The sequence below is a fragment of the Manihot esculenta genome, chromosome 1 (genome assembly GCF_001659605.2).
Source record: "Manihot esculenta cultivar AM560-2 chromosome 1, M.esculenta_v8, whole genome shotgun sequence".
Lineage (NCBI taxonomy): Eukaryota > Viridiplantae > Streptophyta > Magnoliopsida > Malpighiales > Euphorbiaceae > Manihot > Manihot esculenta.
The window spans coordinates 29394498-29466586 of NC_035161.2; the positions used below are offsets into that span (position 1 = coordinate 29394498).

Genomic DNA, 72089 nt, shown 5'->3' on the forward strand with positions numbered 1-72089 from the left:
GCCGAAGTAGAATGCGTTGATTGAGCGGATGATGCGCTGCTAACTGCGACGATTATTTTTTTTATTAAGATAATAATTTATAGATCAAGTATTTCTAATGATACAATTTATTAAATGAAAGCTTATTTACTTTTAAACTTATAGAAAACTTTTAATAATTGAGGATGGTACAATGAAAAATAACAAATTATTATAATTAAAAAATCTAAATGGTTATAAATATTAAAACTATACATACTAAATTATTATAATTAAAATGATTAAATTATTATAAAAACTGACTTAATTTACAAATACTCTCCCTCTCTTCCTCTCTCCAGCAGTTAACCAAAGTCTCGAGGCTTGAATCCTCAGCCAACCCATGAACTGCAAAAACTCAATATCACAGTAAAACTATGGGAAGAAATCGAGACGGGCCAATTCATGATAAAAATTGACCCAACCCAAGATCTCTTCTATTTACTGTATTTATCAAAGATACATTAAACAGTAATAGCTAGAATTATGCATCTTAGATCTGCTATTAATTAATTAATTAATACCGAAACTGCCTTCCAGTATATGTCTGGCCAAAGGACCAGCCAGCAGGGGCAACATTGTAAGAGAGCACACTACGTCCATCACTAGCAGTAACTAGAAACGAGAGACTTTGCCCATTCAGGTACGAGTTACTCTGCCAGTTTTGGCCCCAGTTTCTTGACATTGGCTGCCATCTAGTTCTTGAACCCTTAATGGCAACTGCATGCACATCTCCAGCTCCTCCTACATTGGTGATAAGTACTAAATTGAAGTATGAATGGCCATTAATGGTGAACCTAATGCCTGCACTCCTCCTGCACCTTACCCTGTAAACCACAAACAGTAATTAACTCTGTGATACTAGTCTTTTCTTGAGCTGTAAGGTCGCTTGCAAGCTAGAATAGAGATGAGTGTTAAGTGAATTGGCCTACCTTCTGTAAATTACTGGGACAATACCAGCTCTGTATTGGGCTATGTGTTGGAAGATAGGTTGAGAGAGATCAAAGTGATGGTTGGGAGGATCGCACCAGCCTCCTGGTGGGCAGAAGTTGGTTGCAGTGACAACAATGGAGCCAGGGAGGCACCACTGGGGATCGTTCACACACCTGAGCTCAAAGCAAGCTCCACAGCTCAAGCCATTGTCAAATAATGCAGTGCTTAGTGCTGCTGTGTTAATTCCATAACCCTGGCTGTAGAGGTTCCCATAACCACAAGCCCCACCTAAAACATAATTACAATAACCGATTTATAATAATCAACAAGAAGAACGAAATGTGCATTACATGGTTTAAATTCAAGAGCCATATGACATACCCATTGTCCCAGAAGCATCGCCACCTCCATAGAAGGTGGCATGAGCATTAATCCAACCTCCATAGTATCCATGAGCAGATGAGACAAACGAGAGAAACCCCACTATAAGTAATCCAAGAACATCCATTTTCCTGCACAAATTAATCATGTAGACTCCTGAGCACATAGATTATGACAAATACTTGAAAGAAGCCTAGAGATGAAGAAAACAAGAAGAGAAAAGGAAAGATTATTGCCAGAAAAGAACCTGGAAAGAAGTAGCCTTGATTTGAGGGTGGAAAATGAAAAGGGAGCTTCAAGGGAATAAATAGAAGTCAGTCAACATCAACCCTAAAAGACAAGCTGACAAGTCTTAGGGCTTTGGGACCATGCATGCATCGCAACTGAGTAATAATTAGGTTACTTTCCAGGACTGAATTCTGCGAGTTTTTTACAGGGAGTTGAAAGTGGTTTTTGTGGGTTCAGGATTCAAACCGTGTGGTTTTGAAGCTTCGCTAGCTGTTACATTAGGGAAATGCCAAGAAATTCAGAGTGGGGCTATCTGTTTTTTCTGGCTCTAGGTTTTCATTCCTACACATATACAATTTTTCTCTGCTATCAACAATTTAACGTTAACGTTGGTTGCAAAAGGAAGACAAAAAGTGGACTGGCTCCACCACTCTAAATCAGTCCGCAATGGCAATCACAATACATCCGTAACATTTTGTCGCCAATTATACAGTAGTTTTTAATTTCTAATTTTATGTTATCCATCTAATCATGCAGAAATTTCAACTGATTTTTCAATCATTACGGCTATTTTATATGATTTTACACTTTTATTTTTAAATAAAATTAAAAATTTAATCTTTTATATTTATTGAAATAATATTCGTTGAAATGCTTTATTCTTTAAGGACTATAAATTTTGTAGTTATATAAAAAAAATTAAAATTTTATAAATTTCTCCTTAAACTTAGAGATGGTTAAAAGAGTTTGTAGCTAACCTGGAATATTGTTGATTTTTAAAAATGATAAAATTTGTTTTAATTAGAAAATATTATTTATTTATTATTATTCATAGTCTATAAAGACTAAAATAATGTGATTTTTTTAAAGAAAAAGTATTTTTCAAAAAGTAATCAGAGCATCAGTTCCAATCGATTTTGTTATTGTGCTGATAAAGCAATTATGGATTTCTCTTTCTCCACCGTGTAAAAAATTAATTGTTTCTCCTATTTATTAATTGAGATTTAATTTTACTGGAAAGTATTATGAAAATAGTATATTTTAAATACATACGCTGGTATATGGGAGTGTGCCCAGCGTTTCTAAAATATAAAAGTATTTTTCTTATTTTACAAAGAGGAGAAAATTTAAAAAAATGCAAATAACTAGTTATTTCTTTTTTCTTTAAAAATAAATAAAGAAACATAAAAAAATTCATTTATTTATTTTTCATAAAGAGCAAAGATTAAAAATTAAACCTGAAACCTCTTAAAATTCGAACTTATTTTTATTAATTCACATCCTATAACCGAAAACAATGAGAAGAAAAGGTACCATGAAGCAAAACCACATTATTGCAGTTCCAACTTCAAATTTTTGAGTTGTTTATATTATAAAACAATTGAATTTGTTCTTAATTTACATCGTCTCCATCACATTGTACACTTGCATCTTAAATTCTGAAGCCTTCTTCTGTGGTGAGAAAGTTAAGTCTACGCTTTAGTCATTCTCACATGCTATGTTTCTTTAAGAAATTGGAAATATGAAAGCTTCATATCCATCCAATTCTTTTACCTGCAGTTCCACTAATTAATGAGCTCAATTACTATTATTGTTATCATCTTTCAGACCACGTGTGTAGCCACCATGGTCCATTGTTTTCTGTACGAACACGAGACCACATGTGTTATTAGCTTGTGTCCTGAGACATTTAAAGTTGCTTTGTCACCAAAAGCTGGGAACTTTTTACATAATGGCAATGCTTATCTCGAGGGTAGTTAAAGAATGCTGATACTGGACTTTTTTGCAGTTTCAGGTTAAAAAAAAAAAATATGAAATTTTAGTTCAGAAATCAGAATGAAAATGATTTCTACCGCGCTTGATGGATATGGTAAGTAGCAATTATGTTAAAATGTTAAGAGGCCACCTCGGGTTGAGTGGATTTGATGGGATTAGCAGACAATTATGTCGATGAGAAGTTATGAATCCACTGATGCTATAGCCATATAGGAGACAGTATCCATTTGATACGCCACCGTATCCTTTTGTGGGTTCAATATTGTCTATCTAATGTTTAGAGTTGGCAATTACCAAATCCAAACAAACCTTTGTTTACCATTTACTTTCTAATGAGTTTTGGACAGTAACATAAGCATTGTCTATTTTCTGGTGCAAGCTTGTGACCCATCTAATGGCCTTGGCCTGAGTTTTAAGAGTCAAAATCATCTCAAATAATTTAGAGAAACTGAGGAATCCTCCAGCATGCAGCTAATGTTTGACTACAAAACACGAGAATCCAACACATCACATGGATCTGAGGATGAAAATGGAGTTACTTTCCTTAGTTTTTGTTCAGCATTGAATGCCTGTTGATAGGAAGGCGCATCAATGTATTAAATGCCAACCCCACCACCACGTACCATAATACTGTAGATATTAATTAAGATGGTGAAAGACACTGGATCAACAAATGCATATATGCATCTCATCCTCATACATATATATATATATAATTGAAACATTGCAGTGTTAATTGGGTAATTTTACCCAATCACTCAATTTTTAATATATTTTATTTCAATCGCTCAATTTTAATTTTTTTAAAAAATTTTTCAAACTTCGATTAAACTTTTATTAAACTCTTTCTTACTTAAAATTACAAGTTTCCAGATTAACATGAAATAAAAAAAAAAGTAAAAAAACCCACTTTTCTATTATTTATTTTATACTTTTATTTTTTCTCTATTTAAAAGAAAAAAAATTTACATATTTTCTCACTTCTCTTCTGTCTCCAAAAAATATATAATTTCATTTTGAAATATATAAAAAAATAAATAAATTTAAAATTACCTAAAATTATTACAGTTATATCATAACAAAAGAATAACAAAATTGAAAATAGAATAGTTTTTTCTTTTTTCTTAAATCAATACTCCTTATGCATTAATTAACAAAATAAAAGTTAAAACTAACGTCATATTTCTAATAATCATCGGTTATTTAATTTTTTTTTAATAAAGTGAAAAGAATATATTCTATTTTTTTTATAGTTTATTATTTTAAATTACTTTTAAATTTTAAATATTAAAATCTTATTTCACAAGAATTAATAATAATTATCTAAAATTATTTTTTTTAAATATATATAAAATTAAGTAAATAACTATTTAAAAAATTTATTCATTAACCTTTAAAATAAAATGATAATAAATAAATAATTTATCTTTAATAAAATTTTATATTATTATTTTAGATATAAAAATATCATATATTTAAAATAAATTAATAAATAATATACAGAATAGAATTGCTTAAATGCTAAAACTTCATCTACAAAATTATCTAAATTAATATCTAAAAATTATTTATTAATATTTAAAATAAAATTATATTTAATTAATATTTTTATTATTAATAAATTTTTTAGTGTGATTCAAAAATAAAACATAAAAATATTAATTAAATTATAAAAATTAAATAATATATTATTAATAAGTTGTGTGAGTAAATACATGAAAAAAAAAAGTGAAATGAAAGAGGAAAGAGAGGTAAAAAAATGAAAAATAAATGATAAGAAAAAGAGAAAAATATTATTATTTTTTATTTATGTTACATGAAACCATAGTATAAGTAAAAAGGAATTTAATAAAAATAAATTATTAAATAAAAATAAATCTGAGTACATGTGAGAGATCTCAAGTTAAAATTTCCACTCCCATTTTAAAAAATAAAAATAAATTAAAATTTAAGAAATTTTAAGAAAGAAAATAGAATTAAATAATTAAATTAAAAATTAAGTGACTTTATAAATGAAAATTACCTGTGTTAATTCAATTGGGATGGTTTGTGCACTTGGAAAGTGGACCATGCATGTGTAAAGCTTACAATCACCTGCAGACCATCGTACAATTAGATTGACCCCAAGAAAATAGATATATCACATATAACAGTAAAGAGACGTTTTGTTTTTTGTTATTGGGATACTAGGGTTTCTGCAATTGGTATCTATGAACTGTCACAATTCTGAAACTTTAATCATTAAGTAAGAATAACCTAATTATGTGTTTTAGATTACCATATTTAATCCCTAGATGTTTAGTAAAAAATTTTAAATATTTTTAATGGCTATAAGACATGAAATAAGATGTAAAGAAATTGTTATGTATATTTAGAATTTATTGTAAATGAGTGAATAAATGAGTTGATATACTGATAATAAATTTTTTTATTCCCATTCTTTTTAAATAATTTCTAAAAAAATCAAAATAATTTCTGAAAAAATGATTTTTATTCTAAAATTTTAAAAAATATAAACTTGAAAGTTACTGTTTAGTTGATTGAAATTTTAGAAAGTTTAAATTAAAATTTTAGAAAGTTTAAATTAGATATCTAATTTTAGTTACAGTTTAAATTTAAATATTTAATTTCTGTTCGTGTTTATTTTTAACTAACTATTTTCAATTTACAAGTTTTAATCTGCATAAATTTCAATATTTTAACATGTATTTTTAAAATTTATTATCGTTGAACTATCTCTGCAATTGAAAAGAAAAATTTTCAAACACGTATTTAAGAGATCAAATTTTTTCACATATGTGTAATGAAAGCATTGATTTTTTAAGAATACCAAAACCTTTGTGTTAAAATTTTTTCATTCAAATTTCTGATTTTTAAATCGTCTCTCTTATCTTAATAGCATTATAATTGCTAAGAATTGTTTAACAACTCTTCTCTCTTTTATCTTAATAGCATTCTGTTGTAATTGTTAAAAATTATTGAGAGTAAATTATTTACAATCAAAACCTATATAAGATTAATTAAAAGTGTGTATTTATTTGATAGATTTTTTAAGCACTTATTGAAACTTAAGTAAAAATTTAAGTGGTGAATTAAATTTGTAAAGGTTTTTTAGCATTTAGAAAACTTGTTATATGTGAGATTGTTCTCTTATTTCGTAAAAGAGATTTTGTGGAGTGAAAACTCAAGAAAAATTCTTGGGAGAGTAGACATAGGTTCTATTTGTCGAACCAATATAAATTTTCTATACTTAATTTTCTTATCCCTAATCTCTTTATTTCTAACTTTCAATATTTATATGAGATATATATTTACAAGTTAAATCAATACTGATAAAAATATGATAAAATTAGTATGCATTTTCTATTTTTGTTTGGTAGGTGTTTGTTGTGATAAATTCATGCATTAGTTCTTAAGAAAATATTTAAAATATCTATTTTGACCTATGACTTATCCACAAGATAATAGTCACAATTTTTTATTAAAATTTAGAGTAAGAACCGATTTCTATTCACTCTCTTTTAGTCACTTTGGACAATATAAATAGTGATAAAAAATAAAGAAAAGGAGGAAGAGTTGGATTAGTTATACATGCAGGGAAAGTTGTAACAGTTTTTCAATCGACAGCATAAGTAGTGGCAATATAATCAGCCCACAAAGTAGAATATATATACACACTGAGCCAAGTGGGCAACGAGTTTCAAGTTTGGTGTGTTACTTTTTGAAGATATGCTTGGATTTGGCAGTCGCTCGGATCATTTTTGTTGATAGGGACTTGTGAATTTCCTTAGTCTCAGTATGCATGTTTCAATAATGTTTGCTATGTATCACTCTTTAAAAAGAAGTTTCCGTAGTCTCAGAAGCAATGTTGGATTTGGCAGTCGCTCACATTTAACTCTTTTTTTGTTTTTCGTTTAAATTTCATTATTGTTTCTGTTAATACCTCAATTTTTATATTTAAGATGATTATATTTTCCTTTAACATTGCTTGCCAAAATTTAAAACATCTATGACTTTATAGTGTTAACATCAATCCTTAGGTTTTTTTAGGACAAGTTTTATCAAATGATATCTCATTATTATGATAAAAATAGTTACATGTATGATGATATCCAATACTAATGAATATTATATTAATATATATTTATGTACCTAAAACTTTATATAGTACATATGTATAAAATCTCTTTTTTATTTTTATTTTTTGCTTTTTACTATTAATAATTCTTTCTTTTCTTTTTAGGACAGCAACACAGTTCCTTCCCACTTCATAACCCAACTAGGACTAGGGTCACCCACTCAACACGACTGTTAGTGCTGCATCGTCCTTGCGACTCGCGAGACTTGTTGATTTATGAAACTCGAAAAAGCTTTCATTACCAATTTTCAGTTGCAGAAAAGATCGCATCCAAGATAGTAAATTATCACATTCCACCTTGATGCAATTCTAATTCCTAATTGCAATGGAGAGAGGTCAATATCACCCCCACGGACTGACGGACATGCCAAATCCACCTGCCCCAGATTATAGCCCAAGAAAAAATAGCAAAAGCCCCATTGACGCTCAGGCTGCAGGCTACTCTTAAAACTAACCCGAACTTGCAAAGGCGATTGATCAAATCTATTTGCAGTTCAAAAAAAAGGAAATTTTTAATCCACCTCATCTAACATTAGTTACATTACATAATTCATTCACAATTCCATGTCAGACAAAATTGGCTGTAAATTGCAGATAGAAAACCAGACACTAACAAAAGCAAATCTCCACGCTAAAGGCTCAATGTCATTTAAAGATTATGAACAGATTGAAGAAAAGATTACAAATAGATTCCACCTACCATACCAATCTCATCCAGCAGAGAAAGAAATAAGACGGAGAAAAGCAAATATGCCTTTTCTTTCCCCTCTCTTTTTGCAATTCAAGTAAATGTTTATAATCTTAACAAGAAACAAATGCTTGAAAGGCGAAACTGTCCAATGAGGAACATACGACATCATCGGCCATAATAAGGAGGCTGACCTACGGGTGGAGCACCACCAGGCCGCAGATTTGGTTGAATGCCTGTCTGCGTCATTGGCATGGAAGCCACACCAGGAGAAATTGTGCTGCTTTGTGAAAGAGGAGAGGATCCAACAGGCATTGCTGCAGTGACATATGTGGGTACTGGAGGTGCTGAATATGTTTGACCAGGAAATGTGCCAGGAGCTGATGCATAAACTGGTCCTCCTGCCTGCACAGCTGGATCCCAAGCAGGCACTTGCCCAGCAGGAACTTGGGTGGGACCAGCAGCGTAGTTGTTCATGGGGTACATTGGACCAGCCTGAGGATTCTGCCACGCTGTTGGAGCAGAAACCTGTCCTCCTGCTAGCAAACTTGCATCTGGGATGGTGTAATCTCTGCTCTTCTCACTGTAGGCCTGCGAAAGTAAGGAGAAAAAAGTGGGCGAAACAAGAAAACACGAGCAATTAATATATTCGCCAATAGATTTGTGAAAATACAGGACGAAAATCTATTCAACAAGAAGGGGGCAATCAAGTGTCAAGAATCATACATTTTAAAGGACCAAATCTTTTTTGACCAAGAACGGATGCACTTTTTCCTCTTACTCGGCATCATTTATTTTTTCTTCTCATTTTATTCTCATGAACATTAACTCAAAAGCACATTTTTATACCTTTACATTGAGATCAGTATGACGAGAGTATGATAGATGAAGCTTACAATAGCCACCATCATAAATGCAATGTCCTTCTAGAGTTTCTTTGGCTACTGCTGCAGTTGCAATATCTGGAAAACAAAGCACACAAAGATACAGACAAAACACTCAAAATAAAAATAAAAAATAAAAAAAACCATGTTCATCATTAACAATTGGCAGTCACAAACAGAGAAAGTAAACAGTTGTTATCTTTGCCGCACATCCAACATAATAAACAAGTGGTGCCACCAAATCTTCACAGGTCTAAAGTTCTAATGGTCTTCTTGACTAAAAGAAGAAAAGTCCAACACACATTGAGCACCCAAAATTAGCTTCCAGTGATTTTCAAAGTTACATCCTTGAAAAGAAATATTTCTTGAAGCAATTATATGATCAACAAATGCTCTCCATCTATGTTGATGTAAATGTTCTTCCAATGAAATACATATTTAGAGCCCTGTACTATTTGGAATTAACCCATTAAACATTTGATCTAAATCAAAACTTATCAAATACCTGAACTTAAAATTCATAACAATTAAATACAAATTAGCCATATTATCAATAGCTAATAAAAAACAAATATGACTAATTTGTGTTTAATTGTTATGATTTTTAGAAGTTTATATGTTTATTAGGTTAAATAGTACAACGGTATAACTGCATAAGCATGCATTTAGCCTCTTCCTTTCATAAAAGCAGTTATAGGACTGAATTAAAGTTACTCCCTAATGAAGCAAAAATAAAAAAAGCAGAGAAACAACTTTCTCAATAAAAATAATTAGAGTTAATATATAGTTGAACGTCTGAATAGCAGAATGCAATGCAACTCATCAGTTAACACCAAAAAGTAGCTAATCTAGAATGGTTCTCAGAGCAGGAACACCATCTACTCAAAAAAACTAAAGGGCGTGTTTAGTTGTAGAAAACATGCCTGTTTTCTAAAAAAATTTTCCTTGCTTTTCAAAAAAATTAGAAAACGTGTTCATTTTAATTTTTTTACCCTAATTGGAAAACAAAAAACAAATTTTCTGTTTTGTAAATTTTATAAAGGAAATGGAAATCACTGAAATGATTGTTTTACATATTTTCTCCATTACATTGAAAAATTGGAAAACACAGTTTTCCAAAGTGGAAAAACACGGAACTCTCTATATGGATAGACTTTACATAAACAAAACACGATTTTTAATAATTATGTTTATATATTTAAGCATAAATAAATTTCTTTTTATTTTAAATTAATATAAAATGTATGAATTTTTCTCCTTATTTTAAATTAATATAAAAATTAAGGTAGGGAGTATTATAAAAAAAAATAAAAATATTTTCTACAAAAAAAAAAGATAATTTGAACATATTTTATAGTTTTTCCAATTGAAAATAATTTTCAATATCACACGAAATGAACACGTTTTCTCAATTTTCCATGCAACAAAACTGGATGTAGAAAACAAAATGTAGAAAACAGAAAATTGTTTTCTGTAAGTAAACGCACCCTAAACTACTACAATGATTGTGTGATTTGTCTAGAAAAAAGCCATCACACAGACGCTTATAAATCACACTGAATTCATGAACCATACATCATTATGGATGAAGACATACCAGGGTATTGAATTAATGCCTGTGTTCCACCATTTTTCTCAAATATGGCAATCTTTTGGACGGTACCAAATGCAGAAAATACCTAGAACATGCAACAGCCAAAGCATTATGCACAAATTAAAGTAGAACTTCATGCAAGATGCAGTAAAAACAAGGAAGCAGTCTCACTGTGTGAAGCACGTCAACTGTTACTGCATACTGCATATTCTCTATTGATGCAAGAAGAACATTACTCTCTGGTTCTTTCTTCTTTCCGTCAGGACCTACAACAGGCTGAAGAAGACAGAAAGCTTTTCAGTGGAAACTTGATAATGGGTGAAATACAGTGACTTAAAAAAGAAATACTCAAGAATAGACCTGTACAGGTCCCTCAATCGCAGTAGGATTCACAGGAAGATACGGGTTTGTATAGTCCCTGCAGAATTGGGCAAACAAAATATAAAGATATTAGGAAATGCCAAAGGTACTATTGATACTGCATGAGTAGTTGAACAAATTAAGATTCAGATAGATAAAAGATAAATCAATAAATAGTTAATGGCATTATAATGACGCAAACGAAACTGCCAAGAGTTAAATGTTCCTCTACACATTCTGATAAGTATATGGTTTAATAGTGATAACAAAAGAAGGAGAAAAGTGTCTAGTATCGATCATCTGGTCCTGCTCAAAATGAAACCTCATAACCTCAAGGGAAGACTAAGAGAAATGCTTCCTAAAATAACAAAAGTTTATCAATTAATATCAAGTTTAACGGACACAACTGTTTAACTACAACCCCTGAAAAAACAGAGAACAAATAGGAAGGATGGAAACAACAAGAGGAGTTAAATCACACTAATGACTAACCACATCTACAGTATCTTTAGAATATGCATGCAACATTCTAATTTGGAAAATAGCACGCATTACCTAACCACAATGGATTTCTTCAAAGATGAAATTACTTGGGAAAAACAAGCTTCTTCTATCACCTTTTTTTTTATTGTTATATTGCTATCAATATATTGCAGCAGTTGCATGCATACAAGTTTATGTTCACTATGAAATACATTTCAGAGTGCATGCTCATCAAAGGCATAAGGAATAATAAGATGCAAAGGATCCAGGAACCTAATTGCAAAAATGCCTGATAGTAATTAGGAGTAGAGGAAATAAAATTGACAACAAAAAAAAAAGAAAAATAAATAAATGAGAGTAATATTCATAAAAAAATTCAAAATATTAACATCACATTTGCTTGGATGGGATGGAACATAAAGCCTATGTCATGCACCGGTACTGCTGGCCAGACTTTGTTTATTGGTTAGTGTCAAAAACCTAAATTGTTCAAAATCCAATTGGGTTATGACTCAACCAAATACACTAACATCTAAGGTTCCCCTTAAAAGAGAATCTATTATGTGCTTTGAAGTGCATTCTAAGGCAGCTTAATGGATATTTCGACACTGTTGTTAAAAAAAGATAGCCCCAATCGCAGGAGCCATGATAGACTTTACTGGCGTGCAAGGCATCCAGATGGCAATGAAAGGTTATTCGGCATGCCTTTCTCGTGATCTAGGGTCCGGTGCACCATTAACAACTACTCTTAAGTCTCCTCACATTGTCTCGTACATCCGCAAAATCCCTCTAAAGTACAGCTTTATGACAACAACAATATCTGAAAAGTTCTACAAGTGTTAACATAGCCTTTCCAGCAATACTCGCCCTGCTATCTATAAATTAAAAAGGGAAATAAAGTAACATTTACTGATTGTACTAATCTTAAAGTTTATATTGTCATATCCAAACTTAAAATGAAAAGCAAGAACTTACACTTTGCAAATTAAATGCATGCAGAATGCAGAACTTCAAATACTAATTCCGCAACCAAGACTACAAACAATTACCATAATTTTATTTATTTATTTTTAATTTCTTTTGTATTAAAGCAACATTTGTTTCATGCAATGCAATTCAAAATTGATGCATATAGAACTAGAGAAATATCAAACAGTTCAATAAACAAGACTAACAGAAATGATAAAAGTTTCTTGGAAGAAATAGAAATTGTTTGTATTAAGACGCAGTTGCTTCATATGATGCAATTCAACAATGGGTGCATGAACTCTGACTTTAGCATGTGCAAATGTAATATAACTATTGTTAAAGATAAAGGAAATTACTAAGCAGCCATGACAAAACATCTGTATTCTGGCTACCAGGCTTCACTAATGCCCTAGATGACAAAAGCACACATACCAATTAGCAAGACGTCAAATACCAACATTAGTAACATACAGAATGAAAGATACTGATCAACAAGTATGATCAAACATAGAAACATTAGAGAACATCTAAATATAGACCTCCTAGGTCCCTTGCTTTACCTGCTCCTATGAGATTGAAACTTGATATTAAGATCTGTATGTGCAGAATATGAAATGCGCAAGTGACATGAGCCAACATGCTCTGGAAGCAAGTACCTGAATTTTTTAAAACATAACAACAGAAATAGCAATCATCAATGCCTGCTGGTCTGAGTAAATCCAAAATATAGTTGTACAGAAATGTGAGAGAGGTGGAACATGGATGTTTACAGAAGCAAGGATAAGGCATACCTTGGGATACTTCTCCCATCCAAGGCAACCCTTGCAGAAGATGCAGTCTCCGCATCAGTGAATTGAATAAGTGCCTGCCAGGATATTCCATAAATAAATCATGCAACAGAGGAATAAAATGCACATCTAGAAAACATAAAAGTAATTTTGACAACTCACCTGGAAACCAGCAGCCTTTTCAAAAGTAGCAATTTTATGCACAAAGCCAAAAGCAGAAAATACCTGAAATAAGGTTCAAACATATATGATCGCACATTTTAATAGCATATAAAATCAACAATTGCTTACAACCATTGTAGGCCATACCATGCATCGAGAGAAAGCAACAAAGTTTAAAAACCCAAATATTTGAGAAATAAGTGCAGAATAACACCTGTACATGTATGCGTCAAGATAGACCTTAGAAAGGAGTATGACGTACATGATAATATTTCCAAACTGTCTCCAACAAAAGAATCTAAATAAGAGGCATCACCATCTGTATTCAACTAATTTGAATTAAAATTGACTGATAATTAATACATAATCCAATCAGGATGCTAGCTCTGTATAAAGCATGAGAAAATATGAAGGTATCTTTTCCCAATAAATTGGGAGGGAAAAAGCTATTGTTCAACAATTGCAGAAAGATGCTTTAAGCATATAGAACACAACCATGAAATAACGAAATAACAATGGAAACTAAAATAAGAGATTTAGACAGGTTACCAATACCATTATGTGGAATATTAGGCATGTCACTCCACAAAGCAAGCACTGTAACATTTTATGAATGAAATCTTCTATCTAGCATCTTTAAGGAAAATTATCCGTGTAAAGTACATGCAGAATTTGCACTGGGTTATGGCTAAGCACTAATGGAACTGCAATGAGTCCCAGGAAGGGCAAAGAAAAAAAAAATGAAACAGATTGATTCTTCCCAAAAATACAATAAGGTATTACACTTTTATTGGGAAGGAGACAAACATAGGCCAAATATGCCTTTTGCACCATCTTACACCTTAAATAGGGAGGCAGGCATGTATGTAAGTGACCATACAACAATCACCAACTGCCCATTAGATCCCAATCCAGGACAAATTTTGCTGGGGTACTAAACTCGTATTAAAAAACAAAAAGAAAAGGATATTATTGTCCTCGATGATGCTATCATTTCACGGTGCTAAATAGAACTCAACTTAGTCTCTAACCCAAATCTAACTGGCATTTAATACAATCCTTCACTTCCAGTTAGCCGTTTTATAGATAAACCTTAATTCACTTTCTTTATGATAGATTCAAAAATCCTTCTCAATGATTGGGAAAAAAGAAAATTGTGTTTGAACAAGATACATGTATAGCTAACAAATGAACAAAAAATATGCAAATACGTCCTTGATTCATATATTTATTATTATGTTCCCATCACAACTAGAAATATCTCCAAAAATGTGAGATATTCCAGACAGAAAGCACTTACCAAGTGGATGACATCAATGCTCACATCACCAGCTTCAACTCCCTCGATTGTTACCAGCAAAACATTTCCAGGAACATCACCTGGACTTTTGTTGTTGACAATTTCATGCCTGTTTGAGTATTGAATATACACTGTCTTACCACGAACCTGTGCAGGCTCAGATGATGAAGCATAGTAAGAGACCATTTGAATTGCCTGATTTAAGTCTGCCTGCAAAAGTGCTTTTACAACTCCAGTCAACATTTAGGTCAAGCAGGAAGATTATATGATACTTTTTATGAGAAAAAAGGGGCCTATTTAGGAGCAAGTAAACACAATATCATAGTAATGAGCTGAAAGAAACAATCACAATTATAAGCAAGACGGGCATGAGAATAACTAAATGACAACTCTGCAGCAACAAGTTCATTTGAATAGAAGAACACATAAAAAAGCTCTTTCAACCACTAGGGAGCACACTATTACTCCATGTTCCCAATTTATGCATGGCACCTACTAACCTACATATTTCCAGACACATCCAACTCCCAAAGGTAACCCAACTGAATTACTTCCGCAGCAGCAAAAGGAGGAAAAGCAAATGTTACAGCTTGCAGTAAGACTACTCAAACTATTCGCTATGCTATTGGAACCAGCATAACCCTAATTAACTAAGACCTATTTTATTTAGCTCTATAATAAATGAAACACCTTCAGAAAACAATAATGAAGCATTTCTCCTCCAAGCAAACTGCACTAAAATTGAAATTCTGTAGCTCCAACGAACTTCCGGGAGTGCATTAAAAACAAACAAGCAAAATAAATAAATAAATAGATAAACCCGAATTAGTTCAAATTTAGCATATAAAGGCATAGTTGAATATAAAAAAGTATACACTTCAAACTTCCAAAATTTTCAGGAGACTGTTTTATGATAATAGGAAGGATCAAATTCGAACCAAACTGATTAAGCTACTCAAAACAGGCCTACTATTGTAACCCTCAATCGATCTCCAAACTCTTCAACTACCTAACGAAAAAATTCACGGAATAAAAACAATTTCTAGGTAAAGATGCAACAAAAACGGAAAAGAAAGAGAGAGAGAGAGCGAGAGAGAGAGGATAAGCTTACGAATTCGACAAAAGCTTGATTCCGATTGGCACCAACATTGCACTTAGTGTTGACAATCTTCCCGAAGGGTTTACAGAGCTCAATCAGCTCCTCCTCCGTGCACTCCCATGGAAGATTCCGCAGATGCAAAACCTTCGATGGGGTTTGTGTGTATCGAAATTGAGGCTGCCCCGAGGTTGACATCTATAGCAATTCGGGATTTAGCTCACAGAGGGATGGGGGGAGGGGGGGCGTCTGGGTGTCTAGAAACTGCTGGGATTTTCCGGGAAAATATTGGGGATGCGTTTTGGAGTCATTCAAAGAGCGATTGGCTCTCATGAATTTTTATGTGGTTAGATATAACCATGGATCGCCTTCTAATGTTGCAGACCCGGCCGGGGTCTGGTTTAAAATTATATTCGGACCAAAATTGAATTGGTCTAATCTAAAATTAAAATCAAATAAAAAAATAGTTTAAATTATAAAAACATCTTAAATACTATAAGCTTAAACAAAATTTTAAATACTGTAAGAAACTACTGATCCAATTTGAAGTAAACTAATTTTTTTTTTTTTAAATACAACTTAAAGTCTGACCTTAATTAAAACTAAAACCAAATCTAGGTGAAACCTTTGATTGAATTCCGATTAATCTTAATTTTTAAACCAAAATCAAACAATTAAAAGTTGTATCCCCACTCTTTTTAATTTCAGTTTTTTGGGACAAAATTTGTTCATTATAATTTAGATTCACATAACCTAAATTAATATTAAAGATTGTAAGGAATTATCTGAAAAAAAAAAACATTTTTTTAAAATTATATATTAAAATTAGACCGAATTAATTAAGATGAAAACTAAAACTATAATCTAAATGTTGATTCAATTGGTATAATAAATTATTTTATAAAAGAAAATTTTAATTCATAACATTCATTATTTCTTTTGAAATAAAAATTAGAGTAAAACACTTTCATATTTATTAAACATATTTGACATTATTTTAGTTAATATTTTTATTATATTAATTATTATATTTATAAATTTTTTTTATAATAGGAATCGATGATTGGAGAGCCAAACCTGACACTTATACTAACTTATGTCTGTGATATACAATGATTTTGATTGTATTTGACATTTAAAATGTCTGTTGCGCGGTTGTTGCGCTTCAATGGCACTTTAATTTCTCAGCAGCAAAACTGGAGCGAATTTATTTTGATCCTCAAACATTTGGTGAATGTCTATGATTACATATTTGTTTAACTCATAAGTCAAGCTTACAGACTCCCAGTATCATTCAACTGAAGTCCCGCCTTGTGAGCTCTCTTCACACAAATCTGAATGGAATTTACTTGGAATGATAGTGGGAGGCCGACCACTGATCTGGGACCAGAAAATATGCAGTCATTACTTTCCTGAACCTTCTTTTGTATTACTTTGGCGAAATAACAGTTGGGGATGAGTTCTTTGGCCCGCCAAGTACGCCTGAAGCTTTCACCCATGTTTCCAGGTGCTTGTCCCACGTGTATTGTCTCATGAAATCAATGATTCCAAGAACTAATTCATTCTTCTCTTCATCCACCCCAACTAAACAATGAGTAATCCACTACATCAATGGTCTGCATCAGTATAAACATAAAACAATTAACATTTTGAAAATGAATCCATTTTAACGCTGGACAAGCTGCACAAGGTATTTCAGATGTTTTACAACCACCCATTCTCTCAAACCATATACTCTAAGACAGAGTTTGATACTTACTGCAAGAAAAGAAGTATCATTTCAGACAGCTGTCTCCAGTAATCGTTTTGCCTTGTTTTTAACAAAAATAGGAGAAGTTGGCATTGCTTCAATTAAGTTTTGATCTAACAGAACTTTATTGCACCCACTAGAATCAGGATTATATCGTGATCTGGAAGATCCTTCAAGATCATAAAGGCGGGTCTCGTTCCTTCCGAACAGAAGATTCTCCATGATCAAAACAAAGAAGAAGAGGCAATTGAAAGAAGTTGCCCATGAAGAGAAAAAAAAAAAAAAAGATGCAGGCTTGAGAAGGAGTTGCTGAAGATGATAAAAGAAGAAGGAGAAGGCGATTGAAATAATATTATTAAACTAACCTTAAAAATAGATAGAAAGACTGTATAGTTAATGGATTTAGAATGGAAAGATGTTTTAATTTATTTTAAAAAATATAAAGATTAATTTATAAATATAATAATACTTAGAAATTAAAGCGTATATCTACCTATTTTTACTAAACATTAGTTATTTAAAATTTTAAATATTTATGAACTGCACAGATAAAAACTAACACCCACTCGGTAAATTTCAGAGATGGTAGAAGAACTATGTCCAGTTTGAGTAAATTTACCCACCTAACTCTTTAACTCCCTTGAGACAAGTATTATTTGCAGAGAACAGGGCCTCATTTACTATGAAGTAATAAAAGTGTAGCTACTCAGATTTACGTGATGGGATAGATCTTTGGGAATTTTCTCTCGGTCTTAGCACCAATGCATGGTCACATCCATTGACAACAACCATCCAAGTTACTCGCCTTAATCTTCTGTTCCACCCAGCAGATAAAGGGCACTTGTTGGACACTTCTAAAGCTTAGCTGCCCTCTATGTACAATAGCTAACAACATTAATACTTCAACTGTTGACCAACAGTTCAACATATCTCTTTATAAACAACCCTGTGGATTCTGCCTTGCTTCAAATCTCATTAGCCAACGATCTGCCAAGGTTCTCTTGTAGTCCAATCCGCTTGGTCTCCTCCTCCTGTTTCCAACTTTTTTTTTAAAAATAAAGTCTTTCATTTTTGTAGTAAGGAATGTTGGGTTTCTCCTTGGGGAAATTCCTGCACCTCAGTTCCATATTTGAGTCTGTGCGTGGCATTATTCCGTTATTGGTCGGAAGAAGAAATGATTGTTTTTATAACCATATTCATTTTTGTTATTACTTTTCATCATAGGTCTTGCATGAATGGAGGAGCTCATGCGGCGCAGCCAAGGATGACTTGCCGGCTAGCTCTTGTAGCATGCTTATACTTTGCCATTAACTAAGGATGATGTGTCTGGCCAGTAGATGATCGGCAAGTCATCTCTGGCTACTCAACTGCCTCCTCCTTTCATGCTGGATTTGTGGTGATAATGACAATAGTATTACGTGTTTTGGTGCAATATAGGAGCCCACACAATGAATAAAGAATCGGTTTTCTTCTATCTCTTTCCCACTCCTTCAATATTGTAGCAGAGATTGGTTGCTTCACAACTCACTCCTTGTAAATTTTGCAGATCATGGGTCGGCTACGGGGCATTTTCTACGCTGTTGAAGCTGCTCTAAATAAAATTTAAGATATCAGATAACTCTATTATCAATGAGTTAAAATTTATAGATTTTCAAATATGATTTTATAAAGCTAATTATCCCCATTGCCAATTTTAAACTTAAAAGGGAGCTGATTTTGTCTCTTGGAGCTAGGTTGGCACAAGTAGATCATTATTGATAGCTTTCTCCACCATGGTTTTCTTTTCTTTGTCGACCATGGCTTGCATTCATATTTATTTTCAGTTGTTTATTTTTACTAAGGTAGTGAGATTAATCTATTTATAGTATTTAATATAATATGGATTGGAAAGTAAAATTCATTCAAATTTAATTTATTAATGTGAGTTGTTTAAATTTTATGGAAAAAATATATAGTATTTATTAATTTTTTAATAATTTATGTGAAAATAAAAGTATACCTATTTTAATAATATGAAAAGCCCGTTAGTATCTTTTTTTTTTTTGAAAGCAAGCCCGTTAGTATCTTAGAAGCTAATTTTTAAATTCATTTAATTTAAATATTTAATGTTGATTTAATCTTTTTCATATACATTAATAATTTAATAGATATAGTCTAAGCATGGTGAATAAAAACATTTATGATTTATCTTGATAAATCTAAATACGAGTTTTCAATCTCCATCTTGTATTTAAAACATAAACTAAGGGATATAAAAAAATAAAATTTAATCTAATATACTTCATTGTAATCAAAATAAATTATAGAAAGTTTTTAATGTAATTAAAAATATAAAATATTTTAATAATTAGGTCAATTCATTTAATTAAAAAAATTATTTTGAAATATAATATAATTAATGAATTTATTTTTTTATTTTTAAAATAAATGAGATTAAATTTAATTCTATTAAAATTAAAAATTTTTTGTAAAAAATATTATTAATAATAGGAAAAGATGATCAAATTACTATTTTTATAATTTAATATTTTAATTTTTAAAATTTAATTAAATGTATAAATCTCTTTTAAAAAATTAAACCTATAAAATTTCATTTACAAATCAAACCAACAAATTAAAAATTTTAAATTCAATCTCCACATATAAATAAAAAAATTTAATGAATTCAAAATGTAAATTCAATAAGTATAATAAAAATAAAAAATAATACATTTTCATCCCTGAAATATAATATAATTAACAGATTTATCCTTCTATTGTACGAACCCAACACTTTAATTTTTGAAATTTAATTTTATTAAAATCTAAAATAAAAATTTCAAACTCAATACCTACATACAAATAAAAATTTCAATAAATTTAAAATTTAAACTCAATAAATATAATAAAAATAAAAATATATAAAAATTTAATTCAGTCACTTCGTCTCATAATTTTTATCTATTTTATTTTTTTATATATATTAGAAAATATAATTTTTTTATTAATTTTTCAATTATACCCATTTTAAATATATTAAACTTTATTAAATATTAAAAAATATTTTAAAATATTTTTTAAAAATAAAATAAAATTAAATAGAGTTACAAATAGTAAATTTATATATTAATGTAGTTTAAAAAACAAGTATACAGTAATTTTGAGATAATAAAAATAATAAATAAAAGTTATAAAATGAATTGAATAGTAAAAATAAAAAAATATTATAAAATAGGTTTTTAATATATAAATTTTATAATTTTGAATATACATTAGACATGAATAATAAAAAGAGAGTGAAAAATAGACAAAAAAATATAAGAATATAAAGATAGAAGGAATTTTTATTAAAAAAATTACTATTTAGATTTTATAATATAAAAAAATTTACTTAATCTATGATTTTTAAAAATATATTAAAATATTATTGATATTTTAAAAAATTTATTAGTTATTCATTTGTTAATTTAAGAAATTAACTAATAAATTTTTTAAAATTATAAAATTAAATAATAAAACATTATAAAATTAATTAGTAAAATTTCTTAAATTGTGAAAAATATTTTAATATATTTTTTAAAGTTAAAAAAAATTAATAAATTTTTTTATTATAAAATTAAATAATATTTTTTATTTTATTATTAATAAAAATATTTTTAAAATCATATTTATTTTTTTTATTAAATATAAATTATTGAATTAACTGAAATTTTTAATAAAAAATTTAAATTTTGATAAATTTAATCTTTAGAAAATAAAAGTACTAAATTCTAAATATGGTAATAAATACGTTATTATATTATATTTAAAAATTAAAAATAGTTTAAAAAAAATAAAGGGTAAACTATAATTTAGTCCCTCTAGTTTAGTGAAATACAACCTTTCGTCCTTCTATTTTAAAAAATCTTCAATTTAATCCTTTACATTTAAAAAAATTATAAAATAGTCCCTACCGTCAAATTTTCAGTTAACCTTCTATTTATTTTAATGAAAATGACTAAACTACCCTTTAAGTAAAAAAACTCAACCAAACAGTATTCACTCCATCCCAACACAGAAGAAAAAGGAGGAGGAGGAGGAGAAAGGATCGGGAAAAGAAGGAGGAGGAGGAAAAGAAGAAGAAGAAGAAGAAGAAGAAGAAGAAGAAGGAGGAGGAGGACGAAGAGGAGGATGAGGAGAAAAGGAAGAAGAGGATCGAGAGGAGAAGGAGGAGGAGGAAGATGAGGAGAAAATGAAGAATAGGATCGGGAAAAGAAGGAAAATGATGAGGAGAAAATTGTAGTTTAGTTATTTTTATTAAAATAAATAGAAAGTTAACTGAAAATTTGACGGTAGAGACTATTTTGCAGTTTTTTTAAATGTGAATGATTAAATTGAAAGTTTTTTAAAACAGAGGGACGAAAGGTTGTATTTCACTAAACCAGAAGGACTAAATTACAGTTTAATCAAAAATAAATTAAAAAGCGCAAGGTTGTGTAATAGCCAGGATGAGTTGCAGCGAGTTTCCCCAGCGAGTTTCCCCACAGACACGTAAAGCCTAACGACATTGTTTATGTCTAACGAAACGACAACGGAAGCCCTTGGGTTCTCCCACGGATTCCAGAAACAGCCTGCTCATGGAGTCATGAACAGAAAAGCCACTGAAGCTCTCTGCAAACAGAGGCTTCAATTTCTCTTCTCTCTGAACCCCAGAAAATCCCATATCAAACAGGTTAGTGCTCTCTCCTCTGTTAAATCCCATTGCTTCAGCACTGCTTCTCTCACGGATCCTTCACTATCATCATCTTCTACTGCTCACCAAACAAATAAAACCCACATAGATTTATCTCCTCTAAACTGCAATGGTATTGCACAATTTCTTATTTCTGAAGGTCCCCAGTTCTTTGATAAGAGTAAAAGCGAAAGAGAGAATTTTTCTAAGGTTGCTTCTCTCAAAGAAATTCGTCTGGATATTTCTGGTGTAATACCCCATGTGACACGTCGGTTTAGGAGATTTTTGAGATTGAAACCTGAAGACGTGCTTGAAATATTAGTGGGCTTTCAATTGGAGTGTGAAACAGTTGCAATTGAGGGTACAAAGGTGGAGTCTTTGTGGAGGCTTTTCAAATGGGCAAGTGACCAAGATAAGGGTTTTAAGCATCTTCATAAGTCGTGTGAGGTTATGGCCTCTGTGCTTATTCAGTATGGGATGCTTAGAGAGCTTCAGTTGCTGCTTTTGGCAATGGAGAGGCAAGGAACTTTGTTAGATAACAATGAAATCTTCTCTAAGTTGATTGAAGGGTATGTTGGTGCTTATGATTTAGAAAGGGCGGTGCTAGTGTATGACCAATTTAGGGAGCAAGGTTTGGTCCCATCGCTGTTTTGTTATCATGGTCTTATTGATCTTTTGGTGAGAATGAGGAGAACCCAATTGGCATTTCGAGTTTGTTTGGATATGTTTGAAATTGGAATTAATCTGACTGACGGGGCAATGGATAGGATTGAGAAAGTTATTGGATTACTTTGTGGGGATGGGATGGTTAAAGAAGCAAGGAATCTGATGAAGAAGGTCATAGCACTAGGTTTTGAGCCTAGCAGCTCGGTTATTAATGATATTGCTTCTGGTTATTGTGAGAAGAAAGATTTTGAAGATTTGCTTACTTTTTTTGTTGCTATGAAGCGTTCACCAAATTTACTGGTCGGAAATAAGATAATAAATGGCTTATGTTCTAATTTTGGTGTGGAGAGAGCAAATTTATTCAGGCTAGAATTGAAGAATTTAGGTTTTAGGCCTGATGAGGTAACTTTTGGGATAATGATTGGTTGGTGTTGTCGTGAGGGGAACTTGAAGGGTGCCTTTATTTATTTGTCAGAAATGTTATCTACAGGCTTAGAGCCTTGTATATGGTCATATAATGCACTTATTGGTGCAGTGTTTAGGGAGGGTATGTGGAAGCATGCTCAAGACATTCTTGTTGAAATGGCAGATAGGGGAATGACCGCAAATTTGTCGACATTTAGAACTCTTTTGGCAGGGTATTGCAAAGCTAGAAAATTTGATGAAGTAAAGATGACGGTCCAGAAGATGGTAGACCATGGTTTAATCAAATTCTCTTCGCTCGATAATCCTCTTTCTGAGGCATTTATGATTTTGGGGTTCAGTCCTTTATCTGTGAGGTTGAAAAGGGATAATGACGTTGGGTTTTCTAAGACAGAATTCTATGATAATCTGGGGAACGGACTGTATTTGGATGCTGACCTGGATGATTACGAGAAAAGAGTAAATGAAATTCTTAATGATTCCATGATACCGGAATTTAATTTGCTTTTGATGAAGGAATATGATCATGGAAATTTTAAAGCTACATTCTTGCTGATAGATGAAATGGTTCGATGGGGTCAAGAACTATCTCTGTCTGTCTTCTCCGCATTAGTGAAGGGGCTTTCTGCATCCCGATCCCATATAAGGGCTTGCAGCCATCTTATTGAGAAGATGCCAATGTTGGCTAATCAACTAGATGATGAAGCTCTTAATTTGCTTATTCGAGCATACTGCAAGGGTGGATTGACATACAAAGGGAAGATATTTTTTGATGAAATGCTTCCAAAGGATATAAGAATTGAAAATGAGACATACACTGCTCTAATGGTGGGATCATGTAGGAGAGGAAATTATCATGATTTTTATTATTTCTGGGATATTGCTCGAAATAACAAATGGTTACCTGGGTTAAAGGATTGTAAATCTCTTGTTGAATGTCTACTCCATCATAGGATGCCGAAGGAGGCACTGGAGCTTCTTGAAAGCATGATGCTACTTCATCCTCACTTAAGGTCTGAAATTTGTCATATTTTCCTTGAAAAGCTTTCCATCACAGGCTTTACAACCATTGCACACAAGTTGGTGGATGAACTGCTACATAAGGGTTGTGTCTTTGATGATATTGCTTATAGCCATCTTGTAAGAGGGTTATGCAAAGAGAGAAACTATGGAGTGGCCTTTACAATATTAGACACAATGTTGGCTAGGAACTTGGTTCCAGGCTTGGACGTTTCTCTTATCTTGATTCCACAGTTGTGTAGGGTTGATAAACTTGACAAAGCTGTTGCTTTAAGAGAGATCGTTTTGAGGGAGCAATCTGCATTTCCGTTTTCCGTCAATTGTGCTTTAGTTAGAGGATTTTGTATAGCAGGGAATGTTGGAGAAGCAGCCAAAGTAGTACAAGATATGTTGTTGAAGGGGCTATTTCCTGATGCTGAAATTTGTGACATGCTATTTCAAGGGTATTGCCAAGCTAACAGCCTGAGTAAAGTTAGGGAGCTACTTGGTGTTCTAATTAGAAAATTTTCAAGCCCTTCAATCTCAAGTTACCGGAATTTGGTGCGCTTGATGTGTATGCAGGGTAGTTTTGCTTCTGCATTAAACCTGAAGGATCTAATGCTACGACGAAGTAGTCACCATAGCCTCATCATTTACAACATTCTGGTTTTCTATCTTTTTTCAGCTGGGAACAGCTTGGTTGTGGATAAAGTTCTAAATGAATTGCAGGAGAAGGGATTACTACCTGATGAAGTAACTTGTAATTTTCTCGTATATGGATATTCAGTGTGTAAAGATGTATCTCGTTGTCTCCATTATCTGTCTACTATGATTTCAAATGGATTTACGCCAAGCTATCGCAGCTTAAGAGCAGCAGTCACCTGCCTGTGTGATGTCGGAGAATTTAGTAGAGCCTTGGAGCTGAGTCGAGAAATGGAAGTGAGCAATTGGGTTCATGGATCAGTTGTTCAAAATGCAATTGTTGAAGGACTTCTTTCTCTTGATAAGCTTCAAGAAGCTGAATATTTTCTTACCCGGATGGTAGATAAAGGTCTTATTCCTGATACAATCAATTATGACAACCTAATTAAGCAGTTCTGTTTTTTTGGAAGACTGAGCAAGGCAGTTGATCTTCTGAACATAATGTTGAAGAAAGGAAACATTCCTAATTCTTCCAGTTATGATTCTGTAATCTATGGTCTCTGCATAAAGAATCAACTGAATGAAGCACTGGATTTTCATACTGAGATGTTGGATAGGGATCTTAAACCAAGTATGAAGACATGGGATATGCTTATCCACAAACTTTGCCAACTTGGACAAACTGCAGAAGCAGAAAGCTTACTCATTTCTATGGTTCAGTTGGGCGAAGCTCCGACCAGACCGATGTACTCTTCTGTAATCAATGGGTATCGTGTTGAAAACAATCCGAGGAAGGCATCTGAGCTCATGCAAATGATGCAACAGAGTGGTTATGAGCCAGATTTTGACACTCACTGGTCTCTGATAAGTAATTTACAGAAGTCCAAAGATAAAGATAATAACAATAGCAGCCCAGGTTTCCTGTCAAGACTTCTTTCTGGAAGTGGACATTCTTATAGAAGTGTCTCCAAGGTCAAGGTGGGGTAGTACAGATGCAGTGCTATAAAGATAAGGCTTATTAGCTTCTTTGATCTATTACATGGCATTAGCATTGGCAGTTTCAGAACCATGATAAGATGCCAAGTCTTGCTCAAGATTAATTTGCATCAATCTATAAATAATTATATATCATGGAAAAAATATAATATTTAAATCAATTGAAATGAATTTAAACAGTTTTTTTGTGGTTGCCAACTTCATTGTAACTGTAAGCAGCTATCTGCTGCTCTGTTATTCAACATTGTGAAAAGCACCGCAAAACATACTAGAATTATCTTTATCATATTTGAATAAATAAAGTATGATATTTAAAGAAATAAAAAATAAATAAAAATAAAGCCATTGTAACTGGAACTTCACTGTGATCATATGTATAATAATATTGAGATTGAATTTAATTAAAATTATTAGCACAATCTTCTACCACTTAGAAAAATATCTTGGGTAGGCAATGATGGCTCTTTTAACTGCTGGAGCAACAGCAAAAGCAGCTATTGTATACTTGGCTCACAAGGGGAATGCTAGGGCAAACTGGTTTGCTATCTGCCAACAATTCAATTCTTTCTGCGAGCGCATCTCTTTCTTGAATTAGATCCTTTATAGGATTAGCTGTATTCATGCTACTCTGCTGCGGCCGCCCTTTTCCGTCGAAACTAGATCAACCTTTTATCCTTCTGCATCACAGCAATGAATTTGATTTTATTTATGTGCTTTTATTCTGTGTTTGCAAGTGGTTGACTTGTACATGTATCTTTTTTCTCGTCCCTTTCTCTGGTTTGATATGTAATATGTGGCAATCGAGCCATTTAGAACCTTAATTTTCTTTGTAACCAGATGGCTTAATATGACTGTATACTTGACTCTATGCCCACTTGATCTTAATATATTATCAATCTTCAAACAGAAAAAATAAAAATAAAAATAAAAAATAAAAAGCAAAAGAAAAAAAAGGAGGAGATGTAATATATGTCTTCTACTTTATTTCCTGAACTATATGCATACCCTCATAATAGTGTCGTGGAATCTTGAGACTTTTGCAATAATCTGAATTAAGAAAACAAAAATGAAAGGAAAGAAACAATTCCCATCCCACGTGAAGGGAAGCAGTTGAATCATCTGAAAGTAAGCTAATTGCTGCTTCGCAAAACAATTGTGTATATATATTACAACCAGTCTGGTCAGTCAAGTTTAAGCCCCCAGGGATAGAAATGTTAGAAACACAAGATTCAAATCCCAGGTGCCATGGATGTCACACTTAAGCCCCCAGGGGGTATTCCTAATTACAATCTGAGTAGACATAATAATCCAGCAATTTTACTATCAAATCCTCATTATTCTTGCTTGTCAGTTACTCAAGAAAATAATCAGGTTAATAATTTCCAAGGAATATTAGAGGAAAAAGGTTAAAAAAAAATGCAATCTACATAAGAGTAATGGAATGAGATTATCATTTATCAGCACATGGTATTCAGTCGTATTCCAGTAGCATGTGAGAGAGAGACATGAAAGCAAGTCTCACCAAAACTTGCACCTTATGATATTTGATTTCTTGAATTTAACTTGTTCTTTGAATCAAACAAAAATCGCATGAGAGCTTTTTCTTCAACCGCTTCAATTACGCTACAACCAGGTTCTTTATTCACTCCACTCTCATCCATCAAGTTCCTAACCTTCTGAGCTCCATCCCACTCACCTACTGAAGCATATAAGTTGGAGAGTAACACGTAATCCCCACTCTCATCCCTTCTCAATGTCAGTAGTTTCTCATTTGCACGCCTACCCAGCTCAACATTTCCATGTATTCTACAAGCCCCTAGAAGAGTCCTCCAAATTACAGCATTAGGTTCAATATTCATACTTTCTATGAACTCAAATGCATCATTCAATAGCCCTGCACGCCCTAAAAGATCCACCATACACCCATAGTGTCTTTCATTTGGCTCTAAGCCATACACATCTTTCATAACATTAAAATATTGACGCCCCATTTCGACTTTACCAGCATGACTGCAAGCAACTAGCACTCCAACAAAAGTGATTTCATTTGGTCTGATATTTTTCAACCTTTGAATCTCTGCAAACAAATTGATCGACTCCTCAGCGTGGCCATGAAAAGCCAAACCTAATATAACTGAATTCCATGTTGAGACATCTTTCTCCCTCATCCCTCTGAACACTTCAAGTGCTCTTTCAATACTGCCACACTTGGCATACATGTATATAAGCGCATTCCCCAATAATACACTCATATCTCCTAAACTCATCTCCAAAATTGAGCGATGCACCTTCATGCCAACATCCAAATCACCCAAATCCGTGCAAGCTGACAAAAGACTCAGCATAGTGACCTCATCTGGCTGCTCTCCTACACCTCTCATCTCTTCAAACATCTCCAATGCCTGCTTGTTCTCCCCAGAAAGCACATATCCTGCAATCATCACGTTCCAAGTCACAACATCCTTTTTAGGAACCTCATCGAAGAGTCTCCTTGCCAACTTCATCTCCCCTTTCTTAGCATATGCTGTAATCATCACATTCCAAGCAACCAAATCCTTAACTGGCATTTCATCAAACAGCTGTCTCGCCATCCTCAATTGCCCTCTCCTTGCATAACCTGCAGTTAAAGCAGACCATGCAACAATATCCCTTTCTCCTGAATCATAAAAAATGGCTCTAGCTATCCCCAAATCCCCACAGTTAGCATGATGATAAATAAGGGTATTTCTCACAAACTTATTATCTTCAAACCCGTACTTGACGATCTTTCCATGAATACAAGAACCAGTTTTTCTCCATTCAAGCCTGGTACAAGCCTTAAGCAAGAAAGAAAACGTGAACTTATCAGGCTTTATACCGGTTCCCTCCATCTGGGAATAGAGTGAAAATGCTTTTAATGGGTGATGACTTTGAGCTGAACCTCTCATCATTGTGTTCCACATGAAGATGTCCGGTTCGGAAATCTGAGCGAACAGTTGATGGGCATAGTCTATGGTGCCAGAAATGGACATAGCACTGGCGAAAATGAGTTCCCTTAAGGCTGATGAGCATGAATTGAAGCCTTTGGTTATAAGGGAAGCATGTATTTGCTTTAGAGAGCGAAGGTTTGTACAGTTTTGCCATAGACTTGACCGCTGCTGGCGATTGGAGCTCCTGTCGTTAGTTCTCTTCCTTATCATGACAAGAACTGCAGCTTTTCATCGCTTCCGCGCGCGAAATGGAAGTCAGTTGTCAGCCTCTAGCAATGGAAGGAAGCTAATAAGCCATGGGCGTGGCATTTATCCACCATCATAACTGATATTTTCACTTGCAGCAGCAAATTTTGTAGAATGGATGCTCAGATAACAAATTGAAGGATTGCCGACGGAAAGCCGCTTTCCACAAAGGTTACTCGCCCGATGTTTTCACAACTCAAGGGCTTCCCCGCTAGAAGATTAATGACAAATCGCATAACTTAACGCCTGTGTTGATAAATTACTTAGAAATTTTGAACAGGCACAAGTTACAATTATTATTTCTGAGGATAAATAACCTCTAAATTTTTTTAAATATCAAATTTAAAATCTAAAATATTAATAAATCAATATTTTTAGCCAACTGTTGGTTATGTGGACAAACTTAAATTAATGACTATTTATATCACTAATTTACAGTTATGTTGTTAAAAAGTTAGAAATTTAGGGATTTGAATGTTAACCATTTCTATTTCACTTATAATGGTAGTTTAAATTCAAGAGCAAAGAATCAAAAGTTTGATTCCTCATCAATAAAGACGTTTTCAATATCTTCATCCCGTAGCAAATTAACTTCTTTTTGGGGCAACAACGACGCTGGTGGTAGGATCCAATCAACATTGAATCGGATGATTATGCAGATTCGTATGGGGTATAATGGAATTACCTCTACAATCAATATTTTTTGCAAGTTGTTTGCAAATATATTTTGGATGGATTTTTTTAAAATCTTAAATCTAAGATAGTGAATATATGGTAAGAGTTATTCTGCTTTCGTTGCACAATATAATCACTAATATTCTTAGTCACTCCTTTTTTTTTTTTTGTAAATTTTTATATTTTCAATTTTAATTCTATCAAATAGGATTTGAATACAAGTTCTAAAAAAAAAATTCAAAAGTTAATGAGGGTTTATTTAGACATTAACATATAGTTTAGGAATTAAATTGTATGTATGCCTTTTAAATAAATAACATCCGACTATATAATGCTAATATCAATATCAATAATAATAATAATAATAATGGTGATCGTGAACTTGTAATAACTACATCAGAGTTAAATGTGTAGCTCTCCCAATTCTTCTGCCCTTTAACTCAAAAAAAAAAAAGCAAAATAATAATAAGTGGAATTTTATGATTCAATTAAAATACTTTAATTATTAATATTAAAATTAGATTAGAAATATTTTTTAATTTTAATTTTCATTAAAATCTAATAATAATATGATTTGATAACATATAATCCTGATCGAAATATGTAATTTTTATCTGATCAGTCTTAATAATTAAGAGAACTCATCTCGATGTAAATCAAGTAGACCGAGCATAACTTAATAAAATTAAATTTAGACGTCGATCTCTTATACATTGATTATCTTCTTGAAATATTATTGGGTTATAAATGCAATAAATTAAAGTGATGTAACCCATATAATAAACATGTATAAATTTCGTATTTATTAGTTAATTATCCATTATTAATGAGATGTTTAATATATCTACAATAATGTATTCCGTCCAATCCGATAGGATATGATACAAAGATATCAAAACAATCAGAAATATATATATACCACTTATCTAATCAGGATGTCAGATCGACAAAAAATATATATACTATTGATTTAACTCAAATAAGAATATTTTGAATCTTTACTGAATCCCCTTTATCTTCCTCAAAAAATCTTAATCTCTCCCCTCCAAATTCAACACTTAAATTCATGAACTTTCATTATTGAACCAATCTCAATTTATCGATTTTCTCATTAAATTAAATTATATTTTCATCTAATAATCATCTCAGTTCATCATGATTAAATATAATTAAATTATTTATTTGATTAATTATCGCTGTGGGAAACGAATATATTTTAGTATAACTAACTAGTAATACTATAAAATATATAGTTGGAAATTTAATTTAAATAATTTATCATAAAGAGTGCTAATTTTTTTCATTGAACCTATTGTTTTTTTTGTTTTTTAAAAGGCAAATTGTTATTGATGATATAAGAACTCTAAAGTCCACATGTATTGTAATTTTCTTCTTAATTAGACTGAGCTTGAATAAAATAAATTTCAATCTCAAATATCCAAACTAGGTAAGTTCAATTTAAAAAAAAAAATCTCGTCTAAGCTTAGCGTATAACTTCATATTTGAACATATACATGCAAATTATTTTTTAATACGACGGAAAATTTGCATACATATAATTAGCTAGGGAATTTTATTTTGCTCCAACAGGATATCTACTCCTAGCCCTCAACACCACAATAAATTCCCATCCAAAGGATGCGCCTGGTCCCAGAATGACTGTGAGAGGCTAAATTTACCCAAAATTTTCTCCCAAAAATGTGCTTTGAATGGAGTCCAAAAAATCTGCCAATTTTTAACCAATCCTTCGTATACCTATTTGTCAGCCTACTGAGAAAAAGTAATCAGAATACATCAAGAAAATTGGAGGACTACTTGAAAATGCCTTGCCAAAGGCAAATGAATACATTAATGGTGTTATCTTTTATCCACATATTGCATTTACATGAATAGTTGAATGGTACTCATCTTTATTTGAAAAATATAATTAGCATATTACTATTATTTTGGTACTCCAAGTCATTAAATCAGCACAACAGAAACAGACTTGGGAGCAATTCTAACTAAGATGCAGCAGTTGCCATTTGATTTTTCAAATTTAACTTGTGATTAGGATCTAACAAAAATTGCAGACGAGCACTCTCATCTGCCTCAATTAGGCTACAGCCAGGTTCTTTCCTCGCTCCACTACTGTCCATTAACTTCCTAACGTTCTGCGCCCCATCCCACTCACCCATTGCAGCATATATATTGGAAAATAACATATAATCCCCCTTCTTATCACTTCTCATTTCAAGTAGTTTCTCATGTGCTTGCCTGCCTAGTTCAACATTTCCATAAATTCTACAAGCGCCCAGTAGAGTCCTCCAAATTACAGCATTAGGTTCAATCTTCATATTTTCTATGAACTCAAATGCATCATTCAATAGCCCTGCACGCCCTAAAAGATCCACCATGCACCCATAATGCCCTAAATTTGGCTCTATATTATAACCATCTTTCATAAGTTTGTAATATTGATGACCCTCTACAACTTTACCAGCATGACTACAAGCAACTAGCAGCCCGGCAAAAGTGATTTCATTTGGTCTGATATTTTTCAGCTTCTGCATCTCTGCGAACAAATTGATCGACTCATCAGCATGGCCATGAAATGCCGAACCTACTATAATTGAATTCCATGTGGAAACATCTTTCTCCCTTATCCCTCTAAACACTTCAAGTGCTCTCTCAATACTTCCACACTTAGCGTACATGTATACAAGTGCATTCCCAAGTAAAATACCCAGATTTCCAGAACTCATTTCCACAATTGAGTTGTGCACCTTCGTGCCAGTCTCCAGATCTCCTAAATCTGCACAAGCTGACAAAAGACTCAGCATAGTGACCTCATCTGGTTGCTCTCCCACACTTCTCATCTCTTCAAACATCTGCAGTGCTTGCTCATTCTCCCCACGAAGCACATATCCTGTAATCATAGCATTCCAAGTCACAACATCCCTTTTAGGAACCCCATCAAATAGTCTCCTTGCCCACTCCATCTTCCCTCTCTTAGCATATGCTGTAATCATCACATTCCAAGCAACCAAATCCTTCGTTGGCATTTCATCAAACAACTGCCTCGCTATTGTCAACTGTCCTCTTCTTGCATAACCAGCAATTAAAGCAGACCAAGCAACAACATCCCTTTCAGCGAAATCATCAAAAATTGCTCTAGCTATCCCCAAACTTCCGCAGTTAGCATGATGATGGATAAGGGTGCTCCTCACAAACATATTCTCTTCAAACCCATATTTGGCAACCTTCCCATGAATACAAAGGCCTGTGTTTGTCCATCCGAGCCTGGTACAAGCCTTAAGCAAGAAAGAAAACGTGCTGTTATCGGGTTTTATACCCCGACTTTCCATCTGCAAATAGAGTAAAATTGTTTTTGAAGGGTTTTGACTTTGAGCTGAGCCTCTCATCATAGTGTTCCAGATAAAGATGTCCGGTTCGGCAATTTGAGCGAAAACTTGGTGGGCATAATCTATAATGCCGGATATAGCAACGGCAGAAGCAAATATGAGCTCTCTTAAGGCTGATGGGCATGAATTGAAGCCTTTAATAATAAGGGAAGCATGAATTTGTTTTAGGCAGCGAAAATTAGTGCATTTTTGCCAGAGACGTAACCGGCGATGGCGGGCTGTGCTAACATCATCAATTCTCTTCCTTATCATGAGATGAGATTGGTTCTACATTCAAATAAAATCATTTATGGTTCACAATCACTGAAAAATAAATTAGTATACTGTGAATAGAGCTGGAAATTAATATCCTGAATCCCATTCATATCTCCCAAACCATAAATCAAAATAACTCATTCAAACCAAATTTGATCTGTAGATAGCTCAAAGAGTTGAATCAAAGAGCACATCTTCACTGAATTTTACTAGCCTCGTCGAAGTTCAAACAATAATATAACATACTCAAAAGTCCTAAAAATTTCTCAAACTTCCAAACTATTCAAGTAAGGCCTTCAAGCTCTATTATGATCATCCATTAATTTTAATTTGTATAACAAAAAAACTTACTGAGTAAAAATTTACTCGATGGTCGGTGTCTGCTAAGCAGATTTTACCTTTTTACGTGGGACCTTTCATACTAGACATCATCCATCATCAAAGACACTATGTGCACATCCTCACCATAAAATTTAAAGGTCTGCAATTAATCTTTAAAAAATAAATAAATTGAAAATCAAATAAACTATGAATTACTTGTAAAGAAAAATATCCTTGACTATAGGAATGTTTACTTGAACGGATAAGACAAGTCAATTAAAACAAAACATGTTATTCACATTGTTTCTAGTATTTTAATATTTTCTTTTTTATAAAAAAAAAAAAAGATGAAGCTTTATTAAATAAATTAGGAATGGTTGTTAAAAAATAAACCAACCAGGATCTACCACCTTATAGTTCATCGTCTCATGTCATCATACACCGTTGTTGGTTGCAACCCCCACCTTAATTTTATTGTCTTTTGTAAAATCTATGACATTTCAAAAAGAATATACTTAATATATTTTATTAATCAAAAACCGATCCTTTAGAATTTTAAAATGTAATTTTAAAATGTAATTTTAAAAAATAAGTACGGTTAAAGAGGTAATTTTATCAAAATATAGGGATTTTCTAGTTATTTATTCAATTTAATTACTTTGAAAAAGTAAACTAGATCGATTTCTTTAATTTCATTACTTTAAAATTTATTAATATTAGCATAAAAATAAATGAATCCAATAATCCAAGTAGAACTTATTTTTTAAGAAAATATTTATTTTCAATTGAAGAATGAGTTCAAATCTATAATTTTTTTTTTCATTTGAATGAAATTAATTATGATATATAAAACTATACACTGTGTATGTTGATATTTTCATGCCCTGAATAATGATTAATGATGAAAATGAATAATTAAGGCCTAAATGCAGGGAATTATTCCCACTTTTGGATACTCAAAATCAAATACCTAATTAATCACCAGCTAAGCTTTGATTACCACTTATCAATACGTGATTAGACCTCTCAAGAACCCAAGACAAAAAAAGAGAAGAAATTGTTGATGACCAAAGCTTTTGAGACCTCAGCTAGTAATCAGTTATATGAAGAATAAGAAAGCTGCCCAGCTAATATTACGCTGCTTCTCCATATCACTAGACAACTTTATCACCAGTTTGAAATGGATAATTTACGAAAAATTAATTTTATATTTAGAATTAAAAAAATTCTAAAAGATTACAGTGATTGTCTTTAAATTCAATTAAGTTATTTTCATACACATAATATATTTCAAAATATAAGTGATAAAATATATATTTAAATTTATAAAATTTGAAATATAAGACAGAAAAGGGTAATTATTCATTCTTAAAATTAGTATTCTTAAAATTCAAGAGTTGGTGGAAAAAGAATAGCTTTTCGTTCCTGAATTTTTGTAGCTGAATTATCATAAAAATCCATAGTTAGAATGTGATTCTAATCCAACACCTTTTTTTTGAGATTTTGAGCAAAAAAGAAAAGTTATTCAAATGGTTTGGATTCAAGTTGGCTGAAAAAAAAGGCATTCAACCTTAGCAAGAATGTTCTTGCTTAGAATATATGACCTATGCACCTTTAGGAGGTATACTCTATAATTACACAAAGTTAAAGGCATTATGTATACTTGGAAAAAAAAAATGTTTTTATCTATTTCTATGTACAATCAATTGTTGTAATACGGATGCTACACAACCATTACCTAAAATAAGTTATGAGCTATCACCACAAAATAAGGTCACGTGACAAGGGTTTGATAAATTGGTATGCAATCCCACCCGAGAAAAGAAAGATTCGGATACCGAACACCTGATTCATCATCAAGATTCACAATCCTCACATAGGTCAAGTCTTGGCATAAAAGTACCGTCAACAAGGACAATCCAGTATATATCCATTATGCCGGTAATAGCAGAATCACTGATGATTAACTAACGAAATCTCTTATTAAGCAGCCGATCACATCATTGGTGGATTTTCAGGAGATGTTATATTTAATTTTATCTTCTTACAATATAAAAGTTAACGATCATAGAGGCAAATATACGCAATTCTTATACAACTACTCTTGAATTCTAAGTAATTCTTTATATTCGCCCTATTCTCCAGTTTACTGACTTGAGTGTCGGAGTGGCTGCCGTAGGCGCCAACCACCTAACATTCTCTTTCTTGTAGGTTTAACCAATCACAGTACAGCTCTATTTTTCGATTACATCATTAAATTCTACTGCCGAGAGCATCCATTGAATTCTCACTATTCATTTAGATTAAAATTGGTCTCTAGTTATCTTTTCTCTTAAAAAGAAGTATCTCTCCTTTCTTGAAATGGCTGACAATTCACGAGTCACTAATAGGGTTGCTACCAATGAGGGCGCTATCATTTTTTCCACTCCTAGTAGTGGACAAAACACACCCTTATGTTAAATGAAGCAGATCTCAACAATCTGAATATTGAGCAAATGCTCCAATACATCAGAAGGTTATAGGTTACTCTCGATTAGAAGAGATCTTATTAAAAACCTTCTCAACCAAGTTCAAGCTACCGAGTTTGGGTAAATATGATGGAACAGAAGATCTCAAGAGTCACTTAGTGATTTTTAAGACGACCATGCAATTTCAAAATGTTAATGACTTTATATTGTGTCGAGTGTTTTTATCAAAACTCACAAGTTTGGCTCAAAAATAATACCAACATCTGATTCCAAATTTAATTCGAAACTTTACACAATTGTAATACCCGGCTAGAGTCCGGCATCGGAATTCTACTTTCCGATAGAATCTAGGATGCCGAAAGTCTCTAGAAGGGTTAGATTTATGTTTTTTTTTTAAATGTTTTGATATATTTCATAGTTTTAAAGCATAATGAAATGAGTTGTTTTAGTGAAAAGAACCAAGGCAGAAAAGCCAGGTTCGGCCGCCGAAGGTGACATTCGGCCACCGAACATGCATGGCTTTCGGTTTCACGTGTGGCCGCCGAAGGTGGTCTGGCTAGCCACCTATAAATGGCCCTCAGTCGGTTGAAAGGATAACTCTTGCCGTCTTCTTTCACTTTATGAGGTGAGACCCTGTCCTTCTGAAGCTTTTCTTCATGTTTTCATTAAATCATGCAAAGGTGTGATTGATTTTATGTTATTTTGAAGGTTTTGAGCTAAAAACTTGAGATTTTAAAGTTTGGAGAGTTTGAAGGAGAGTTGCTCCAAAACTTCACGTTAGGATCGTTCATCTTCTTGGTTTCAAGAGGTAAGTGAAGATCCTGACCTTGTTTTTATGTTTTCTGAATGTCTTATGAGGTTTTGGGAGAGAGTTGCATGAATAGGGTTAAAGGAGAGTTTTTGATATTTTTGTAAGAAAAGCTTGTTTGTGTGTTATGTGTTTGTGTTATTGGGGTTTTAAGGTAGTTTTTGACCCCTTTGAGCATATACTTGGGTGTATGCAAGTTGAGGAATTGAGGTGTTTGAGATTGGGAGAGTTTTGGGCATTTTGGCGTGAGGCAGAGCAAAGTTCTGCCTTGCTGATGAACCCAGCTTCGGCCGCCGAAGTTGGGTTCGGCCGCCGAATGTGCTGAGGAGGTGGCTTCGGCTGCCCAAGTTTGCCCCCGAGCCTTTGGACTCGACCTGAATCCTAGCGCCTGTGACGGTCCGTTTTGGGGTCGTTACAACAATTTGCCATGTTATTTAAGTCAAAGTTTATGTAACGCCCCGGAAAACCGGACCGCTACCGGCGCTAGGATCCTGGTCGACTTAAGGCCGCCGGGACCCGTAGCAAGCCTGACATATAACCTGTAAACCTGTATAATCCCATACATGATCAACAACATGCATAAAAATTAAAACTTTTCTTCATACATACTGTCATCAACTAACTCAACCTGTACATACTCTGGACATATACATAGCATAGTCCCTCTGTGGGATCTCATTAAGCCTTAAAGGCAAAATAACCTGTGTTGAGTTAGTTTACATAAACATCATAACATAAGATCATGTATATAAAAAGGGATTAACAATATACTATGGTCAAGCACAACTCTATCCTCAATAACCTCATTACATACATACTGTAATCTTTTACATATCATCATAATACAATTGTCATGTCCACCACCTAACTATTACATACATATGACTTTTTCTTCTTGCCTTCTCTATCTATCCCGTACCTGCAAACCTGGGGGTTAGGGGAGAGGGGTGAGCTAGATGCCCAGTGAGTAGAACTATAAAAAGAATATTTAAAATATGCTATCATGAAATGCGCCACTGCACAAACAAATCACACCACGGATGGACTGATTCAAAAATCCCTCAACTCCATGCCCGGCCCTATTATGGGCACCACAAGACTTCGTATTGCCCGGCCCTATTATGGGCACCACAGGACTTCGTACTCGGAGTTATTGCCCGGCCCTATTATGGGCACCACAGGTCTTCGTATTGCCCGGCCCTATTATGGGCACCACAGGACTTCGTATATAGAAGGCTAATGAATCATCCTAATGTCCATCCACTATCATCTATCACAACAATACAATGCGGCATAGTCGTGAGTTCTAATGCAACAACCTATAATATGATCATGATGCATGAAGCATGATAAAAGCATTTCATTTCTAAATTTAAAAGGTTAAGTCTAGTTCCACTCACCTCTGGCAGACTCTGACAAACTCTGTAGCAGCTGGCTCACTGCTGGGGTCCTTGGTTCCTCGGGTCCGAACCTACACAGGTGGACTCCAATGAGGGACCAAACATAAACAAACATAACTCTAATATATACCCCAAAAACCCCCTAAAACATCCTGAAAATATCACATAGAGATATGCATGAAGTGGCTGAACAGGGCACTTTCGGCGGCACCTTCGGCGGCCGAAAGTCCTGGACAGAGACGAAACTCAGGCAGGTTCGGCGGCACCTTCGGCGGCCGAAAGTCCCAGACAGAGACGAAAGTCTCTTTTCGGGGGCACCTTCGGCAGCCGAATGCTGCCTCCACAAGAGGGGTTCGGCGGCCGAAACTTCCTTCGGCTGCCGAACCTGGTTTCTGCCAAACGGGCAGAAACTTGGTTCACATGAACCTCCTGCCTCCCAAACCCACAAATCATGCATATACTTCAACCAAAACATGCATACAAGTTCCTAGGGGCCTCAAGCATGCATATACCCCAACTACAACACTTCAAGCATACTCAAACATGCCACATTGCTCAAGAATCACATAAAACCTAACATTTGCTTAAAAACTCATACAACCCTATACATGTCATTCTACCCCATAAAGTCACTTAAAACTTACTTAAAACACGTGAGGAGCTTAAGATCGGCTCTTACCTCTTGAAGATCGAGAGGGTTGAGGAGATCTAAACTTGGAGATGGGAGAAGTTCCAACTTTTGTCTCCAAGCTCCAAAACTCGTTCTAAGCTCAAAGATCTTCAAAACCCAAGTTATAAACTTGTAAAAATCATGGAAAAAGGAAGGAAAAACTCAAGATTGGGGAAGGATGGCGGAAATGCTCACCTTGGCCGAAATGGGGAGAAAAAGCTCGCCCATTTTCGGCTAAGGGACCCTTTTATAGTGGCTGGCCAGGCCACGTTCGGGGGCCGAATATGCCTCCGCATCCATGCAAATGTTCGGCGGCCGAACATGAGGTTCGGCGGCCGAACCTGCACTTTCCTCACTCATGCTTTCGGGGGCCTAACGTGCCTCCAAAACACATGCATGTTCGGCGGCCGAACTTGACTTTCGGCGGCCGAACCTGGGTTTTCCTCCAATGCTATTTTCATGTAAAAAAACTCATTTAGTTTCATACTTTAAAACATTAAAACATGAAAACATTTTTATAAAACATGATTCTACCCCTTCTAGAGGTCTCCGACATCCGAGATTCCACCGGACGGTAGGAATTCCGATACCGGAGTCTAGCCGGGTATTACATTCTCCCCCCCTTAAGAACATTCATCCCCGAATGTTCCTCACTAGCATACATAGCATGGCATAAAACATAACACATAAACACATCAACACATAGGGATCTAACGTTAAAAGAGATGAGGGTACTGCTGGAGCATAGACTCCCGTGTCTCCCAAGTGCATTCCTCTAGATTGTGGTGGTTCCACAGGACTTTCACCATCGGGATTTCCTTGTTTCTTAACTTTCTGATCTGGGTGTCTATGATCCGCACTGGCTGTTCAACATAGGTGAGATCCTCTTGGACCTCCATATCAGGCTCACTAAGAACCTTGCTCGGATCTGACACAAACTTCCTCAACATTGAAACATGGAAAACCGGATGGATTCTTTCCATCGAAGCAGGTAAATCCAGCTTGTACGACACATTCCCAATCTTTTGCAAGATCTCAAAGGGTCCGATGTATCGTGGGGCTAGTTTACCTTTCTTCCCAAAGCGAACCACTCCCTTCATTGGAGACACCTTGAGCAATACTAGATCCCCCTCCTGAAACTCTACCTGTTTCCTGCGGATGTCTGCATAACTCTTTTGTCTGCTGGAAGCAGTCCTGATTCTCTCTCTGATTATGGGTACTACCCTGCTGGTGATCTCTACTAGCTCAGGCCCTGCCAAGGCCTTTTCTCCAACTTCCTCCCAGCAAACAGGTGACCTGCACTTCCTCCCATATAAAGCTTCATATGGAGCCATCCCGATGCTAGCATGATGGCTGTTGTTGTAGGCAAACTCCACCAAAGGTAGATGCTGCCTCCAAGAACCGCCAAAGTCCAGCACACACATTCTGAGCATATCTTCGATGGTCTGGATGGTCCTTTCTGACTGTCCATCAGTCTGGGGGTGGAAGGCAGTACTGAAATCCAACCTAGTACCCATGGCATTCTGCAGACTCCGCCAAAATCTGGAGGTGAACTGGGGCCCTCTATCTGACACTATAGAAACAGGAACCCCATGCAGCCTGACGATCTCATCCACATATACCTGCGCCAACTTGTCCACAGAGTAGCCACTCCTGACAGGAATGAAGTGAGCAGATTTGGTGAGTCTGTCCACAATCACCCATATGGAGTCCACTCTGTTGGACGCCGCCGGTAACCCCACTACGAAATCCATAGCTATATTCTCCCATTTCCACTCTGGAATAGGTAGTGGGTTAAGCATTCCAGCCGGCTTCTGATGTTCCAGCTTCACCCTCTGACATACTTCGCAGGCGGACACAAACTGTGCCACTTCTTTCTTCATAGCTGGCCACCAATAAACCTTCTTTAGATCTTGATACATCTTGGTGGCTCCGGGGTGAACGCTGTATCTTGCATTATGAGCCTCTCTCATAATGTCTCCTTTTAGCCCAATGTCATCTGGTACACATAGTCTGCTCCCATAGCGGAGGATCCCCTTACTGTCGAATCTGAACTCACTATTATTGCCTGACTGAACAGTCCTGGCAATTTTCACTAACTCCGGGTCCTCATGTTGTTTCTGAGCCACCTGTTCTAGAAACACGGGTGCCACTCTCATCTGGGCCACCAAGGCACCTGTACCAGACAACTCCATCTGTAGACCTTCCTCAATAAGCTTGTAGAACTCCTTCACCACTGGTCTCCTCTCTGCCGCGATGTGGGATAGACTACCGAGTGATTTCCGGCTTAAGGCGTCTGCCACAACATTCGCCTTACCCGGATGGTACTGAATCTTGCAATCATAGTCACTCAGCAGTTCTACCCACCTCCTCTGCCTCAGATTCAGATCCCTCTGACTCAAGATGTACTGCAGGCTCTTATGATCTGTAAAGATCTCACATTTTACCCCATAGAGGTAGTGCCTCCACATCTTGAGTGCAAAGATTACTGCTGCCATCTCAAGGTCATGTGTGGGGTAATTCAACTCATGCTTCTTCAGCTGCCTAGAAGCATAAGCGATCACCCTCTCATTCTGCATCAGTACACAACCCAGTCCCACACGGGACGCGTCACAAAAGACTGTAAAGTCCTCATCACTAGATGGCAGAGCTAACACTGGTGCTGAAGTCAACCTCTTCTTAAGCTCTTTAAAACTCTCTTCGCACTGGTCGGTCCACAGAAACTTCTGATTCTTCCTGGTCAGTCTGGTCAGAGGAGCTGCTATCTTTGAGAAGTCCTGAACGAACCTCCTGTAGTAACCTGCCAAACCCAAGAAACTTCTAATCTCTGTCACTGAAGTGGGTCTAGGCCAGTTAGCTACAGTTTCTGTCTTCTTGGGATCTACCTCAATACCATTCTCTGATACTACATGCCCCAAGAACGAAATGCTCCTCAGCCAGAACTCACATTTAGAGAACTTGGCATACAAGCCATGTTCCCTCAAAGTCTGCAAGACCAACCGCAGATGATGGGCATGCTCCTCTGCATTCCTGGAATACACCAAGATATCATCTATGAAGACAATAACGAAGTGATCCAGGTATTGGCTAAACACTCTGTTCATGAGATCCATGAATGCTGCAGGGGCGTTGGTTAACCCGAACGGCATTACAAGGAACTCAAAATGCCCATATCTGGTCCTGAAGGCTGTCTTCGGCACATCCTCTTCCCTTATCCTTAGCTGATGGTACCCCGATCTTAGATCTATTTTGGAGAAACAACCCGCTCCGGCTAGCTGGTCGAATAGATCATCGATCCTAGGCAATGGGTACCTATTCTTGGTAGTGACTTTGTTCAACTGCCTGTAGTCGATACAAAGTCTAAGGGATCCATCCTTCTTCCTCACAAACAAGACCGGAGCACCCCAAGGTGAGGTACTCTGTCTGATGAAACCCTTTTCTACCAGTTCTTGCAATTGCTCTTTCAACTCCTTTAACTCGGCTGGAGCCATCCTGTAGGGAGGGATAGAGATCGGTCTAGTTCCAGGCACCAACTCTATCTCGAACTCTATCTCCCTAGCAGGTGGTAAACCTGGAAGCTCATCAGGAAAGACATCCTGAAACTCTCTGACAACTGGCACCGAGGCCGGCTCCCTGACCTGACTGTCTAGCTCTCTCACATGAGCTAAGTACCCCTGACATCCCTTCCTAAGCAACCTACGAGCCTGAAGAGCTGATATCAGACCTCTAGGTGTGCCCCTCTTGTCTCCTCTGAAGACGACCTCTGACCCGTTCTGATCTCTGAACCTGACTACCTTGTCCCTGCAGTCCAAGGTAGCACCATGGGTAGATAGCCAATCCATCCCTAGAATGACGTCAAAGTCTGTCAAATCTAGAACCACAAGGTCGGCGGAGAGGCATCTTCCCTCAATAAAAACTGGACTGTACTGGCAGACTGACACTGCCACCGACGGGTCACACTTGGGTCCACTGACCCATAGGGGACACTCTAACCCAGAGACTATCAGACCCAACCTCTCAACGGCTCTCGGAGCAATAAATGAATGAGATGCACCCGGGTCCATTAATGCATACACATCAGAACACCCAATGACGAGATTACCTGACACCACGGTGTTGGATGTGTTAGCCTCCTGCTGTGTCATGGTGAAGATCCTGGCTGGAGCTGATGGACCCTCACCTCGGGAACCAGAAGAAGAGGCTGCCCCTCTCCCTCTACCTCTGCCACTGCCCTGAGTTGTGGCTGGAACTGCTGGCTGTGCCACACTACCAGAAGCTGTCTGCTGGGGCTGGCCCATAAAAGGCGCTCTAGGACAATCCCGAGCTATGTGTCCCTCTTGTCCACATCTGAAACATGCATTAGTCCCAACTCGACACACTCCCCTGTGTGGTCTTCCACATCTCTGGCATTCTGTACCATCTGAGCCTGAGCTCGAGCCACCGCCAAATCCCAGACCGGATTTCAACTTGTTCCAAAACTTATTCTTCTTCGGCTTCTTGGTGGTGTTATCCCACCTCTTCTTACTTGAGCTCTGAGAAGAGAACCCTGGTCCTCCTCTGCTTGGGGTCTTAACCCCTGAAGATTGGGTCACTGACTGCTTCACTGACCCTTCAACTATAGCACTTGCCTCCATTCTTCGAGCCATATCCACCACAGTGTGGAAACTTTCTCTCTCAGCTGACTGAACCAACGAGGAGTACCTGGAATGCAGCTTCATAACATATTTCTTGGCTTTCTTCGTATCTGAATCTAGAGCTTGCCCTGAAAAAGGCAATAGCTCCAAGAATTTATCCGTGAACTCCTCTACACTCATGTCTCCGACTGCCTCAGTTGCTCAAACTCAATCATTTTCAGTTCTCTAGAACTGTCTGGAAAAGCCCATCCAGCGAACTCATTAGCAAATTCTTCCCATGTCATACCGTCTAGTCTCGGGTCCACATAACACTTGAACCATTCCCGTGCCTTCTTGCACTTTAAAGTGAACCCTGCCATCTGAATGGCCCTGCTGTCACTTGCCCCTAGCTCATCAGTTATTGTCTTCACTACTCTCAGATACTCAAAGGGGTCATCCCCTGACTTGTATTTGGGAGCATCTAGCTTGAGGTAATCTGTCATCTTTACCTTGCTCCCATCGACTGAGCTAGGTCTAGGAGGTTGAGTAACTGGGGCTGCTGGTTCTGTAGGTGGTGGAGGTGGAGGTGCAGCATTCCCCGAGGTGGGGTTTGCCGGGTTTGGATAGAAGGGTGAGGGTGGATAAGCTGGGTACTGTGGGTAAGGTGGATAGAAAGGTGGATAAGGCATGTAGGTAGGGTAGGGGTTAAAGCTGGAGTAATCCGATGTACCTCCCATCGGATACCCTGAACCCTGTGGGAAGGGTGGATAATGGGGTGGAAAACCATACCCCGAGGCCTGAACGCCTCCCTGTGACTCCCCTGTCCCTTCTTCCTGCATGCTCACATCCAGGTTCCCATCCCTCCTCTGATCCTCTTCCATAACCTCCCTCACATCTGAAGAACTTCCACCTCTATCTGTCCCCCTTCTGCTAGCATCAAAAGACCTTCTAGGGTCCCTTGACACCCTTTCTCTGTTGGCTCTACAAGACATTGCCCTAGGCAATGTAGGAGGACGGGCGCTCGTGCCCTCATCCTCAGGTGGCACTCCAGTCAATCGCGCAGATCGACGAGTTCCTCTCATCCTATTCTCTGAAAAACAGTTCATAACAAGCAAACATTAGCATCATATGGTTCATGTGGGCACACATGAACCCTCATCACATAAACATATAGCATAGCATATCTTCAATGCACATGTACAAAATCATGGCATTTCACATCATCATACAAGACAGGACTCATCATCCTATCCTAGTGGACATGACCTTCCTATTGTGCTTGACCTTCTATCACATCTATGAGCCCGACACTCTAGGTCCGATCCTATGAACCTAGGGCTCTGATACCATTCTGTAACGCCCCGGAAAACCGGACCGCTACCGGCGCTAGGATCCGGGTCGACTTAAGGCCGCCGGGACCCGTAGCAAGCCTGACATATAACCTGTAAACCTGTATAATCCCATACATGATCAACAACATGCATAAAAATTAAAACTTTTCTTCATACATACTATCATCAACTAACTCAACCTGTACATACTCTGGACATATACATAGCATAGTCCCTCTGTGGGATCTCATCAAGCCTTAAAGGCAAAATAACCTGTGTTGAGTTAGTTTACATAAACATCATAACATAAGATCATGTATATAAAAAGGGATTAACAATATACTATGGTCAAGCACAACTCTATCCTCAATAACCTCATTACATACATACTGTAATCTTTTACATATCATCATAATACAATTGTCATGTCCACCACCTAACTATTACATACATATGACTTTTTCTTCTTGCCTTCTCTATCTATCCCGTACCTGCAAACCTGGGGGTTAGGGGAGAGGGGTGAGCTAGATGCCCAGTGAGTAGAACTATAAAAAGAATATTTAAAATATGCTATCATGAAATGCGCCACTGCACAAACAAATCACACCACGGATGGACTGATTCAAAAATCCCTCAACTCCATGCCCGGCCCTATTATGGGCACCACAGGACTTCGTATTGCCCGGCCCTATTATGGGCACCACAGGACTTCGTACTCGGAGTTATTGCCCGGCCCTATTATGGGCACCACAGGTCTTCGTATTGCCCGGCCCTATTATGGGCACCACAGGACTTCGTATATAGAAGGCTAATGAATCATCCTAATGTCCATCCACTATCATCTATCACAACAATACAATGCGGCATAGTCGTGAGTTCTAATGCAACAATCTATAATATGATCATGATGCATGAAGCATGATAAAAGCATTTCATTTCTAAATTTAAAAGGTTAAGTCTAGTTCCACTCACCTCTGGCAGACTCTGACAAACTCTGTAGCAGCTGGCTCACTGCTGGGGTCCTTGGTTCCTCGGGTCCGAACCTACACAGGTGGACTCCAATGAGGGACCAAACATAAACAAACATAACTCTAATATATACCCCAAAAACCCCCTAAAACATCCTGAAAATATCACATAGAGATATGCATGAAGTGGCTGAACAGGGCACTTTCGGCGGCACCTTCGGCGGCCGAAAGTCCCAGACAGAGACGAAAGTCTCTTTTCGGGGGCACCTTCGGCAGCCGAATGCTGCCTCCACAAGAGGGGTTCGGCGGCCGAAACTTCCTTCGGCTGCCGAACCTGGTTTCTGCCAAACGGGCAGAAACTTGGTTCACATGAACCTCCTGCCTTCCAAACCCACAAATCATGCATATACTTCAACCAAAACATGCATACAAGTTCCTAGGGGCCTCAAGCATGCATATACCCCAACTACAACACTTCAAGCATACTCAAACATGCCACATTGCTCAAGAATCACATAAAACCTAACATTTGCTTAAAAACTCATACAACCCTATACATGTCATTCTACCCCATAAAGTCACTTAAAACTTACTTAAAACACGTGAGGAGCTTAAGATCGGCTCTTACCTCTTGAAGATCGAGAGGGTTGAGGAGATCTAAACTTGGAGATGGGAGAAGTTCCAACTTTTGTCTCCAAGCTCCAAAACTCGTTCTAAGCTCAAAGATCTTCAAAACCCAAGTTATAAACTTGTAAAAATCATGGAAAAAGGAAGGAAAAACTCAAGATTGGGGAAGGATGGCGGAAATGCTCACCTTGGCCGAAATGGGGAGAAAAAGCTCGCCCATTTTCGGCTAAGGGACCCTTTTATAGTGGCTGGCCAGGCCACGTTCGGGGGCCGAATATGCCTCCGCATCCATGCAAATGTTCGGCGGCCGAACCTGCACTTTCCTCACTCATGCTTTCGGGGGCCTAACGTGCCTCCAAAACACATGCATGTTCGGCGGCCGAACTTGACTTTCGGCGGCCGAACCTGGGTTTTCCTCCAATGCTATTTTCATGTAAAAAAACTCATTTAGTTTCATACTTTAAAACATTAAAACATGAAAACATTTTTATAAAACATGATTCTACCCCTTCTAGAGGTCTCCGACATCCGAGATTCCACCGGACGGTAGGAATTCCGATACCGGAGTCTAGCCGGGTATTACAGTTTATTACTTGCATACCTCCCAAAAAAACTCTTCTCTGACTTGCGGAAGATCCACCAAGGAGATGGTGAGTCTTTAAGGAGTTTTATCTCACGATTTAATGCAAAAGCAATATAAGTGAAAAAATTAAATCATGAGATAGCATGTAAAGTCTTGAACAAAAGACACACAACGTCAAGTTCATGAATTTCTTAATTAAGAACCAGTTGCTACGTATTAACAGCTAATGGATAAATTCCAAAAATATATCAGGTTGGATGACGAAGTCCAAGCGTTGAAAGAAGACAAAAAGACGAGTCAAAAGCAAAACCAAAAGGCAGAGAGTCGAGGATATGAAAAAACTACAGAAATTACACAGTGTTCTGAAGGTGGAATGATCAAAGTATAAGAACTATACTCCGTTGAATGACTCACGAACACGCATTCTAATGTGGATCAGGAAAAATGACAAGAAAGTTAGATGGTCTCCCAAGCTCAACCCTGAGAGAGTCAAATGGCGAGACAGGACCAAGTACTGCCGCTTTCATGAAGACCACGAACACACAATGGAGGAACGCCGACAGCTGAAAGACGAGATCGAGAGGTTAATAAGGGACGACACATTTCAAAAGTTTGCTAGAAATAATAGAGAAGAGATAAGGGTTGAACCCGATGTAATAACTCTTGAAACTACACCTGAATCTGAATATATGGAGGTTATTTATGTAATTGCAGAAGGATCCAATGATGGTAAAATAAATGAATTATAGACGATGTCCCGAGTGTTCAGCTGAAGAGTCAAGTCATGTGTCTTTAGAGTAGGAGACTTAGTCCTTAAAAGGACGAATGTAACAATCGGTAATATTGGGTCTGATAAATTGGGTGAAAACCGGAATGTACCATTCGGAATTTCGAAGGTTATTCGTCAAGATCTTATAAGCTAACCAAGTTACAAGACCGAGTCTTTCTCCCACTCCTAGAATATTTATAAGTTGAAAAAATTTTATTAATAACAATTAATGAGATATATTTTTCATATGAGCATGTGTTTATTATATACATATCTTTTAAATATATAACATGTGGCATTTAAAAATTCAATGAGCCAAACTCGATAAGGAGATAAAAACCAACTAATTCAAGAACCGAAAGCTAAATCCATAACTTATGAACACTAGCCAATACCCATAAACCAAATTCACAGCCCAACTCTAAATCAATTATTTATTACTCCCACCATTTTCAGAAAAAACTGCAACTAGGCTGCACTGCTTTCGTTAATTAAAAAAAATAACAAGAAAAAAAAATTACATCACGCTAAAATCATAAAATTAGAGAAAATATGAAAATTATAATAAAAAACTACGATAAAAAATAATTGAAATAATTACATAAAAACAAAACAACCATAAGGTAAATCAAATAAAAGAAACAAAACTATATTGCATCGAATTAAAAAAAAAATGAAACTCCAGTCCGTGGGATTAATAAAACCATGATTTCTTTTCAGTACTTTCTCTCCTCAAAAACCTTAACAACAATACTAGTTTAGATGTTTTTTTTATACACGCCTCTAAGGATGCCTGTATCGGAGATTAAGCACTGTTCTGGAGTCAATACAGAGTATGAATTGCACGAGTGATAGTTACAGCACAGAGTCGGTGTTCTAATTTCAATTTGACCAACTGATCTACTAATTCCTATATAGCGTGCAATCAGGTAGCCTAACTTCATTTTAGTCATACTTTCGACCCAATTATATCTAACCACGTCTGTGTCCCCATCGTGGCTTCATGTCGGTCCATTGGAAGCAGTGGCCCACAGTTGCCACTTCATCACCGGGGTTAATTTAGTCAACCCACTTAAAAAATTAGGTTTAGTATTATCTTTTATCTTAGCCAATAATACCTCTCCATGTGGAGTAGTTTGGTAGCCTCTAATCGGCAATGGCGGCACTGTCAATATCCCCCTTTTTTTTTTCTCGTATCTTACGTGGCAGATATTTGCCGTTGACTGTGATTGAATCTCAGCCGTTAAGATCAAAAAGTTGCCCAAACGATTGAAATTCCTAGAAATAGGAAACTTTGCCACGCGTCTGATTCCCATAATTTATTGCTTTCCGGAAAGGCAAAAGGGTGAGACCGGCAATTATTGGTCTCAATTGGGAACACAAAACGCTAATAATGAGATTATAAAGATCCAATCACCTCTTAATCACACCTATCCCGTAATTTGACAATTCTATCCTCATGTGAAAATAAATAAAATCCAACTAAAATTTAAAAATTTTAAATTTAATTAATTATTGCATTCATTTCATAATTTTTCTCCATTTTATTTTTTATATATTATTAAAAAATATGATTTTTATATATTATTAAAAAATATGATTTTTATTAATTTATTAATTATATTTAGTTAAAATATATTAAATTAAATAAAATTATAATAATTAATATATTATTATAATTAAAAATAATAATTTTAAAATATTAAAAAAATAAATAAAAATTATAAGACAATTATTTTAAAAATTTTAATTTAACTCATTTTTTGAATAAATCGCTTATTATTAAGCTATTTTAGACAATTTTTAATAATTTAAGCTATTTAAATGAATTGAATATAAAGTTAGACATAAATTAAAGTCACTTAAAAAAGGAACTGAATTAAGCTTCACAATAACTCAAAGCAGTTCCTTTCATTCAAAACTCTACTATTTATGTTTTTTTCATATATAAAGTAATTCGGACCTCACATTAAAATGTATAAAGTGATAAGCATTTATTTAAATGATTGAAAAATAGTACATTATTTTTGCGAGGGAAAGATGGAAAATTTTATTTAATTTTTATATTATAAAAAAAATTATTAATTAATTTTTGATATTAAAAACTACATTAAACATTTATAAAATTTTAAAAAATTTATTAATTATTTTAATTGTTAAATATTATAAAATATTATTAATACGAAAAAATTAATTAGTAAATTTTTTATAAAATTAAAAAATTAATTAATAAATTTTTTATAATATAAAATTAAATAGTAAAATATTTAATAAAAAAAATTAACAAAATAACTAATTAATTCTCTCTCAATTATATAACATTTATCTATTTTATTTTTCACATTTATTAAGAAATATATTTTTTATTAACTTTTTAATTATACTATTTTAAATACATTAAATTTATGTTAGAGATAAGATAAAATTAAATAAAATTATAATAGTTAATTTAGATATTATAATAATTTTAAAAAGGAAAATACATAATAATTTTAAAATAATTAAAAAATAAAATAAAAATAAAAATTATGAGAAAAAAATGGAAGAAGTAGATTTTTCAATATTTTATATATATATTTTAAAATATTTTTTAAAATTTAAAAATTAATTAGTGAAATTTTTATTATAGAGATCGAGTAATAAATTTTTTAAAAAAATTTAAAACACCAATCAGAAGAAAAAAAATTAATAAATAAGTGAAATTTTAATATTTAAAATAATTTGCCTAAACAAGTTAAATAATAGAATTAGTGGTGTGTTATCGAGAAAGGCCACATTTTTGCTAAAAAAATTGCATTACGTGCTGCCACACGTCTTTGGAACTCAAATAATTTGATGTAATTTATTAACAAGTACATTAGACGTTGGTTGAAGCATTTCCGCGGGTTCAAACTTTTATAATATCGCCTTTAAAAAAAAAAAAAACTTTTATATTATCTCCATTTAAAATTTATACACTCAAATAAATAAAATTAATTAATAATTTTAATTAAAAAAATTACAATAATTTATATTTATATATTAATATTACATGACTTATAAATTAATAAAATATATACAAAAATAATACTATTTTAAATAAAAAAAATAATTATTATGGTAGGAATGTGATAATATCTTAATTAATTTGCATATAAGGACAAAAGGATTAACTTATTCTTTTGACAAGTCTCTTTGGCAAAATAAATAAGTTTATTATTTTATTTTACAAAAATGAGATGTAACTCCATCACTTATCCACATCTTTATTTTTATTCAATTTTCGTATTTTAAAAATTAAATTTCAAAATAAAGTTATAAAACGTCAACATAATAATACTATTTAAACTTCCTTTAGAAATTATTTATTGTTAAAGTAAATAGTTGTTGGCTATAATAAAATTACGAAAAAAATTTGTTGCAAACTTAAAAAAAAAATCAAATAATTATTTTTTTTTTTGTTGTAATAGCTAAGTTTAGATAAGATATAGGGTTAAATCCACTCTATAATTTGAATAGCTATGGATTTGGTAAAATTACAATAACTAAGATTGCAATAGTAAAAAAGCAGGACCACTTCTTTATAGGAGACCCACTTCCACCTTGTTTTTCCCCTTAGGAAAATATGTGATTTTGCATGAAATTAAGCAAGAGGCAGAGTTTAAGATTCAGAGATCAATTCTGCTACAGAGAACATTAACCTAATTCACAAGTTTCCATGGGACAATTATTCAAAGACCCCATGTTTTGCAGTTGTTTGAATGGTGGAGAAGTGGGATTTGTTTTGATGCTTGTGATCAGATAGCAAAAATTATTAGTTAAATTGGCTAGATAGCTTTGGGTAAACAGAAAACAACTAACATAAAGACTTTGAATAAAACAAATTTACATGCAGTGAAAGCTTATTTCTGGTCAAATTGAAGAGAAAAGAAATAAATATTACAGGAAAGTTTAAGATAAACTCTCAGAGAGAGAGAGAGATAGAAAATGAAAGCTTGAAACTACCCATACCCACAGAAGTTGCCTTCAAAACCACGCTTCTTTCAGCCCCCAAAATACCATTATTTATGGGGTTCTATTGCTCACTTCTTCTTTTTTTCTTAACACCACCTTTCCCTCTCTCAGCTGCCAGCTTCTCTTCTCCTCTTCAAATCTGTAATTCTTCTAGTTAGATTCTTGTTCATTGTCTAGTGATCACAGAACAGGAACTAGTTGATGTTTCTGGCCTTTTTTTTATTTGATAGAGTTTACCTTCTAGGTCCCTTTTGGGTTTTGAACAGATTATTGTGAGTGGAGTTGTGAGGGATTTCTGAGGTATGGAAAACAATTCCATACTTAGTTGGGATGATGATGAGCAGATGGAATTACCTCCAGGATTTCGATTCCATCCAACTGATGAAGAGCTTATAACCCACTACCTCTCTCAAAAGGTTCTTGATAATTGTTTTTGTGCTAGAGCTATAGGTGAGGTGGATTTGAACAAGTGTGAGCCTTGGGATTTGCCTTGTAAGTCTCTGTTTTCTCTGTTTCTTCCATTTCTTGTAAGTTCGGGTTTTGCTGGATTGTGTTCTAACTTTATGGTTTGTGTTTGTTTAATGAAGGGAGAGCCAAAATGGGCGAAAAGGAATGGTATTTTTTCTGTGTTAGAGACAGAAAGTACCCTACTGGTTTAAGAACAAACAGAGCTACTGATGCTGGTTATTGGAAAGCCACAGGCAAAGACAAGGAAATCTACAGAGCTAAAACTCTTGTTGGAATGAAGAAGACTTTAGTTTTCTACAAAGGGAGAGCCCCTAGAGGAACAAAATCCAATTGGGTCATGCATGAATATAGATTAGAGGGAAAATACTCGGCCTATAATCTCCCTAAAACAGCAAAGGTCCTGTTCGTTTTTCTATTTCCCCTGTTTTATTCTTGTTTATTTTGCACTGACGTATTGATGACTTCTGTTTCTCGTTTTGCAGAATGAATGGGTTATTTGCAGAGTTTTCCAAAAGAGTTCCGGTGGAAAGAAGATTCATATTTCAGGGTTGGGAAGAGTAAGCTCATGTGGAAATGAATTAAGGCCACCGGCTCTGTTGCCTCCATTGATGGATTCTTCTCCACATAATAGCGAGACAAGGAACTCAAGCGGCGATGCTTCTTACGTGACCTGCTTCTCCAAACCGATGGAGCCAAAAGAAGATATGGTTGATAGTTTTAACAATTCATCTTCTTCCAATATATCCCCTACCTCAGTTCTGATTTCAAAAACCTCTGTTCCAAGCTCTTTCTATTCCTCTGAAATTTCACCAAATTTCGCAAATTTCCAGTACCCAGCTTGTGTTTTTACGCCAGAACAATCCATCTCGAGGATGTTTCTTGAAAATCAAGGACCAAACATGAAGCAGAACTCAAAAATGGAGCTTTCACAGGACACAGGCCTCAATTCTGATATATCTTCTGTAGTAATCAACCCTGAACTGATTCACAGGTCCTTTGAAGATCAAGAGGCTCCTTCAAGTTGTGCTGGACCTGCAGACTTTGATTGTCTATGGAGTTACTGAACTTTAAAAAAGATAAAAGATAAATATATTGAAGACCCAAAAGGACTCTAGCTTAGTTTTTTGGATTCATTGCTGTTGTATAATTGTGGTGGTGTGTATAGATTCCCTGCATCCAAGTATTGAAGGATTTGCATGTCGCATAAGCTATAAAACAACCTTTTATTTTCATTTTCTTTTAAATTTCCTATTTTCAATTGGATGCAGCCTAGTCTGCCCAGGCCTCATAATTTAATCTACTTCCGACATTCGTTCATTATGAAAGAGTTATTCATAAGAATGGTATTTCAAGTTTTGTATATTTAGACACTATACATCTTTCAGAATTAACAAAATTTGCCTGACTACTACTCATTCTATCTTAAATTTTAGTTTGCTCCTCTGTTAAAAATTTGAACTAGCTCATAATTATCGAGTCAAATTATTAAATTAAGCATCAATTTATTTATTACACGAAAGAGTTCAACTCTAAATTTTAATATTAAATTATCAAATATCTTCAAATGGAATCTCAATCACATGCTGCAAACAGATTTTTTTTGCTAGTATTTCTATTATTCCTTGAGAAATCTATTGTGGAATTAAATTGAGAATTTGTTAAAAGAAAGAATTCTCTAAATTTGTAAATCGATAAATAATATTTTTTGAATGCTTCATTTATAAAATTTATTACTGATAAAGAATTTTTTTATTATTTTCTATATGCATATCTCAATATTTGATTTTAAAAAAGAAATCTACAAATAAAAAAAATTAGTTAGGAATTTATGGGAAATGCTCACAGTAAAGACTCTTAGATCTGAAACTTTTTTAGAATAAGATTAAGAAGAAGAAAATAGAGGGAAGCCCTTTAATTAAGGTCTATGGACCTAGCAAAAAGTAGTCTCCTATGCCTTACATAACTTACTTTATAGGATGTATGAGAATATATTTTAGTATATTCTTTAATTGGTCTATTTTTTAATTAAAATAATATTATAATTTTTATATATTATTAATTACCATTTTATAATCAATACTACATTAGAAAAAAAAAATTATATCAAAAGACTTAAATTTTAAAAATGCTTTCTATTTTATACTAAAATTTAAAAATTAAACTAAATAGGACAAAGTTAGGAGCTTAGACATAAGATATAGATATTTTATTTGTTACAACCACTTTAAAATAAAAAAAATTGATTTTCTATTTAGTTTGTCCAGATATATTTTAAATTTATTAAATAAATCATTATAACAATTTAAATTTCAAAACTTTCATATTATTGAAGAGCAGTATTCAAATGAAAAATTAAGAGTGTATTTACATTTTCTTTTTAGCTGATTATATTATGGTTCCATTTATTTATAGAAAATAATTTAGATTTAAAAAATATTTTTTTAGAAATGAGATGACTTATGTTTTATTATTTAATTTTAATTTAAAAAATAAAATTTATTAATAAATTTATATATAAAATTTTTAATGTGTAAAAAACAATTTTTTTAAAAAATAAAATATTATTTCTTTTAAAATCATTTATTTTTTAATTAAAAAAATATTTTTTATTAACTAAAATTTTTAAATACTTAAAAAAAATTCATAGCCTAAACGAAAAAGGACAAGCAACCAGAAAGCTAATTGAATTTTCAATTTTGAGTTTTGAGATTCCTCTAGGTAAAGCCTTATCTACATTGGGGTGTGCACACCTGTTTAACTACTATAAAAATTAAAAAATTATACTACTATAAAAATATGTGGTCTCAATATAAAATTTAATTAATTAATTTTTTTTTAACAAAATTTTTATTTAAAATGAAGGAAATCAATTTTTTTATTTAAAAAAAATTATTTTCAAAAGAAGTATAAATATTTTATAAGAATTTTTTCTTTTATAAATCATTTAAAACAAGTGGTAAATGTTCAATAACCTAATTACTCGGTCTGATTCAAGAGATAGGTAATGTAAGCAATAGTGAGAGGTTTAAGAATCAAACCTTTCAATTCATTGGAATAATAAATATATGTTAAGTTTTATAAAGATGAAAAATATTATATTTAAATTTGGATTTGAAATGATTCATACAAAATTTTTAATAAGTAAGATGGTGCAACTTGAAATTTATAATTTATTCAGAATATATGCTAAAATGAAATCCAAATATTCAATTTTAAATCTCATTATCCAAACATAGGATTTAAGGATTTGCAGTCAACTACCGGTTGGCATGCATATTTTTGTTTATGTACATATATGTACTAACATTATTTACATACATTAAATTATTATATATTAAAAAACATTAAAATTATTTTTATAATGAATAAAATAAACTCATTATTTTTTGTATTATAAATATTTTAATGATTTATGAAAATTAATTAACTTTATATATATAATTGGATGAAATTTTTTTATATAAATTAAAGGACGGTACTCTCCCTCACAAAATACATTTTTTCCTAAAATATTGAAAATATTTTTTTCTTGAGATATTTCAAAATTTTAGGAGGAAAAATAAGGTAAATACCTGTTCACACTTTGCAAAAATAGTTGAGGAAATAGTAAATAATATCAAATCTTAAGATTTCTTTTTTCAAAAAAATAATTTAATACATTTCAAAAAAAAATAATAAAATCTCATTAATTTTCCAAAAAAAAAATATTATCGATCAATATTTAATAGAAACAAAATCTATTTTTTACAAGTGACTTTATATTTTTTTTTTTTGTTATTTTGCTATTATAATTGTGTCTTGCGTTAAGAGACACATAATCTCAATTTATTGCTACATCGTCCTATCATAATATTATTATTATTATCATCACCATCATCATTAACAAAATTTTTCTCTACAAACTACAATAAAATTAAGAATATATCTCCTCGTTCCTTTAATTATAAATTTTACCTTTTTCATTATTGGAGAATGTAAATATTTTATTTTATAAGTTGTTACATTTTCCACCCGTATCGTATCGGTGACTTTAACTTCAAACTTAACTAGTTTACTTTTTATTGGAGGAATTTTCGAATGTTTAAGGTCATGGTGGTTACTATCGTTGGCTATGAGAAGCTAAGTCTCCTTTGAGAACGAGAGGATATGATTTTTTTTCTAAGTATGGTAACTTTAGAGATGTTACCGATACTTTATCTAAAAACATCTAGTCTCTGAATATCTACGTATGCAATAGAATTCTATCGCACCACTCGTTCGACTCTTTTTAAATTTATATCTGATTTGTATTGATCTCAATATCTATCATTTTGAAATTTTTAGACTAATTAAACTCTTATGTTCTTTATTTATTGATATTTATATATTATTAAATTTATTTAGGCGTGTGACTTTTTTCTTTTAGAGTAGTTTAAATGTGTAGACCGTGACAATGAATATAATAACAACAATATACTATTCTATAGTGTTTTATTTTCCTAGGAGCTAGAATTTCTGTGTTGAATCTATAAACTTATTTTTTTAAATTTTTTTGGAGTTAGTTTAGAGCTCCTTTGTTTTTGATCTTATAAGTTGGGTTGTTCCTCCTACTCCTTTGTGTTCTCCAAACTTGCAATGAATTATCTGATTTCTTGAAAAAAAAATTAACAAAATTTTTCGTGCCAGATGAAATTTAATTTTTCTCATATTATAAAAGCCCACATTTTCCTTATCACTTTCTGTCTCAATCTCATTCTTTTTTGGCCTTTGGCTTATCTCTTGTCTTTCTCGTTAACAGTGGTCTCTCATCTCACTTATTTTAGCTTTTATTTTAATCGACAAATATACATAATATATTTAGGTTTCTTGATAATGTGTAGCGGTCTATGAATAAAGATTCTTTTTATTAATTGTAAATGTTTTTATTTCTTATAGTATGTTGATGTTTGCTTTTTTTTTTATATAAGTAAAAAATATTATATAATTTTATTTATTTTTAATTCAAAATTTATGGTTGAATTTTTTTTTTAAATAGCTCCATAAGCCATCTTATTAATAAAAAATGATAATTTTTAAACACTACTATAAAAATATTAATATTGTAAGTAAAATATAATTATTAATTAAAAATAAATAACTTTTATTTATTTTTATTTTAAAATTTATTATTTAATTTATATTAAAATAATATACTGTGATGATTTATATATTGATATTTTTAATAATATCTGAAAGTTTTTTTTATAATATGATGCCATAAAAAAATTATTTTAATATAAATTAAATCATATAAAAAAAACTGATAGAGTGTTTACTAAAAATACAAAGTTGTTTTAAGCATTATGGAATCTATAAATTAAAGTTATATATTAGATGTGATGAGAAGCTTATTAATATCTTGCAAGTTGCAACTTTATTTTTTTAACAATAAAAATAATGAATTTGTGATCTAAAATATTAAATTAAAAATAAAATTAATTGAAATGTGCACTCCTAGAAGTTATATTGTGGGCCGTTACATGGATATTTGTCATGATCACATCTAGGCAACTAATCATGAATCTAAATCTTGAAAACTCCAAAACTCTTATTTTGTGTGGTTGTGAGATATTAGTGGCATGCGGGATTTGAGATTTCAATTGGACAACCTCCACTACTAAAACGCCTGATGCATATGGGTCCCATCCGCCCCTACTTCCCTCCGGCGATCGGCCCCACGTACTTGGTTACGTCGGAGGTCCCATCCCTTGTCGTGCTTGTATTTCAGCAAATTAAAAGGTATTGTAGATGATGTGTTTGATGTTTTGCTTCAATGACCAACTCTCCATTCTTTTTTTCATTTTTTTTTGTCTGAGGCCAACTTCCCATTCACCCACCGAGACAAAGGCAGGTAATTTTTTTCCCTTTTAATAAATATATTTTTAATTAAACAGCTTTGGTGTTAATTGCCAGTAACAGAAAAGATAATGGCACCATTAGAGGCGATTCAGTTGATGATGAATATGGATTTATAAACTGTGATTTGTGAAGTTAATTCTTATTATGCTATTGCGGCTCTCACTTTGCACCTTTATTCTCTTACTTTTAGTTAAAAATCTCGCTTTGCTGATATTATGGCTGATAAATTAGTTAACTGTTGTCTTTATTAGATTTTCCCAGGATTATCTTTGGTCGTCATTTATCTAACTTTTGCTGCGTCTTTTTGCAATCTTGTAATAATATATAATTGAAGAACAATATAAAAAGAAAGAACTTTTCTTCCAAGTTTGGGATACCCAAAAGATTTGCTGTTTAGAGAATGTTGGAGCTCCCACAATTAACACACGTGTTTGAGTTGTAAGAATTCCTGTTCATGATGTACAAATGCTATCCTCCATCATAGCTATTTGTGGTAGATGAGTACGAGAAGGGAAGTAATCAAATTGAGGATGGATTCACACAATCCCCCAAACCAAATTAACATCCTTGGCCTTGGGTAGTTGTAACTATATTGGAAATTAGTGCATCATCACCTTGTTTTGTTATTCCCTCTTTCTTTCTTTCTTTCCTTTTTCTATATCTTTTAACAATAATGATCACAACATTCTACTAGCTAAAATTCGTTAAATATTTTTCTTTATTGCTAATTTTACATAGGAAATTATTAATACTGCAGAATAATATGTAATTCTTATTAAAAATGATCAATATCATAAAAAATTATATAGAAGGCTAATACCCATGAACATAAGTTGAAGCTCATTTGAAAATGAGTTTGATAAATTTTAATTAATTTTGCACAAATCTCATTTGAGTCAAACTTATATTAGGTTCACACTAACTTAAAATTGTAATATTACTTACTGTGGTGTGCATTAAATAAAGCTCAATTCTTTATATTACAAATGAATATTAATAATAAATAAATATTACATTCATCCCATATTTTTCATTTAAAATTTATTTATTTAAATTAATAAAACTAATTAATAATTTTAATTTTAAAAAGTTTATAATAATTTATTAAAAATATCCTTTAGTCAGTCATTTCACATATTAATAATAAATGATGGTAAATAATTTGAGAAAAAAATTTTCTGTAAAATAACAGTTATTATGAAATGGAAATGTATTATTACATTTAATTAGAAAAATGCATTTTTTTTTTCCAAATAGAAAAATGCTTCTCTGAGTATTTGTGAATAAGGAATATATTAGCCCTATACGTTTTCCTTCTTTTAGTTTCATGATTTAACAGTTAAGGAATACATAATTTAGCTGTTTGTTAATAAATGAAAAAAAACAAACAAATATTCGGTTATAAAATCATTTGACCTAAATGATTTTATAAGAAAAAAATTTAAATAAATTATTATAAAATCATTCATAATTTTATTTTCATATATAATAAAAATTTTGTAAATTAAAAAATTTAAAATTTTTTATTTTAAATAAAAAATTTATTTTCATATATAATACAAATTTTTTAAAAAATTAATTAAATTGAATTTTTATAAAATTTTTAATTGGAAACGAAAAATTAAGAATTACATAAAAAATAATCATGTATTCTCATGATTATTAAACTTAATTTAGAATTAATTTATATAACCATTTATCAATTACAAATTAAATTTAATATATTAATAATGATTATAAAATAATTAAACTATTTTAAAAATTATTTGTTTTACAATATTTTAAAATTATATGTATATATATATATATATTTAAAAAAATAGGAATAGATTGGAGTCCCAGTTCCAGAAGAGTTAGTAGAACAATTTGGGCCACTGGCCTATCAAGTCCGCCAAAAACTGCTGATTACGGCCTTACGAGACAGTATTTGGGCAATTCGCCTTTTGGGTCTTCGGCCTAAAATCGAATTTCCGTCTATAAGAAAATCATTATTTGTCTGCTTAAATAATTATTTACCACAGTGAATTACGAAATAAATTTGAATTCTAAATAAAATACAAATTGATACATTTTTTTTTTCGATGATAATAATTTTTATATAAAAATAATATAAATACGTATTAATAGTTTTATTAAAGTATTTTATTAAACATATTTTTTTAATAAATTTTAATAAAATTATCACTGCACAATATACTTCCCGCACTTGATGCATGTACTTAATTAATCTACAATTAATATACATGCAAAATTTAGGAGAAAAGTTGTCAGTGGAAAAGCCAAAAAAAATAAAATAAATAAAAGAAGCAATGAAGAAAAAGATTGGGGAACGGGAATTGCGGGCAGAAAGTAGAGTCTGTCTCTAAAAGCGTATTTAATTAATAAGTTGCTATATTTCAATTATAAAAAATTAAGTTGTACATGAGATTTATTATTAATTTTGTATCAAAAGAAGGGAAAATTTGTTTATATTAGAGAAAATAATTTTTATGCAAAAATATTTTTAAAAATAATTTATTTTCATTTTTTAATTTTTTTAAAAGCAAATAATAAAATTTCATAAAAGATATTCATTCCAAATAAAGATGATAATATCCGATAGATTCTTTAGCTAAAATATGAACAGTTAGAGTAGTATTACGATAAACTTATCTAACAGAAATATCAATTATAGAGTCTAACAAATATTTACAATCATTTAAAATTAAATCCTTATATAAGATAATTTGACAAAAATACTCTGCATAAGATAATTTGACAAAAATATTCCTCCTTCTTTCTCATCTCTCGAGTATAAATTATTAAAGTTTGACGAACAAAGTCACGGAAAAAAACTTCTACGAGATAAAGCTCAAACAAGGTTTAAAGACTGATGTTGTCGTTGCAATTTCGGAAACCTATAATAACTAATAAACCTCCATTAAACATTACATTCTAAAACAACCGAATCAATAAAATATGAAGAAAAGCCGACTATAAAAACATACTCATAACTCTTTCATATTAATGAAAAGTCTCCTCCCAATTCTTATCTATTGACTGAGAAGCAACCATTAAAATGTAAAAAATTATGAAAAAATTTCATACGATAACTAAGAGTTTTTGTTTTCATCAAAAATAAAATGTCCGACTTATAACTAAAAACCAAATCCTCCAACGCAATAACTGTCCGAGGATTGCCGCTATAAATCTGTCGAAAAGGTCTGCATATTCTGAAAATTGATTGGATTGCATGTGAGAAATATCCCCACCATACAAAAATCATAAGTCACGATTGGAATATCTCTGGAACTCTTAACATAGATAACATCTCCTTTTTCGTCGATAGTCAATTGACACAGATCATTTTTCATGAAAAAGTAAAAAGAAAAGGTTAGGTTTAAGAAATAGGAAAAGACGAGAATATCGAGTTACAAACGGACCACACAGAGGGAAATTTATATCGAAAGTTAACATTTAAGACTTATTTAAAATTTTCATTTTTTAGTTATAATTTAAAAAAAATGAATGCTTAGGTTTATGTAGACAAAATTTTAACTTTGTTAGTTAGTTTTTTAAAATTAGAAAATAACTTTTTTATTTAAAAAAAATAAGTCATTTATAGAGTTAGTAATATTTGATTTAAATTAAAAAAATTATTAAATTAAAATTATCTAAAATTTTATTTTAAAATTTTAAAATTAAATTAATTAGTAATAATAGTATATTATTTTTAATAATATAAAAATATTAAATTATAATTAAAATTAAAATATTTTAATTAAATATTAAAATATTAAAAAAATATAAAAAATATAAAATTTATTAAACTGACTAATCGATTAAATCAAATTAAATTAGACTAGTTTTATTTAAATTATTTTCTATTAAATTTAATTTGATAAATTTTTTTAAATATTAAAATTTTAATTTTAATTTATTAAATCGATTAGATTTTAAATTAAATCGAACAAATAATGAATTGTCTAAATATTTTAAAAGAAGTTTATATAAAATATTTTGATAAAATAAATAGAGTCCACATTACATATATCACTAAAATTCACTTAACCTGAGACTTAGATATTCATTTTCGGATATTATGCCATTTAAATCTAATTCAACAAATTAATTGAAAATTTTAACTTAAGGTATGCTCTACAATAATTCTTAGATTAATTATATTATTTAAAAGATTTCCAAGTGACATAAGTTATCCTTTTAATTTTTTAATAATTTTCTATTTAATTTTAATGATGAATAATTATAAATATTACACGTCAATCATTAAAAATAAAATTATATAAATAGTTGTAATAAAAATATAAAGACATTCCTTATATATTTCTAAATTACTGATTATTTTGTTTTTCACATTAATTATAATTTTAATATAACTAATTAAATAATTTATTAAATTTTATAATATAATGTCAAAATATAAAATATATAAATTATATTATTAAAAATCTAGGAATCTGTGAAAACAATCAAAAGGCAAGAAAAACCAAACACAACAGAAGCGACCCCCAAGCCATGGTGAGAGTAACCAAAACGACCCAACACTAACCAAAATCAACACCAACTTCTCTTCTGTCCAAAGGAAGGGGAGGTGAGCAAACCCGTTTAACAAATCAAAAGAAGAAGCAAGACGAAGAGCTAAAATTGAGAATAATGCATGCACATGCAGGAAAACAACTAGTCTATAAATCAATTCAAAGAGTGAATCTACGTCAAAAAAAAAAAAAAAAAACCATCTAAAAGGAAAAATTTCAAATTTAAATTATCGGGAAAAGCTGAAAATAGAGAAAAGCAAACTAGACAGAATTATTATACATGAAAGTGACTATATTTTTTTTTTCTTTTTCTTTTTCTGCTATATTAAATATATAGATGCTTAAAGCGTTTAATGCAATATTAATGAAACTGACAGCAACTCTTAATTTTAGAAAATATGTATATCACCATTGAACTGAAGTATATTCTGATTTATACAGTAATTTTTCATTCGAGCAATTCACAGTCTACAACATTTCAAACCTATACTCTGATAAGATTCTAGAGGCATTTTGTACTAATCGTAAGAGTAAATTAAGGCCAAGATTGTAGAAACATTAGACAACCGAAGCAATTTAGTAGAGTTCTGGCTTTAACAGAAGCCGATCAACGACCAAAGCAACTCGGCCAATCCATAAGCTCAGCGAATGTGAAATTGCAGAAGCATGACAAGAGTCTTCGAATTGGATAATTAAGACATTGTTGGACCACGCACAATGCTTGAGTGGTAGTGATGATGGATAATTTAAGGTGGTGTCCCCATTCCCTTCCAACCCAAAATCAAAAAAAAAAAAAAAAAACCGTAGGAGATGCTGAGATGAGATCATTTTCAGGGGATCTCTTTTGTTTTTTCAATCCCCCATATTATGAGGGTTCCCAATTAAAATTGAAAGTAGATTGAAAAATCAAAGTAATTTAATTGGAGTTTAAAATTATTAATTGATTATTATATTAATCTGATCTAAAATGGGTAATAAGTCTCTTTCCCTTTTGAGTGCAAATCAAATTATATTAAAAATAATTCTCCGCAAGCCTTAGAGGCCCACCACAATTATGATGCCCCGAAATGACCAAATCATCCCCTGATCTTCCTTTTTTCAAAGAATTTAATTAGGTCCTAATGCTTTAGAAACAATTGGAGCATATAGTCTTTGTGTTCATCTTCATCTTATTGCAAATTCGGAAAAAAAAAAAAAAAAAAAAAAAAGAAAGAAAGAAAGAAGGAAACTTCTTCAATGGAAGCGGCCAATTTCACAATCAGCACTAGCAAGTGTCAACCTTTGTTGGCAGAAAAAGTTTTAAATATTGAATAGAGGCCCACTTTTAAGTTATTTATTTTATTATTATTCTTAAATATATCTGTCAGCATCATTGCATTTAAGCTTAAAAGAGGCGAAGGTTTGGATGATAGGCGGTGTCAGTGGGCATTGGATAGCAAATTATCCTATTTAAATTGAATATATTATATGATATTTAAATTTATTTTGAATTCGACTAAAATTTATTTATTAAGTTACATAAATTATTTATATTTTAAAATATTATACTAATACGTAAATTTTATTATATTTTAGATAATTTTTTTTTAATTTTAAATAATGTGTTCATTTTAAATTAAATAAATAACTGTAAGAATTTTTCATTTATAAAAATCGAAAAGTTAGATGTAGCTTTTAAGTCATTAATTACTTGGAGCTGCAACGTATATGAAATGAAGTGAAATGACGATGGAAACCATATTGCATGTGGTTATTTTTATTTCCTCTATAAAAACAAGTTAAAAAAACAGCAATTGCTCACATTTAGCTTTGAATTTAAGGGCATTTATGTCATGTGGGCTTCTACATGTAGTCATCACATTGTGTTACTTTCTTTATCCAATTATTTCCCTGACCTTTCTACCATCTCCCTCTTCTTTTACAAGCACAGAAAATAAAATAAAAAAAAGAAAAAAAGCTTTTCTCTCTCTGTAAGTAATTTCTCGTTTTCTTGTGTTATATAAACAGAAAGTATCTACTTTCTTCTCTGCTGGCTTCACTAGCAAAATGGGTCGATCGCCATGCTGTGACAAGGTTGGTTTGAAGAAAGGACCATGGACACCTGAGGAAGATCAAAAACTCTTGGCTTATATTGAAGAACATGGCCATGGAAGCTGGCGTGCCTTGCCAGCAAAAGCAGGTTTGATCTTGCCTGACTACTACCTTCGCCTGAAATTATACAGTTATTAACTTTTTCTCCGCATTGCAGGTCTTCAAAGATGTGGAAAGAGCTGCAGGCTTAGATGGTCTAATTATCTGAGACCTGATATTAAGAGAGGAAAGTTCAGTTTGCAAGAAGAACAAACCATTATTCAACTCCATGCTCTCTTGGGCAACAGGTTAACTATATATGCTCCTTCCGTCAGATCTCTTTCTTCAAAAATCATTAATTGATGTATAGCATTTAGACTGTGAAAGAAGATCTGAGGGCTTGCATCTAGCTACCTCAAGTGGACTTGCTCGTTTGTCATGTCTCTTGTTTATTTTCTCGGTTTCAAAGACAAAATCAAAGTTCGTTGACCGTAACAAGAAATCTCCTGTTAGTTTGATATGTTTTCATGTGATAGGGTTTTCTTAATTAATACACTCTTCCACTCAGTAATCCATTGCCCATATACTGAATTTTGAACTATGGCTTTTCAGCTGCTCCGTATATATTTACGGGTTTCTCTGACATATTCAATCCAATTTCATTTATGAATTATGGTTGTCTTTAAATGCAAAATTTTTTGAAATTTCAGCAATATGACACAGAAAATGATTTTTTTTTTCCCCTCTCCATTGTTCATCCAGCATCTGATATATACATTTTTTTTTTTGGTCTTTTTAGAAGCATAGAAAAATACTAGCTTGGGAACTATGGTTGATAGTTTCTAGGGTTTTTATCGTTTTTTAGGTCGGTCTCCATTATGTCTTTTTTTTTTTTTTTTACTCAGGTGGTCGGCCATAGCTACTCACTTGCCAAAAAGAACAGACAATGAGATCAAGAACTACTGGAATACGCATCTTAAGAAAAGGTTAGCCAAAATGGGGATTGATCCAGTGACCCACAAGCCAAAAAATGATGCATTGCTTTCCAGTGACGGTCAAACCAAGGATGCAGCAAATCTTAGCCACATGGCTCAGTGGGAAAGTGCCAGGCTTGAAGCTGAGGCTAGGTTGGTTAGAGAATCCAAGCTACGTTCACATTCATTTCAGCACCAGATCAGCTCTACAGGTTATGTTTCTAGTTCAGGTTCAGCTTCTACTTCTGCTTCTGCTTCTGCACAGCCGCAGCGGTCTCTTGATGTGCTAAAAGCTTGGAATGGTGGGTGGTCTAAGTCCAGTGAAGGAAATACTGTCGGTGGTCCTAACATTGCCGGAATTGGAGGTGACCTTGAGTCTCCAACATCTTCTCTAACATTCTCAGAAAATGCACCACCCCAGATCATTAATTCGTCAGGAACTGGAGGACAGAACTCTATTTCTCTGATTGAGTTGGTCGGCACTTCAGGTTCATCAGAGACGGGAATTATCAAAGAAGAAGGTGAACATGATTGGAAAACCCTAGGAAATTCAGATCATCATATGCCTGAGAATTCAGTTTCTTTCACATCCAGCCTTCACCATCCTGACATGTCAATTTCCATGGAAGGACCGTGGACTCCAGAGTCTTTGAAGTTAAATAGCAGTCATCTTCATATAGGAAATGTCATGGAAGAAGGTTTCACTAATCTCCTGCTTAGTGATACGGGTGTTCGGACTTTGTCGGAAAGTGGAAAGGACTCAGATAATAGTGGCAGCGATTATTATGAAGATAACAAGAATTACTGGAACAGCATTCTTAACTTGGTGAATTCTTCTCCCGCAGATTCGCCCATCTTCTAAGGATAATATTGCAAGAAAATGCTCTTTAATTTCTTGCAGGAAAGTATAGCTAGAATTTCTGAAACCAACTGTAATGAAATTGATTTCTTTTTTCTTTTTATTATTTTTTTTTCATTGTCATTGAGAAGTGATTATATACGATAGGAAAAATGTGTTTATCCAAAAGGTATCGGTTGCTTCCACCATGTTTGACTTCAGACACAAGATGTCCGGAAGCAACAAATGTCGTTTTGGCTCTCCCGCTATGTCGTACGTCTATTTCTTCTCTATTTCATGCGAAATGTTAATAGCTATATGCTTCTGGTTCCATGGATTGTGTTGAAATGGAATAGAATTTAACTTGTTTGTCAAACTTAATGACAATTAACATGTTTCCTGTTGCCTTCTCATCCTCATCCTCATCCTTATCCATTGCTTGAGGCTCTTCACACATGTGTTTAAGGGTATTGATTTAATTCCAAACTAAACTAATTTTTTTTTTTTAAATATCGAATGTATTTGAAATAAAAGAAAAATCAAATTAATCCAATTCTTTAATTAATGAAAAATATTATGATAAAGCTAAATAAAATACATTTTTATATGAGTATTAATTTTTTAACAATTTATTATATATAAAAATGAGATTGAATCGATATGGAAAAAAAAAATCATCAATAATTCTCCCTTTCAGCATATGAGACACAATGTACAGTATATGGACTAGTTCAGACTTCAGCGAGAGACGTATTTATGAGATTTAATGCTGTTGGTTTCAAGTCGCATTCTTGCATACGATAAAGAAAAATTACTTCAACTTCTAATTTGCTGGAGATAAAAGAATTAAAAAATAATATACATTTAATTGTAGTTTGATAATTTCTGAGATAATTTACGGAAAATTAAAATGGGATATTCACTAATTTAATAGAGTTGAAATGTAAAAGGCTAAATTTTTGAATTTTGAAGATAAAAATATATATTAACAAGTAATTTATGAAAATAGAAATACACTGTTATTCCGTATTTCCAAAGCTGATTTGTCTGTTGCAGCTGATGATATGACACAAGGGAAATAAATGCTATGATACTTTTCCTGAATTTGAATTAAAGAAAAAGTAAATTTGGACACATCTGAACCATATGATAGGAAACCCTTACTTTCATTGATTAGCTTTCACTATACTTTCTAAATATGATATATCAAATATATTATTGAATTAAAAAAGAGATAGAATGAGATGTTTTATGCATTGTGGATTATCTTTTATATAAAAAAATATAATAGATTTTTGAGAAGGGAGAGATTAATTATCGAAGAGAAATTTTATAATATAATCGTTTGTCTGAATAATAATTATATTATAATAATCGATTATGGTGAATTTCATAATTACTATTAATTAATATGAAACGGTTTGAAAAATCAAATACATAACCATATATTGCTTTTTTGAAATTAAAATACTCACCAAGCTTTATATATATAGCCTTGAAGAATATTGGTTATATTGACATGTGTGTAGCAACATTTTTGGAAGATTAATTAAGATGGTGATTTGAATGCTTATACTTATAAAAGGGGAACCTATCTAATATTCATTCAATTTTGTCAAATGAGTTTGGTGACACCTGATGATTTTGATCTGCACTTGTTGCTGCTGATCTGCCAATATCATTTTCTCTTGATTAATTGTCCACCTTTCAAAAGCTAGCTACTTCTTTTTTATTACACTAACAGAGGTGATACTGCTAAGATTTGGGGTGATAGAATTGTGACACTTGGTAAGGGGTAATAAAATTATGGGTAATTTACGATTTAGTCCCTGGGTATTGCCATTATTAATAAGTCAGTCCCTGTATTTTCAGAAACCTATTAAAACGTCCTTATGTTTTATTTCCGTTAACGAAATAGTCCTTCCGTCCTATTTTCCGTTAAAATTAGATAAAGGAGGAGAGAGAAAATTTTTAAAATCCAATTTTACCCTCAAATAAAACAATTTATTTAGTCCTTGTATATTGTAATTATTAACAAGTTAGTCCTTACATTTTCAAAAATCTATTAAAATATTTTTATCTTTTTTCATATCTATTAAAACGTCCTTATTATTTTTTTCCATCAATAAAATAGTCCCTATCTTTTCTCACATCTATTAAAACATCCTTGTCGTTTATTTAAATCAACGAAATAGTCCCTCCTCATCGTTTCTTTCTGTCAACGAAATCGTCTCTCCCTATATTTTTAGAAATATATTAAAACGTCCTTATTGTTTCTTTTTGTCAATAAAATAGTCCCTATCTTTTCTCAGATCTATTAAAACATCCTTATTGTTTCTTTTTATCAACAAAATAGTCCCTATCTTTCCTTTCCTCTTCCTCCTCCTCCTCCTCCTCCGAAAAAGAAGAAGAAGAAGAAGAAGAAGAAGAAGAAGAAGAAGAAGAGAAAGAAGAAAAAGAAGAAGAAGGAGAAGAAGAAGAAGAAGAAGGAGAGAAAGAAGAAAAAGAAGAAGAAGGAGAAGAAGAAGAAGAAGGAGAGAAAGAAGTTAAAGAAGAAAAAGAAGAAAAAGAAGGAGAAGAATGAGAAGAAGAAGAAGAAGAAGATAAAGAAGAAAAAGAAGAAAAAGAAGCAAAAGAAGAAAAAGGAGAAGAAGCATAAGAAGAAGGAGAAAAAACTGAAGCTGAAGAAGAAGAAGTAGAAGCTGAAGAAGAAAAAGGAGAAGAAGCAGAAGAAGAAGAAGCAAAAGGAAGAAGAATTAATGAAGAAGAAAAGGAAGGAGGAGGAGGAGAAAAATAATTGGGGGTAATTTAGTCTTTTACTATATTTTTAACGGCAAAAATAGACAGAAGGACTATTTCGTTGACGGAGAGAAAACATAAGGACGTTTTAATAGATTTCTGAAAATACAGGGACTGACTTGTTAATAATAGCAATAATCAGGGACTAAATCGTAAATTACCCTAAAATTATTGTAGAGTAAATAAACTGAGTTATGCTATTGAAGTAGTAAATGAGAGTAATTGAGCCAAGTAATACTTTTGGAGAGGTATTTTTAGAAGACAAAGAAATGATTTCTATTTAATTTAATCCAGCTGAGATATATGTATTTGGAATCGTACATTTTTATCCATTTTAAAAGGATAATTGCACATTTGCGTAAGTTTTTTAAGTAAATTATTAATGGTGGACAGTTGACTCATTAATATTTAGCCGGCTAAGATTATGCCTCTCCTGACACTGTGTCAGGATTGTCATAGCACACACATTTAAAATCTCACACTGTGTCAGGACTGTCATAGCACACGCATTTAAGATCTCATGTAGTCGCTAGAGATCGGAGGTCGAACATTTATTTTCTACGGACCTTGAGGTTCAAAATGTTGGTATTAAATTGTATCCGCAAAAAGTCGTGTGTGAATAATGCTTAATCAAAACTGATCGAGTTGTTGAGAGCTCGATTGAAATTAAATAAGTCCCTTAAATTGTGCTCTAAAGATTTAGTATACGTCTTAATTTATGAGGAACTTACATTTTATGTGTCATCAAATTATTTTCGTGAACCCAACTGAATATTATTTTGAGTGATAGAGAGGAAGAAAAGTCAATTGGAACTTTCTTTTATTTTTTAATTAATAGACTACTTAATTACTGGTTAATTAATTTTTTTTTAAATAGGCTGATTAATTAATCTGTGTATTCAGTAATTCGTCAATAAATAAAATTATCAAATCAAAATTCTCTTATTTACTTGATATTTTTCTCCGTAAATTATAACTTTTTGTGGTTGTTTTTTTTTTTTTTTCTCATAGGATTCACAATTGATAATTGTGTAAGCAAGGGATTGATGTTGATGGATCATGGGGATGAACCTAAATCCAGGTTTTATTTTGTCAGTATCTGTATCATGAAATTAAGCATATGAATTTCCTTTTTCTTTTCCTGTTCATTAAATTAATCTAAACACGAAAAGATATACACATATGCTTTATTTAAAAGTGATATTTTTTTAATATATTTTTAATATTAAATTTTTTTATTTAACATAATTTATTCGATAATTGATGTTATTAGAAAATCTATTGATTAGATTTAATTTCAATCTATCGTGTTAAGTTTTTCTTTGTTATTTTAATAAAATTATTTTTGTATTAAAAAAAATATGCAGAAGATATAGAACTGGGCATATACACGACAGAGTAATTGAAAATAATATTTTTCATTATATAATTATGATTGGCACCTTTAATTGTTTCAAATAATAATGTTATTTTGTGACCCATCAGAAAGGTAGCTTTTAGTTTTGCTTTCTTGAGAGAATTCCAATATGGTCCCCAGCTGATCCGTCTTTCTGTTTCTCGTCATTTTTCAGTTTTTTTTTTTTGCTTTATTTTCCTTTGATTTGTGGGATCCATAATCCATTCATATATTGATCCCAACATTTTGTGCAATTTTAGCATATATTATTATTATTATTACAATATAACACTGCTAAATGAATGACTCACATGCATCTTTCACATGGGCATCTTTGAATCAAAATGAATTTATAGAGAGTTTGGGGACTGATCAGGTTGGATTCTCTCTCCATTCCTAAATATCTGAAAAAAATAATTAAATAATTAAAAATACATTTAATATAAATTTGACACTATACATAATGAAAATGGACTTAACAAATACATATTCGTATTGATATGTCATAATCAATTAAAATATAATAAACTAAAAAAAATTAAATGGTTGCACTAATCAACCAACTCACTGTCTTGCCCGTTTTACACGTTCAGATGTAGCATCATGTCCGCTGAAATTACGGATTACGACATTAATTAGGAAAAATTATTATAGGCTCCTTAAATATTAATAAAATTAATTAATTAATTTATATAATTCTTAATTTTAATTAAAATATTGTTCATTTAAAATATAACCATCAACATCCTTCTCATTAATTGATTTTTTTTTTTTTAAAAAAATCTTAAATGCCTTCATCTATTTAAAACCTCATTTACGTCTAAATCCCTAACCCTAAAAATACATTAATTGACATTTGTCGGTGAATTTGGTCATCAAAATCTAATTTTCCTGATTAATTGAATAATTTAAAAAATGAGAGGAATTTAAATTTTTAACAGTCGGCATTCCTTGAGGAATTTTTGATACATGGGTAAGTGTCATTTTCCCAATAATTGAAAGGATAACGAGGCCAGGCTGTGTTGAAAATTGAAAGAAGAAATGGTGAAATTTTGACCACACTTTTGA

General features: G+C 32.8%; 7 protein-coding genes across 10 annotated transcripts; 3 read left to right on the plus strand and 4 right to left on the minus strand.

Annotated features, from left to right (window-relative positions):
* Positions 1–242: 242 nt before the first annotated feature.
* On the minus strand, positions 243–1722 carry LOC110630043 (expansin-A15). Of its 2 annotated transcripts, XM_021777356.2 has the most exons (4): positions 1580–1722; positions 1333–1463; positions 951–1239; positions 243–845 (listed from the first exon to the last, which is right to left on the minus strand). In XM_021777356.2, the coding sequence occupies exons 2-4, from the start codon at positions 1457–1459 to the stop codon at positions 536–538; spliced, it is 726 nt and encodes a 241-aa protein (XP_021633048.1). In that variant the 5' UTR covers positions 1460–1463; positions 1580–1722; the 3' UTR covers positions 243–535. The 2 variants fall into 2 exon arrangements, with proteins under 2 accessions (XP_021633048.1, XP_021633042.1); XM_021777350.1 differs by lacking the exon at positions 1580–1722 and having other exon boundaries at positions 1333–1513.
* A 6362-nt stretch (positions 1723–8084) lies between these two features.
* Positions 8085–16152, minus strand: LOC110630026 (polypyrimidine tract-binding protein homolog 1). Of its 3 annotated transcripts, none has more exons than XM_021777324.2 (10): positions 15814–16145; positions 14703–14912; positions 13403–13465; positions 13244–13317; positions 13013–13108; positions 11001–11058; positions 10812–10916; positions 10644–10725; positions 9012–9124; positions 8085–8753 (listed from the first exon to the last, which is right to left on the minus strand). In XM_021777324.2, the coding sequence occupies exons 1-10, from the start codon at positions 15994–15996 to the stop codon at positions 8331–8333; spliced, it is 1407 nt and encodes a 468-aa protein (XP_021633016.1). In that variant the 5' UTR covers positions 15997–16145; the 3' UTR covers positions 8085–8330. The 3 variants fall into 3 exon arrangements, with proteins under 3 accessions (XP_021633016.1, XP_021633023.1, XP_021633033.1); XM_021777331.2 differs by having other exon boundaries at positions 14703–14923; positions 15814–15953; XM_021777341.2 differs by having other exon boundaries at positions 8414–8753; positions 9059–9124; positions 15814–16152.
* Positions 16153–22003: 5851 nt separating this feature from the next.
* LOC110630053 (pentatricopeptide repeat-containing protein At5g15280, mitochondrial) lies at positions 22004–26830 on the plus strand. The gene is made up of 2 exons (XM_021777367.2): positions 22004–26029; positions 26133–26830. Exon 1 carries the CDS (start codon positions 22080–22082, stop codon positions 25953–25955), a length of 3876 nt encoding a protein of 1291 aa, XP_021633059.1. The 5' UTR covers positions 22004–22079; the 3' UTR covers positions 25956–26029; positions 26133–26830.
* A 489-nt stretch (positions 26831–27319) lies between these two features.
* LOC110630062 (pentatricopeptide repeat-containing protein At5g15300) lies at positions 27320–29458 on the minus strand. The gene has a single exon (XM_021777375.2). The coding sequence runs from the start codon at positions 29141–29143 to the stop codon at positions 27500–27502; it is 1644 nt and encodes a 547-aa protein (XP_021633067.1). The 5' UTR covers positions 29144–29458; the 3' UTR covers positions 27320–27499.
* A 2213-nt stretch (positions 29459–31671) lies between these two features.
* LOC110621669 (pentatricopeptide repeat-containing protein At5g15300) lies at positions 31672–33947 on the minus strand. Its single transcript, XM_021765949.2, has one exon. The coding sequence runs from the start codon at positions 33508–33510 to the stop codon at positions 31858–31860; it is 1653 nt and encodes a 550-aa protein (XP_021621641.1). The 5' UTR covers positions 33511–33947; the 3' UTR covers positions 31672–31857.
* An 18101-nt stretch (positions 33948–52048) lies between these two features.
* LOC110618482 (NAC domain-containing protein 79) lies at positions 52049–53767 on the plus strand. The gene is made up of 3 exons (XM_021761622.2): positions 52049–52556; positions 52652–52929; positions 53015–53767. Exons 1-3 carry the CDS (start codon positions 52367–52369, stop codon positions 53594–53596), a joined length of 1050 nt encoding a protein of 349 aa, XP_021617314.1. The 5' UTR covers positions 52049–52366; the 3' UTR covers positions 53597–53767.
* An 11090-nt stretch (positions 53768–64857) lies between these two features.
* On the plus strand, positions 64858–67157 carry LOC110619808 (transcription factor MYB106). Its single transcript, XM_021763368.2, has 3 exons — positions 64858–65123; positions 65193–65322; positions 65920–67157. The coding sequence occupies exons 1-3, from the start codon at positions 64991–64993 to the stop codon at positions 66848–66850; spliced, it is 1194 nt and encodes a 397-aa protein (XP_021619060.1). The 5' UTR covers positions 64858–64990; the 3' UTR covers positions 66851–67157.
* Positions 67158–72089: the final 4932 nt, after the last annotated feature.

Excerpts from the sequence above, each read along its gene's own strand:
- LOC110619808 (XM_021763368.2), top strand. The coding sequence starts at position 64,991 with ATGGGTCGATCGCCATGCTGTGACAAGGTTGGTTTGAAGAAAGGACCA. Across the intron at positions 65,124-65,192 it reads TGCCTTGCCAGCAAAAGCAG|GTCTTCAAAGATGTGGAAAG; the intron begins GTTTGATCTTGC and ends TCCGCATTGCAG. Across the intron at positions 65,323-65,919 it reads CATGCTCTCTTGGGCAACAG|GTGGTCGGCCATAGCTACTC; the intron begins GTTAACTATATA and ends TTTTTTACTCAG.
- LOC110630053 (XM_021777367.2), top strand. The coding sequence starts at position 22,080 with ATGTCTAACGAAACGACAACGGAAGCCCTTGGGTTCTCCCACGGATTC.
- LOC110630043 (XM_021777350.1), bottom strand. The coding sequence starts at position 1,498 with ATGTGCTCAGGAGTCTACATGATTAATTTGTGCAGGAAAATGGATGTT. Across the intron at positions 1,240-1,332 it reads CGATGCTTCTGGGACAATGG|GTGGGGCTTGTGGTTATGGG; the intron begins GTATGTCATATG and ends ATTATGTTTTAG. Across the intron at positions 846-950 it reads GTCCCAGTAATTTACAGAAG|GGTAAGGTGCAGGAGGAGTG; the intron begins GTAGGCCAATTC and ends TGTGGTTTACAG.
- LOC110630062 (XM_021777375.2), bottom strand. The coding sequence starts at position 29,143 with ATGATAAGGAAGAGAACTAACGACAGGAGCTCCAATCGCCAGCAGCGG.
- LOC110618482 (XM_021761622.2), top strand. The coding sequence starts at position 52,367 with ATGGAAAACAATTCCATACTTAGTTGGGATGATGATGAGCAGATGGAA. Across the intron at positions 52,557-52,651 it reads TGAGCCTTGGGATTTGCCTT|GGAGAGCCAAAATGGGCGAA; the intron begins GTAAGTCTCTGT and ends TGTTTAATGAAG. Across the intron at positions 52,930-53,014 it reads ATCTCCCTAAAACAGCAAAG|AATGAATGGGTTATTTGCAG; the intron begins GTCCTGTTCGTT and ends CTCGTTTTGCAG.
- LOC110621669 (XM_021765949.2), bottom strand. The coding sequence starts at position 33,510 with ATGATAAGGAAGAGAATTGATGATGTTAGCACAGCCCGCCATCGCCGG.
- LOC110630026 (XM_021777324.2), bottom strand. The coding sequence starts at position 15,996 with ATGTCAACCTCGGGGCAGCCTCAATTTCGATACACACAAACCCCATCG. Across the intron at positions 13,318-13,402 it reads AAAAGGCTGCTGGTTTCCAG|GCACTTATTCAATTCACTGA; the intron begins GTGAGTTGTCAA and ends ATATCCTGGCAG. Across the intron at positions 11,059-13,012 it reads TTTCAATCTCATAGGAGCAG|GGACTATACAAACCCGTATC; the intron begins GTAAAGCAAGGG and ends CCAATTCTGCAG.